The sequence below is a fragment of the Hippocampus bargibanti genome, linkage group LG22, assembly GCF_051943395.1.
Source record: "Hippocampus bargibanti isolate YZ-2025 linkage group LG22, ASM5194339v1, whole genome shotgun sequence".
Lineage (NCBI taxonomy): Eukaryota > Metazoa > Chordata > Actinopteri > Syngnathiformes > Syngnathidae > Hippocampus > Hippocampus bargibanti.
This window is the reverse complement of record NC_142755.1, coordinates 4789788-4850812: the sequence shown is the minus strand read 5'-3', so window position 1 is coordinate 4850812 and position 61025 is coordinate 4789788. Positions and strand designations below refer to the sequence as shown.

Genomic DNA, 61025 nt, shown 5'->3' with positions numbered 1-61025 from the left:
AATGACAGGAAATTGTAAACACTCTGTCAAAAATGATTTCATAGATGTCATGCAGTGAGAATAAGCTGACGCAATTAGAAATGAAAGGGGAAATGGGGCCGGGGGCCATTTTTGTTTCAGTTATGGATAATCGTTGGCATTCAAAGCACACAAAGCAAAGAAAAAAAACTCCTTTCTGCAACGTTCATTTCGTCCAATTACTCTTACGTGTACTGTTCGCCATCGAAACAGTGACATAAATGCGTGTAGATGTCTTCAATGATTGCTCATCATTATAAAATAGAACAAGTGAGTCACGTTCATGCAAAACATCAAGTTTCAGTCGGGCCTTCAGGCCTTTGAGATTCATTCCCTGACATGTATGCATTCATGCATTATTAAAAAAACAGGGCGATGAATATTCACGCCTTTTCGATGGTCCGCCATCAGCCTCTCGCTAAGGTCTCTATTCGCAACCTCGGCGCTGTAATTTGTATTCTTGTGGCAACAAGTTGATCGGGGGGGCTTTAACGTGCTCGGCATGGCGAGCGGCAATCACACTGGGCTTCTCTGTACTGAGGCTTTTTCCCTGGCAGGTGATTATTCACTCACTACTTCTTGACATTCCCGTCCTTCGGAGAAAACTCCAAATAAACAACATGCACTTGTATAGCTGAAATACGACGTTTGAAAAGCTGTCATGGTTACATTGCACGTGCCTGTTTTTTAACTAGTTGAGCGCCGTGAAATTAAATTATGCATCACAGAAAATATATCTGTGGGAATTGCACTTATTTGGCTGTATTTAGTGTTATGGTGGCGAACCCGTTTAAATTTCAAGCAAAATGGCGCCCTCTAGTGTTCCAAAGAAGAATTTGGAGAGGCCTCATCCGGGTTATATGAGGTTGCCAACCTCCGGGACTGGATAATCAAGCAGTTCATTTGAAAATTGTATAATCCCCTTGGAAATATTGCTGTATAACACAAACGTTGTTTTACGGGGTATTTTGTTATTAATACGCAATGTATGTACTTCCGGGTAAATAAAAATAGCACAAATGATTTTTTTTTACTCGTGTTCGAATCAAATCGCTTTTTACTTTTGAATATCAACTGTAAAATATAGATACACTTGTTTTTATTTTACACACAAGTATTTAAAATAAATTTAAAGCGTACTGTCGTCTGACAAACAGCTGTTAGAGGCTACGGAAGCCGAACTAACCCGGAAGTAAGCAAACACGGATTTAAAAAGGCGTTCCCTTCAAAACAATCGAAAACATATTTATCTCACACACTAATCACCTTTTACTCTTGAAACGATTCACAAGCGATCAGAATGTGCACTCGAGGGTGCTGGTTTGCCAATAGCGTATTAAGTCACGATTGCACCAAATGACATCAGACTGTGGAGAATGCACGTGTTTTCGAGTCGATAATTATAAAAGCACAACATTGATCTAAAACTAAAACACGACTTCCGTGCTTTGACTCCAAGTGTATTAGAATAAACATTGCAATGTGTTGTTTCTTTCATGCATTTTTGCATGCATTCACTACACTGCCTCCAACACAATAAAGTTACATTCCGTAGAGTTCAATGCAAACTGTGAAAGCATACAAACACGACTGCAGTTAAAAACGTGACCGAACGCACGATCACGTCACGCGTGTGGACACGCGACTGCGTCCGTGCTTTCCGATTGGTCGGCTTTGCCGGTAAAAAGTAGCGCTGTTGCGTGATCGGCTCAACATTGCTGTGTATGAGGGAAAATGTATCGTCTCGGACAACAGTGTACCTCCCAGATCGCTTTCAATTCCTGTTTTTTGACATTGCCGCGGGGATATTTTCATTTTGAGAGACAACATAATAAAAGCTGGTCGTGTATTGGCTGATTTTGGATCAATCTCTGCAGATTTTTGAGGCAAAAGAAAATGCGAAAGGCCAAGAAGAAGAGTGGCAGGGGTGAGTGAGGAGATTGGGCCTTGTTTGGCCTCGCGCATTGATATGGAATTTGTAGTTCTTTGAGGCGAGACGGCCGTTGAAGAGCATCGAACGTGTCTCGGGCGTGGACTACAAACATGGCGTCGTATTCGTCAAACTGTTTTGTTGCTAGCTTAGCAGCTAACACAAAGCGGCTAAAACGTGCGAATGCACGACGAAATGTATCGATTTTGTTTTTATGATTATAACATGCTTAAATCTCGGGGGCATTTATATACGCACACTGGAAGCCGTTCAACTTTGAGGAATGTTAAATTTCTCGTATTTAGCCTTCGTTACCACCCGTTAGCAAAGCGTTAGTTACCTTGCATTAGCTAACATGATCCCGTTAAAAACATTTTGAATTTGGTTTACTTTACACACTTTGGATTATTTTTGTGGCGTGTGACTGCTACACCCTGTTGCCGATTCGTATCTTAATGCAGACATTGTTCGCTGGTTGTTTTTGGGCGTGTTTAAGGCGGTGTTGGCTCCTTCCCAACATACATCAGCTGTTCAGGCCACGTCAACACATGCGCTCGTTTAGCTTCTGTGAACGTTGAACCCAGCTGACTGTGCTATGCTTGTTGCACCTCTTTAAAAAGCATTTTTGTTACTTGGGTGGTTCAACAAACAAACACTTTTATTATTGACCAACGTCCTTATTACCTTGTGTTTACACATCCTCTAAATGTCAACCCGAAACGACCTGACATGTCGAAATGTGCAAAATACGGGAACAGATTAGATAACGGGGGCACTGCCGGTACCAATATTACATAAGAGTAGTAGCTTATCTCGTGTACATATTGTAGTTAACTTTTCTCTCCCTTTTCTTTAGGGGCACAGCATGGAAACGTGCAGCCTTTCAGCGACGAGGACGCCTCGGTTGAGACGCTCAGTCATTGCAGCAGCTTCAGTGACATCACCAGTGTAGCGGATGAAGGTGGTCGTCCCTCATGGCGCTGTCTTAAGTCCTCAAGTTTTAAGGGTGGTTTATTTTCTTGTTTAGGTGGCGAGGCCAGTGAGGATGCAGCCCAAGAGGATTTCCAGTACAAGCTCAAGGGGTTCATTGATAGCACAGTGGACAAGAGGTCTTTTCTATACGGCGGCGTTGGATTCTTGGAATGAAAAGTTGATGTTTTGTTTTTTTCCGCCAGTGCGAAGACCAGACAGGGGGCGCTGGACGGGCTCAAGACGGCAATGGCCACGCGGATCTTGTATGAGTTCATTTCCGAGCGAAGGATGACCATCACTGATAGCATTGAACGCAGTCTGAAGAAAGGTCAGTTGGTGCAGAAACGTAGTTGTACACACTCTGAGCTGAATTAAATGCGTTGACTTTTTTTAGGTAAAGGCGAAGAGCAACGGGCCGCGGCGTCGTTAGCGTGTCTGCTATGCATCCAGCTGGGTTCCGGTATCGAGAGCGAGGAAGTGTTTAAGACCCTGAAGCCGGTTTTTAAGAACATCCTGGCTGACGGATCGGCTAACGTGCAAGGAAGACAGGCGGTGAGTTGTTCATATTTAGTCGCTTTTGAAAAGATGCTCAGAACTATCTATTAGCTGTCTTGCTAGCTAACTAGCTGGCTAGGTAGCTATTAGCGACTGTATCATATTACTGTAAAGTGATCATGAGAGTTTTGAAAGATGCTTATAAATGAAATGTATTGTTATTGCTGTATCTATTAGCTAGCTCGCTACCTAGCTATCTATTAGCTGTCTATCTGGCTCTCTCGCTAGCTAGCTATCATTTAGCTATCTAGCTGGCTAGGTAGCTATCTATTAGCGACTGTTTCCTGTGACTAAAGTGACCTTGAGAGTTTTGAAAGGTGCTTATAAATGAAATGAATTATTACTGTATCTATTAGCTAGCTATCTACATAACTATCTATTAGCTGGCTCGCTAGCTATCTAGCTAACTATCGTTTAGCTATAGCTATCTTGCTGGCTAGGTAGCTATCTATTAGCGACTGTATCCTGTGACTGTAAAGTGACCTTGAGAGTTTTGAAAGGTGCTTATAAATGAAATGTATTATTATTATTATAAAAAGTTGTCGTTTTAGGTGGCGACGAGTTTGGGCCTCTGTACTTTCGTTGCGGAAGATGATGTTTTGGTGAGTTGATTTTTTTTCCCGAATAGTCGCTTTTGTTTTTCTTTTTGAATGACCTCCACTGCTTGGGTTTCCTGCAGGATGTACGAGCCACCATGGAATGTTTCGAGAACCTCTTCAGCCGTTCCTATTCCAGGGCGGACGGTTCATGCGCTTCCATCAGCGCGGCGACCAGTCAGCTTCACACCAACGCTCTTCTATCTTGGGCCCTTCTGCTAACCATCTGCACCGGAAGTCAAGTCCGAGACATCTTGCACAAGTAACGCCATGAGAACATTCGTCCATTTAAGACGGAACACATTGAGAACTGGTCTCCATTTTCTTCTTCTTTGTTTTTCCAGACATCTACCCAAGCTTCCGAGATTGCTGGAAAGCGATGACGTCAACATGAGAATCGCAGCGGGGGAGACCATCGCGCTGCTTTTTGAGTTGGCCAGAGATCTGGATCCTGTGAGTGATTTGAGGTTTTTCAAAGTTGCGTGGGGGAAATTGATCAAATTAACTCATTCACTGCCTGACAACGTGCAAAAATGTGGGAAATTATGATGGTGCGGCTGCCGAATTTAGCCACACTTTTCCTGTGAAAATCGCTTTAAGAAATTGTTGCTAATACTGCTAATTTTTGAAGCTAATTGCCTGCCATTAACATTTTTCCAATTCGCGCTAGCATAGAGGGCAGAGCAGTGGAGGAGAAAAAGACACTATGGGATGGAAACAAAATTCCCCAAATGTGTTTTTATTAATAATTCAACTTGACTAAGATTAATTGTGATAAATATAATCAGCAATCCCCCCATTTTTTAAAATTCATCAGTCACTGCCAGACATGTGAAAAAAATGTGTCCACTCCAGTGCCAGGGTTTTTGTCATTTTCACCCAAATTGCAGGACCCTCAAAATAATTGAGTTTTAGGACTACATAAACATTACATTGAGCGTAAGAAACCGCAGTTTCTCTTCTTTTATCGAAAAAAAAAAGATATAATTCCTAAGTTATATGGGTCTGGAGTTATCTGCGCTTGAAATGGGGGCGGCTATCCAAAATACAATGTAATACATACATATTGGTTTTTACAGTGCTTTACCAACGGCTGAAGCTGGAACAAAGCACTAAAACGGAAAAATGCTGCCCCCTTGTTAAAAGGAAACAAACATTGCCAGAGGCAATGGCCAGCGCTTTATCAGCACTGAAACAAGAAAAAACAAAAACCTGAAAAAAAATCAGGCGCTCTACATTACATTTTCAATTCCCGAATAAATTCGTGAATGGCAGGGAATGACTCTCTGCTTTCATCAGAAAAAAAAAGAGTTAATTCCTAAGTTATATGGGTCTGGAGTTATCTGAGCTTGAAATGAGGGCAGATGTACAAATTACAATACATAATAGTTTATATAGCGCTTTCATAGCAGTTGAAGCTGGAACAAAGCGCTAACGTGGACAAAAGGGAAATTCTGGCCCCTCATGAAAGGGAAAAAAAAACATTACCAGAGGTCTGACCAGCGCTTTATCGGCACCCAAGCATGTCAAAAAAAAAAAAAAAAAAAAAAATTCTACGTTATATTTTCAGTTCACGAATGGCAGTGAATGAGTTAAAGGTGGATTTGATTCCTCCAGGACTTCGAGTTTGACGGCTGGGACGAGCTTTGCGACAAACTGACGGCGTTGGCCACGGATTGTAACAAGCATCGGGCCAAGACGGACAAAAAGAAGCAGCGCTCCGTTTTCAGAGACGTCCTCAAGGCCGTCGAGGTGAGCGTAACGCCGGATTTTTCTCGCATGAGGCGGCCATCTTGAGTTGAAAGTTGTTGTTTTTTTTTTTTTCAATCGCAGGAAGGTGACTTCCAGCCTGAAAGTATTCGCTTCGGGACAGAACGCATGACCATCGACAGCTGGCTTAGAAAGAGGATGTACGATGCCTTCAGGGAGTTTGTCGGATCGGGGATGAACTACCACTTGCAGGTGTGTTCACTCAACTCCGCCCGGGATGTCAATCATTTCCATCGCTAACCATCAATCCGTCGTCAGGCTAACGAATTAATCCGAGACGTGTTCCAACTGGGTCCGCCGGCGTTGGTCGACCCTGCTACGATAAAGGCCATGAAAATCTCCCGCTTTGAAAGGGTGAGTCATAAGTCGCCCCGTTTTCATCCATCTTAGAACGTTCGAAGATGGCGTCCATTTTTTTTTTCTTCTTTACAGCATCTTCACAACTCGGCCGCCTTCAAAGCTCGGACCAAAGCCAGAAGCAAGTTTAGGGATAAGAGATCAGACGTGGGCGACTTCTAAATTATTATTTTTTTCTGTATAACCTTTTCGCTGCACATTTTCCATGTGACGTCCATTTTAATATTAATATGCTACCTGTGTATCTGTCCGAAACTTGTTGTTGCTTATTCTTGTGACGTCATATTTAGATTAAGAATAGCGTTACCTTGATTGTAATGTTTTTTGCTCCTCCCCTTTTTAATGGTGTCGCATCACACTAATCGAGGTGACATTGATCGAAGTTTCCTTATGTTTATTGTATCACGTGTGAGGCAGGGGGGTTAAAACAAATATGGTGGGATAATAAAGTAAAGATAATCAACAAAGCCATTAATTGGACTTGTGTTTTTTTTATTTTTATTATTTGAACGGTCGAATGACTCATCATGTGACTCGATTGAGCCGCAATTAACTCATTCACTTTTGACGATGTGCAAAAATGTGAACTAATTGACATACATTCTTTATCCTCTGTGTAGAAGGACTAACATTACTGTCGTACTGAAGAGCTAAAAAGAGTTCTTAATGAATACTATATTTGGCCAAATTTCCAATTATACGTCTACAATGTCCACTCATTGACATACATTCTTAATCCCCTGTGTAAAAGGACCAATATTAGTGCCGTACTGAGGAGCCGAGAAGAGTTGCGACATCTTAATGAACACTCCCGTTGGCCAATTTTCCAATCATACGCCTACTTTAACTCATTCACTGCCTGACCATGTGCAAAAATGTGTATTCTTTGACATATATTCTTTATCCTCTGTATAGAAGGATTAATAGTGTCGTACTGAAAAGCCGAGAAGAGTTGCGACATCTTAATGAACACTCCCGTTGGCCAATTTTCCAATCATACGCCTACTTTAACTCATTCACTGCCTGACCATGTGCAAAAATGTGTACTTGAGGACATACATTCTTTATCCTCTGTGTAGAAGGATTGATATTAGTGCCGTACTGAGGAGCCGAGAAGAGTTGCGACATCTTAATGTACACTATTGGCCAATTGTCCAATCATAGACCTATTTTAACTCGATGACGACAGGTCCTATTTTTCCAGATCCGATCTTATTGTGGCCTAAGCTTTTGACATTTTCCATCAATCACTAGAATTAATTAATCGATTACAAGAATTAATAACCCCCTATCTTTTTGTTGATCAGTTCCTTTATTTTTGCGTGGCTTAGCAAATTGAATAAAGCTTCCATTGAGGGAAGGTCATTGTGCAGCCAATGGCGTGCGTGTGAATCTCTTTTTACGACTTAGTATCAGAGTGAGTGATCTGCCCATAAAGGCTACCCAGCAGAACACTGCCCACTCCATCCCGCTAACCTTTTTATCCCCGACAAACTTGTGAATTCCCCCAAGGTTGTCGTGATTGTCAGGATCGCCGCAAATAACAGAGATGGACAAAGTATAAGCGTGTAGCATTTTCTCAACTATTAGCCGTGGCTAACCTGTGACGCTAAAATGACCCTTGTGATAGGAACGCGGTTGGTTATTTTATGCAAATAGTGCGTAAAATAGGAATGCAACTGCAAGATATGTGCTTTCAATGTCAATCATGATGTGATTCAAGAAGACAGGTACAACGAATCAAAAGCAAAATATTGTATTTTCAGGTGTATAAGGCGCACCCCCAATGAATGGTGCATTTTCAAACATTTTTCATATAAGGTGCACCGGAGTATAAGGCCCACTTTCAATGAATGAAAAGTTCATTATAATATATAAAATTTTTCCAAATATACTTTTTGCATATATAAGGCGCACCGCAGTATAAGGCGCACCACCAATGAATGCCGCATTTTCAAATTTTTACACATACAAGGCGCACTGGAGTATAAGGCCCACCTTCAATGAATGAAAAGTTCTTTATAATATATAATATATAAAAGTTTTCCAAATATGCTTTTTGAATATATAAGGCGCACCTCCAATGAATGTTGTATTTTCAAACCTTTTACATATATAAGGCACACCGTACTATAAGGCGCAGTCAATGAAGGAAAAGTTCATTCTAATATATAATTTTCTAAATATACTTTTTGCATATGTAAGGCGCACCGGCGTATGAGGCGCACCTCCAATATATTTTGAAACTTATACTAATAACTTTTTTTCCATATAGAAGGTGCACTGGAGTATAAAGCACACCTTCAATGAATGAAAAAAAAAAACGTTTTCCAAATATAATATATAAATATATACAATTTTCCTAATTTAAGGCGCACCACATTATAAGGAGCTACAATAGAGACTGTTACGCACTACTTCTTCTACATGGGGGTGGGGGGAGGTGGCTGCTGACAGTAGTTGGGAAACCTGTTGTGGCTCAATATTACTTCTCATACATACAAGGCGCACCAGCGTATCAGGCGTAGGGTCATTTTTGGAAGAAAATCAGGGATTTTGGGTGCGCTTTATACACCGGAAAATACGGTAATGAAATACAATCCAAAAAATAAATGAAATAAAACATGTCTCAGCTCCTCAGTACGGCACTAGTACTTCATTTAAGGGCACCAGGAACAATGCTTTTATAAAGTCACCATTTTTTGTGAGCAAACATAGATGTCGCCATGACGACGCAGGCTATTTTGAATGTATTTTTTTTTAACATATCCCCAGAATCTGGATGCTACAGCGCCGTTTGCCCTTCCCTTAATAATGCCCTTAACGTAAAAACACCCCCGCAAAATCTATTCCGAAGGAGTGCGCCTCAGGTTTTATTCCCATGCTAACCAAATGGTGGCGCTTTGCCTCCATCTACCCCACCTTCTGTGTCTCCGCCACCGCTGCTGCAGTCTCACTAGCATCGACGCTAATCATGTCTCCACTTGAAAAGTGAGCATGAGCGATGATACCCAAATGCCCAGTTTGGAGACAATTCTCAAATGGCTATTTCAATGCCTTACAACACCATCACAATGCCAACCAACCCTCAAATTGGCTAAGTTCATCCTGCAAAAAAACAACAACAACAACAACAATGTGCACAATGGAGGAATAATCAGGGCATGCTCACACGAGCATTTCATTCATGTGCGAGTGCAAAGCAACCATATGGAAGCCGCTCGCAGCCTCGAAACAGGAGTGCAGCGATGCACATTTTGTCGTGCCGGGGCGCAGATGCAACGCAGCCCCCACATTGGGTGACTCATTGCTGTTATGCACGCACACACACGTATAAACACATACAGACACATCATACCTCCCACTGCCGCCGCCGCCGCTCCATCAACCCCTCTTCTACCCTCCCTCCCTCCCTCCCGCCTCGCCACGATGTGGGCCACTGATGATGGCAGACCCCCATCAGGGCTGACAACTGTTCTCCGGATGAGGCCACAGTAATGAAGATTGGTTGGGGGGGCAGTGGTGGTGGTGGTGGTGGTGGGGGGCGGGTGTTGTGACATGAAGTCAACACAACGTTGTGGGAAGACATGAAGTCTGAATTCCACGACTGTGCGGGGCAGGGAAAGATTAAGCTATTTTTAAAAAAAGGAGCAATAATTAGTTGTTTCAATATTTTTGATTATTTAAAACTATGAAATGATTATTTAAAAAAGTGTATATATACTGTATACAATAAAAATAAAATAACATTATTATTTAAAAAAAATATGTGTGTGTATGTGTATTTTTAAATATTTATTTTTTAAATGTAAAATATATATTCTTTAATTTGTTAGAGAAATGCAGTCATTAAATTAGAATTTTTAAAATATAAAATTATATATATATATATATATATATTTAAAAAAAGTATTCAATATTCTTTTATTTCATGAAGAAATGTCATTTCTTCATGAAATTATGATTCAATTATTATTTAAAAATAGTATTAAATTATAAAAAAAATTATACATGGATATTTTTAATACTATTTTTTAAATGTAATTTATTTAAAAAAAATCAATTGTTTACATTTCATGATGAAACTTAGTTTCGTCATGAAATTCTGATTAAATTATTATAAAAATATATATAGATGTATATTTATTAATACTATTTTTTAATGTAAATTTTTTCTAATTACAATTATTTTTTTATTTCTTGAAGAAACTTCATTTCTTCATGAAATTATGATTCAACTATTATTATATACTATTTTTTAAATGTAGTTAATTCTTTTTAAATTAAAAATATTTCTTAAAGAATTCTTGAAGACACTTAGTTTAAATTCAATTTTAATTAAATTTAGATTAAATTATGATTTCAAAAATATTCTAAAAATTATTTAAATAATATATTTTTACACTATTTTTTAAATGTAGTTAATTATTTTTAAATTAAAAATATTTTCGAAAGAATTCTTGAAGACACTTAGTTTAAATTCAATTTAAATTAAATTTAGATTAAATTATGATTTCAAAAATATTCTAAAAATTATTTAAATAATATATTTTTAAACTATTTTTTAAATGTAGTTAATTTTCTATTTTATTCTTGAAGAAACTTAGATTAAATTATGATTTAATAATTTTTTAAAACTATTATTAAAAAATATATGGCTGCAGCTACTCACTCACCTCCTCCTCGAGAGTTTTGAAAGAAATTTGTATTATATATATATATGTATATAATTTTTACAAATACAGTAAAGTCTCGTTATATCGATATTCAAGGGAGTCCGAAAAAATATCGATATAACCGGGACTATCGATATATCCGACCCTGTTTGCATGTAATTTTCTCCGTGCGTGCATAGAAATAGTATCGATATAACCGGGACTATCGATATATCCGATATCGATATAACGAGACTTTACTGTAATAACTTTTAAAATAATAATTAAATCTGAATTTCTTGAAGTATAGCTTCTCATATAGATAATACCGAGGCAACATGGCCTCTTTGCTCGCCCCCGTAACACATCCATCATTCATGTATTCATTTCCACCAATTTGCGAAATTTGTATTTTTTCGCTCGCACAGTACTTATAAATAAACAATGTTGTTTTGCTAGCAGTAAATGACATGCAAGGTACACGGTGTCTCTGGGGTTGCCCCGGAAACCGCCGCAAAGTCACCAGCCACCCAAACCAAGACGTGAATGGAAAAAAAAGTCCGAACGCCAAATGATAGAGATACGATTCTGGTCGTTTGGTAATACTCAGTGGAGAAAAGTTCTCGCGGTACTTCAAGATGACAATTTGTGGTGTACAGGATGACTTGTACACCTTTTTTTGGTACATAATAATAGCTATTACACTTCACCAGGTCATTAAGCAATCCGCCACCCCTGTGACAGAAAGTACAGCGTTATGTTCACTGTGCGACCAATCGCACGCCAAAGCGGAATACAAGCTAGCCCAGCCCCCATTTGGTACACACCACGCAAATGCAAAGCGCACCCCCGCGTGCTAAAACCCCCCTCCCCTCGCTCGCTATCTCTCTCTCTTTCTCTCTCCACATCACGCTGCCGTTTCTGCTTTGCCGCGGAGGTTGTTGCCAAGGCTCGGAATGAGCCATTTGATTGGTCGAGCGGGTTCATCGGCGTGAGAAGCGGCCGGCGGGATTGGCTGATCCCATAAAGGGAAGCTCCTCAAAATGCTTTCGCCGCAAACGTGCCACCGATGCGATTTAATTAGCCCGGGTTTCAAATTGGCACAGCTACGTTCCTCCCAGAGTGTCTCGATCACTCTTTTTGGGGGTAAATTAACAACAAAAGTGAGTGCGTGACATGAAAAATTATATTGTGGGTCATCATCATGCACTTCCTAAGCGGTGTGTACACTTGACCAAAACAAACAAGGCAAAAAAAAAAGACATAAAAAAAAAAACATGTCCTCCACGGCTGTCAAGGTGAGCTAGCTCGCTTGTTAGCACGGGCGCAAGCCGGCGGCGGCGTGCGAATACCGAGCGGTGAATTAAACAAGGTCACTCGGCGAAGGCTGTGCACGCACACGCATGCCGGTGGTCACTTTGTAAACAAGGAAAAGAAGCGCACCGGAGTATAAGGCGCACCCCTAATGAATGGTGTATTTTCAAAATGTTCCATATATAAGGTGCAACAGATTATAAGGTGCACCTTCAATGAATGAAAAGTTTTCTAAATATACTATTTCCATATATAAGGTGCACCGGAGGACAAGGCGCACCCCCATTGAATGGTGTATTTTCAAACTTTTTTCCATATTTAAGGCACACTGGACTATAAGGCGTACCATCAATGAATGAAAAGGTTTTCAAATATACTTTTTCCATTTTTAAGGTGCACCCCCATTGAATGGTGTATTTTCAAAATTTTCCATATATAAGGTGCACCAGAGTATAAGGCGCACCACCAATGAATGGTGTATTTTAAACTTTTTCCATATTTAAGGCACACTGGACTAATAAGGTGCACCTTCAATGAATGAAAAGGTTTTCCAAATATACTTTTACCATATATAAGGTGCACCGTAGTATAAGGTGCACCCTCAATAAATGGTGTATTCTCAAACTTTCCATGTAGAAGGCGCACCGGACTATAAGGTGCACCATCAATGATTTAAAGGCTTTCCAAATATACTTTTTCCATATATAAGGTGCACCGGAGTAGAAGGCGCACCCCCATTGAATGGTGCATTTGTGAACTTTTTCCGTATATAAGGTGCATCGGAGTATAAGGCTCACCTTCTTCAATGAATGAAAACCGTTTTCCAAATATACCTTTTCCATATATGAGGCGGTGGCTGCTGACAGTAGTTGCGAGACCTGTTGTGGCTCAATATTACTTAATATATAAGGCACACCTGCATATAAGGCGCACGGTTATTTTTGGTAGAAAATGAAGGCTTTTCGGTGTGCCTTATACACCTAGTTTGTTTTTTTTAAATGGCACTAGAAAAATAAAGAAAATACAACACTACTCATCTCCTCAGTACGGCACTAATATTTGATCTATTTTAGAAAGGGAAAGCAATGCTCACATGTCATTTAAGGGCACCAAGGAAGAGTCATTTCATAATCATTTCATTTTTTTGTGAGCAAACACAAAGAGGAGAGATTCAAAGTCAGACTCACAAATCTGCTTCACTTTTTTTTTTTTAATTTGGCGGGCCATGTCGCCATGACAACGCAAGCTGAGAAGCTCCGCGTGAGATTTATATTAACCAAAGCCCGGATTCGCTTATCTTTTATGACTTCTATCGAGCACTACTCGGCCTTTTAAAAAATGGATCTATTAATTTGAAATGCTTTTTTTTTTATACAGATCTGCACTTTTTCCGAAGGCTTGAAGCGATAATATTAACATGGCGCCCATGAAGGGGCTTTCTGTGAAAATGATATGAAATGAAAATGATTCTAAATATTTCAAACAATAGGACTTCAAGGTTTCCTGTTGATCACGGCAGATTAAACGTAAACGTTTGTTATGAGGTTATGTATGAAAAAAAACCAAAACAAAATGGACGGGAGCTACGGTTGAATATATTAGCTAAACTGAAATATGGAACAAAATGGCTGCTTGGATAAAATTACGCAAGTGGCAAATTTGTATGTTTTTTTTTTTTGTCATCGCAAATAACGCGAAATAGTTTTTCGGAATTGGAATACGGACGTTGAAGCTATGAATCAGCCAACTTCCACTCGCCGCTTTTTCCTCCACAGTGAATTTCATGATGGCTTTGTCTCCTCGTAAGGTTGCCGCGGTTGCCAGTAAGCTCGGTAATAAATTCTCGTCTGTCACAACAATAAACGCCGGTTCTCACCGGAGAGATAAAAAAAAATAATAAAATAAAAGAACACAGCCGATTGTCTCACTCAGGTCGGGGATTGCGCTCGGTTTCAGAATGCTTCGAGTCATCACATCTCCTGTCTGGTTGTGTTGTCAAATGTGACAGGTGAGTAATTCATAGCTAGATGCTAACAAGCAGCTAGCGGGGCTTTGGAATGTGCATAACATTAAACGATATAAGTTTTTTTTATGAGCAGACAGTTATGAGCAGAGAAATACAATTTAAACTTATACAATACAATAAAAGAATACTAATTGAAATATATTCTTTATCCTGTGTAGAAGGACTAATATTAGTGGCGTACTGAAGAGCCGAGAAGAGTTGCGACATCTCAATGGACGCTCTATGGGTCAATTTTCCAATCACACGCCTATTTTTACTCATTCACTGCCATTCACGAATTGATCGTCAATTTGTTTGGGGTTTTTTTTTATGCTTGGGTGCCGATAAAGCGCTGGCCATGGCCTCTGGCAATGTTTCTTCAGTATTTCCCCCTTTTCCATGTTAACGTTTTGACTTCAGCTGTTTTTAAAGCGCTATATAAACCAATATGTATGTATTGCATTGTATTTTGGACATTAGCCCTCATTTCAAGCTCAGATAACTCCAGACACATACAACTTAGGAATTAACTCTATTTTTTCCCTGATGAAAGAAGAGCGTCTAAGGTTTCTTACACTGAATTGAATGTTTATGTCGTTCTAAAACTCAATATTCAGTGGGTCCTGGAATTTGAGTGATAATGACAAAAACCCTGGCATTGGAGTAGACACATTTTTGCATTACTGGCAGTGAATGAGTTAACAACAAAAAAAAAAAAAAATGGCGCTAACCTGAGACCGAATTGGCACAGTTACAATGGTATTGGCAGCCATTTTAGCATAACATACACACTGCTGTATTCGTTGACGGTCGATTCCATGTGACAGATAATCGGGCCCACATGCGAAATGAAACATGTCCAAGCAGCTTGTATCTGCATGGAGAGAAATAAAGCCAGCGGATCGTTTCACAGCTCATTAGGTAGCGATGATACACGCGCAAAACTCACCAGAGCCTTTCAAGACTAACGAACTGCAGTCCGTGTCAACTACAACGAAACGCATTCAAATGTTGCATAATGATGACATTGTGACTTTTTTTTTTTTTTGGTCAAATGACAAGAAAATAGATGAAATTTGTGAGGATAAAGTCTGTAAGAACCTTTGCTGACCCCGGCTTAGATAGCTGTTGTTGCTATGGTAACTGTGCAGCGCTAACCTGGAAGACGCAACAGCTTCGAATGTGCTAAAATGACGATGAATGACATTTTAACGAGGAACAACGGTATGGAGTCGCATAGGAAGTATTCTAATATATAGTACCGTATTTTCCGGTGTATAAGGCACCCCCAATGAATGGTGTATTTCCAAACATTTTACATATATAAAGCGCACTGGACTATAAGGCGCACCTTCAATGAATGAAAATGTTTCTAAATATACTTTTTCCACATATAAGGTGCACCAGAGTATAAGGTGCACCTTCAATTAATGGAAAGTTTTGCAAATATACTTTTTTCCATATATAAGGCGCACCCCCAATGAATGGTGTATTTTCAAACTTTTTCCATATATAAGGCGCACCGGAGTATAAGGCGCACCTTCAATGAATGAAAAAAGGTACTAGTTGTATTGTAGCTAAATATTACCTCACATATAAGGCGCACATGCATATAAGGTGCAGGGTCATTTTTTAAAAAGAAAATCAAGGTTTCTAGGTGTGCCTTATACACTAGAAAATACTGTAATTAAATAGCAGTTTTGGACGTTTTTTTTTAATTATTTGTCGCTAGAAAACAAAAATAAATACAATACTTCTCAGCTCCTCAGTACGGCACTAATATTTATATCTATTTTAGAAAGGGAAAGAGATGCTCAGATGTCATTTAAGGGCATCAGGAAGAATTGTTTCATCTTTTGAAGAAAATCAACACTTTTGGGTGCGCCTTATACACCGGAAAATAAGATATTTAATAATTTAATGATTAAAAAAATACACCTAACCCATTGAAATTGATGGAAATTGACCCAATAAATAAATAAATACATGGACAAAAAGGGTGAAAATTAAGAATATTTGAAATTATTATCGAGATCTATCCAAAAAAGGAAAAATAAAACAAAAAAAAAACTGAGTATTTCAACTAATAGAGAAATCAATGTGTGTTCATCTAATAAATGCACACATCTTGCAAAAAAAAAAAAAAAAATTGAGTTTGGCTGACAGCCTCCAGCAGACCCATATTGGATGCTATTGATCGCCTGCTAAAACACGGAGGGAGGGGTGTACGGGCGATGAGATGTGATCGCAGCCAGCAGAGTTTTTGCTCTGTGCGCGCCACTTAACCTTGAATCGCTCGTCACAAAAACGCCCTTGGGAAGGGAGGCTTGGGGGGGTCGGGGGATTCTTTCACGGATGGGATTTGAGCAGTTTTGGGAAGGGCGTTTGGGGTAAAAAAAAAAATAGGCAAAAGGTCACGAGGCAAAAAAAAAAAATGATGATGAAGTCATCCAGATGAGATTTTGTGTGGCTGAGAGCTGGTGATGCGCCCGCGCCTGCAGCCGAAACCCCCCCTCTCCACTCCCAACACCCCCACAAGCATCAGCACTTAATCACTTGTGCGGATATACACGGAATGTTAATCAATAGTCAGGGCTTGGGAATTTATGGAGCCTCTTAAAACATGTACTTGAGAGGAGAATTAATGAACAAATGCAACGGACTATTGATATGGGCCAAAACAAATACAAAATGGCCGGGCTAGCTACTTTTTGTACTCGAGTACTGTTGTACACTGAAAATAAAAAGATTGGGCGGGGGGGTGGGGGGGGGCAGTCGTTGGCAAAAGTGCTGAGTCGGATGATTCCTCGAGGGCTGCCATCCACTAATGCACTGATGCAACAAATAGGCGATGTACTATCCCCCCCCCCCCAAACGACGACTAATGGACATCTGCAGGGATGCATTATTTTTTAACGCAAAATGTCAGGTGAGCCGGCGGGACTCATCAGAATGTCAATTTTGGTGAGAATACCAAAAATTAAAATATCACCGGGCTCATATGAGACTGACAACAACCTCTTATGCAACAATAATAGTTTTTCAGATATACTGCATTGTACATTCAGCTCATCTTTTGTCTCTTCAGTACAGTAGTAATATTGGCCAATCTTGGCAGAGGATAAAGAATACATCAAAGTGGGTATTCTTCTATTCACTCCATCACCATTGTTATTTTTCTGATAACCTTTTTCGCAGTAATAGCAGTTTTCCAGATATATTGCATTGTAGATTCAGCTCATCTTTTGTCTCTTCAGTACAGTAGTAATATTGGGAAATCTTGGCGAGGATAAAGAATATGATCAAGTGAGCATTGTTATATTCACTCCATCACCGTTATTTTTTACTGACAAACAACCTCTGACGCAGTAATATTCGTTTTCCAGATATACAGCAATGTAGTTTCAGCTCATATTTTGTCTCTTCGGTACAGTAGCCATCTTGGCAGAGGTTAAAGAATGCATCAAAGTGAGTATTGTCATATTCACTCTATCACCGTTGTTATTCTTACTGACAAATAACCTCTGATGCAGCGATAATAGTTTTTCAGATATACTGCATTGTATATTCATCTCATCTTTTGTCTCGTCAGCGCAGTAGTCATATTGGCAAATCTTGGCGAGGATAAAGAATATGATCAAGTGAGCATTGTTATACTCACTACATCACCGTTATTTTTAAGCCTTGTGTACAGTAGATAGCGTTTCCGATTGCACGTTAGCATGAAGCTACAGAGAAGCTAACTCATTATTTTCATTTCATTTGCACGTATGATTGGTTTTGAAATTTCCGAAAGCTGCATGCCAGACGACCGTATGTTTGCAAAGAAGGATGGAGAGTGAGGTGACGGCGAATCGAGAAAGACTGTTAGCGATCGGCGAAGGGGAACGCTAAACACTTCGCCTGCAGCTGTATCGAAAGGGAAATGCGATCATTTGGGCGCAGTGGGAGGTTATTAAGTAGTTTTTTAAGAACGGAATGGGCTGTTTTGACACGAGGGGGGCTTATGGGGGGGGTGTACGTGCCCAAAACAGGCAAATTAATTACAGTCCAGCAATAGTGGGGGGGCCTGTGTCTGCGACTGCAGGGGGTTTTAATTAACTTAATCGGGATTTGATTCATCCTCTGTCGATTGGAAAATAAATTGTAATAAAAAAGACGATATACAATCAAAACGTGGGTTTTCAGAATCAGATTCAGAATCATCTTTATTGGCCAAGTCCGTAGAACACACAAGAAAGAACGCAGCACTAGTATCATCATAGAAAAAAGACAAATAAATATGGAGGACAATAATAAAGGCTAATCGAATTGGTGCCTCTCAGGAACAACTGTGAGAAAATGTCCAAAGTATCAAACAGGATGCTGTTCCGCAGGGTGTGTGCAATATTGCAAAGAGGCACTAGACAGTAAGATTTAGGTTATTTAGAGACGTAATGGCGACAGGGGGAATAAATAAGCTGTCTGCTGGATTTGGTGCGCATGGATCGGAGTCGCTGGAAAAGGTGGTGAGCAGGATGCAGAGGGTCCAGTAGGATTTTTCCTTGTGTTGATTCTTGCAGTGTGTAAGTCCTTGAGAGTGGCGATGCCAGTGATTTTTTTTTCCCGCCGTCCTAAAATGTCCGTTGAAGTCCGTATTTTGTCCATTTTTGTGGCGGCCCCGAACCGAATCGTGATGGAAGAACAAGGGATTGATTCGATGGCTGTCGTGTAAAAATGTGAACCGTATTCCATTCCAAAAAACTGTTCAAATTTGCTCAAAAACCCAAACATTCCCCATTATAATCAATGTCATCAATATCTACTTTTATTTTGTATTATTTTTAGTGTGACTGAACAATACGAATGGTGCATTCAGGTACATTCAGTTAGTTCGAGAACTGATTTTCGGTTGTTAACCAAAAGCGACATTTTTGGTCGAACACCGAATCGGTCACGAACTGAGACGTTTGAAAACCGATGTTTGACTGTCGCGCCGCAAACAAAAACTACCGCAATATGAGAAATATCAACTCTCTGTTAGTTTACGTCTTTTCAACATAAATCAACGACGTTGCATAAGGCGAGATACACAAAGGCGTCGTGAGATGAAATAATATTCGTCGTAAATCGGCGAAGAAACTGCGATACTTTAAATAATCACAACGGATTTATTTTAAATTCCACCAAATGACCTCAAAGCAGCGGCAAAGCCGACCGCCATATTTGGCTTCCTGCGCCAGATGCAAATACACAACAGGAATCGCTAATTAGCAACTGTCGCTAATTAGCAAGCGCTCGCATGCCGCAGAGCGCAACGTCTTGTTAGTTTTTCCCCATTTACACTTTTAACGCCCGCTCTCGCCTCATCCAAAGTGTATTTACAAGATCTTTGATTAGCGACGACTCGTCTATTTACAGCGACCACCTGCGAAAGCGCCATTTTCTTTCGCATCCTCTCCCCTTTGTGATTTAAGGTAATAGCTTCGACATTTCATTGTCGAGCCCCCCGGGATCAACGTCGACTTCAAAACGCAGGGACAAGATAGTAATCGCTTCCTTCTGGCGAGAGAAGCCACAGAAATAAAAAAGTGAATTCAGCGTTTATTTTTATGTCCATTATGAGGACATTTGGCTTGGTGTGAGAACGTGATGGCCGACAAAAAAAAAAAAAAGCTATCACGCTAAGCTCACTACAGGTTCATTCACAGGCATCAAAAAGCAATTATCAGCACGCAAGCGGGTCTCTTCCTTTTGGCGGCTTCGTACGCCGTATGCGATTTTAATGAATGGACTGGCGGTAATGGCGGCAAATTACTGGAGCAAAACTCACAAGGGAAAATGGCGTTAAAAGGGATAAAATTGCTATGCACCCCCCCGCCTAGGCTTCAGACAAATGTTAGATGTCAGATTTTCGTAAAAAAATTAATTTATAATATATTATACAGTGATACGTCAGTTTACGAACTTAATTGGTTGCCAGAAAGTATGTGTAAGTTGAAAAGTTTGTCTGCCAAACATTTATTTGCCATAAGAAACCATTAAAAATGAGAATAATCCGTTCCCAGGTCCCCATGAAACATAATTTTCTACTATAAAAGCCTTAAAATTACACAAAATATACCCTATTTTATGATTAATAAATGTGCTATTGTATTGTAATTAAAGAAATAAACTGTACTATATAATAAAGTCGTTTTATTTACCTTTGTGATGGTCATTGATGCTGTTGCCTATTGATGATATCCGAGTGAAGTTGGCCTGCTTTCTCGGCGATAATACCCTCACTCACAATGTCCCCTGCTAGCTACTTTTCATTAATCAAATGAATAGAAATTTTTCAACCTCTTCTATTGCCTTAGACCGTTGCTCAGTCAACACAGAAACACCCATAGCCACAAGTAGCAATGGTCGATTTAGCATACTGGTACTGGGACGCTAAGTCACACAAACGCTCACGTCGTTCGTGTTTTTTCGTGTCTCTTTCTCTTGCTTGACTGTAATTTTCTTTTGTGTCCTCTTTAATACTAGCCTGTGGTGGGGTCTTTTTCAGTCCCATAACAGCAAAAGTACTCCACTTGATAACAAACCACCTCTGCACTCACAGAAAGCCCACATGGAGTACCAAATTTCGGGACTGCTAAGTGATGACATCACATTTTGCGCATTATAGGCCACGCCCATTGCCGGAAATTCCCAATGAGACGTATAACGCTGGGTTATCATCGAACCAAACTGTATTTCTATCCCAATAGTAGCCCAAAAGAGGCAAACGTATGGCACTGTCAGTAAAATAATGAGGAAAAGAATATTAATCAGGAATATTTGAATTATGTTAATCATGTTACATGAATACAAACAAAAAAAAACACAGAAATCCCATTTTTTGTTCAACATTTTGTCGGACAATCACCCGAAACACATTTGGCTTAAAAAGAATCCACATTGGGGCCCAGCCCAACGTTTTGGGTTATTCATTTGACCCAAAAGTGCTGAAGATATAAAGTTATGATTTTTTTCAGAATTATTCAAGGCCACACAACAAAAAAAAACACAAAACAAGTCACCCCCTTTTTTTGGGAGCCCAATTTGGGTTATTTTTGACCCAACATTTTTTTTTTTGAGGGTGTTGTGACTGCATAATGCCCGCAACGCAAGAAACGTACTCAAACAGTTCAAGCATCCTACGAACGCACCAATTTAAGGCCCTGCCCTGTGTCCAAAATGGCGGGCGGGAACCACGCCATTTTGCACCTCCTGAAGCATCGCAGGCACACGCCGCAAAACCAAAAAAGATTAAGCCCACAGCACCAGTTGGACAGGTGCACCATGGGATACGTCGCCTTTGGAAAATGGGTCTTCCAATGCTTGGCTACGTCGCTGCCCGTGGGAAGGTGCAACGTGTAATCGCTCCAGCGTTTAGAAACGCCGTAGACGGCCGCCGCGCCGCGCCCCTTCTCGCACCATTGCGTGTCGCCGTTGGGGTTGCAGTTGAACTCCACCCATTCGGAAGTGAAATCCCCAAGGACGGGTGCCTCGCCCGCTTCCGGGTCGGGCCCGGCGGTGGACGCTTCGGACGTTTGCACCGCTACGTAGACCCCGTCTACTTTACGTACCTCTTTGATCCATGGGAGGGAGTTTTCGGTGTCCAGCACCAGGATGAGACGTGAGCAGTGGTCTGCGTTTTTATCCTTCCACAACTCCAAAAGTTGGGCGAGATGAAAAGTTTCTCCGCCTGTGACGACAAAAAGTGCGATGTGAATCACGTCAGGTGCGATATAATAGTCAAAAATGAAGTCATGAGCTCAATCCAAAGAAAACTATTCATCTTCTTTACTTACTTCCCAACGTTGTTCTATCTATTTGCTATCAATTTGCTATCTATGTGCTATCTATTAGCTATCTGGCTTGATAGCTAGCTATTTAGCTGGCTATTCAGTAGTTACATGGCTATCTAGCTAGTTAGCTAACTGTTGTTCTAGCTGGCTATCCATTGACTATCTGTTAGCTAGCTAGCGTTCTATCTATTTGAGTTACTTCCGGGTTGAGTGAACGCTGGCGCATGTGGCTGCCGCTGCTCACCCGCAGAAAATCCGATCCTGTGACTGTAAAGTGACCTTGAGAGTTTTGAAAGGCGCTTAGAAATTAAATGTATTATTATTATTATTATTATCATGCTACTTTGTCTTGAACGTGACTCTCCAGAGAGGATAAAGAATATACAAAGAATATCCTCATGAATATTACTTCCAGGGTTTAAGTACCGTGACGGTGAATTTACATTAGCATGTCAATGACGTTTTCCTATACAGATTAGCAGTAGGCTACTTTGGGTGCATTGACATAAAAATGTAATTTTTCCATTTACAAAATATTTCTTTAACTCATTCAATGCCAGACAAAAAAATGTTTCCACTAAAGGGCCAGGTTGCATTCACATTAGCATGTCAATGACGTTTTCCTATTAGGTTAGCATTAAGCTAGTTCGGGTGCATTTCCGATTAAAAAAATTAATTTTTCTTTTTACAAAATACTTTTTTAACTCATTCACTGCCAGATGAAAAATGTGTACACTCCAGTGCCAGACGTAAGACAATTTCCTATATAGGTTAGCATTACGCTAATTTGGGTGCATTGACATAAAAATTTAATTATTCTATTGACAAATTTTAACTTTAACTCCTTCACTTGCAGACGATGTGCAAAAATGTGTCCACTGCAGTGCCAGGGTTTTTGTCATTTTCACTCAAAATCCAGGATCCATTATTGAGTTTTATGACTACATAAACATTCAATGCAGCATCAGAAACGTTAAAAAAAAGAGTTAAGTCCTAAATTATGTGTCTGGAGTTATATGAGCTTGAAATGGGGGCAAATGTACAAAATACAATACATTGGTTTATATAGCGCTTTAACAACAGCTGAAACAGGAACAAAGCGCTAACATAGAAAAAAGAAATGTCCCCTTGTGGAAGGAAAAAAAAACATTGCCAGAGAGTCCAGCGCTTTATTGGCACCCAAGCATGAAAAAACGAAAAGTTAAATCCTAAATTATATGTGTCTGGAGTTATCTGAGCTTGAAATGAGGGCGGCTGTACAAAACACAATACAAATCCAAATTGAAAATACGACTTACCAGCTAGCGCCCAAGCTCCGCTATCTTTGCGCGTGTGCCCACTGTAGAAAATCAAATAGGTGTCATGGCGCGGCCCATCCGCCGTCCGCAACTCCAGGAAGTTGCGCAATTTGGCGTGCAACGTCTCCAGGCTGACGTTGCTGGCCGAATAGTCGCATCCGAACGTTTGGATCATGTGATGCGAGAAGAGCCGTTGCACGTTGTTCAGCATGCCGGTGGAGCGCAGGTTGAGCTGCTGGGCCTGCTCGGGGGGCAGAAGGGCGGGTTGGCCATCGGCGCTGAACCGCCGGATGGGGAAAAGGGGGGAGTTGATAACTTAAAAAAACTTTTTTTGTTTCTCCTCCAGTCGATGCGTATGTGGAACTGCAGCGGCTTGGAATTGAAGCGGATTTACGTGCAACGGGAGATGCGAGTCTAAGACTTATATAGGTATGTTTAAGGCTTGTATGGAAACCGGTTTTGGTTTGGACTGAAAAATAAATATTTAATAAAATATATTCTCGATACAACTGGAGAAAATACTACATATGTGACTACAAATATGGTCGTATGTACCGGTGTTTGTAACTTGAATGTCCGTAAGTAGGGGAGTGTCTGTACACCGAGCCAAACTATCCCTTCAGTACATCCCATTATAAACAGGCCCCAAAATAATTATCACATGATGTCAAAGGGGGTGAGCAATCTGTGCTAAGAAAATGTCAAGGGGTCCAGTAATGTTCTCTGCGGGACGCCAAAATAGACATAGGATGGCGGCTGTCATCAACGTAGCGAACAAGATGACTACAAACTACACATGATGTTCCCTCAAAGGAGAGTTTGCGCAGTACGTAATAATACATGACATACATGCAGCGGTAAGGTCGAGTGCGTATGTGGAACTGCCGCGGCTTGGAATTGAAGCGGATTTACCGTGTGTGGGACAGGAGATGTGAGACAATCTCTTTTCGTCAATGGATGCTACAGCTTTGCGTTTGCTTTCAACATTTAGTTTGGAGCAAATGTGCACATTTCACCATGACGTCCCAGATCCACTGGTGAAAACGACACTTACATCCTTTCCTCTTTCCTCTAGAACTGCTTCATACAAATAAGAGGTTGCAGACTGCGTCTTTGATTTGTCATATTATTGTGTTATTTTGACGTTAAAATGGCGCCGCGAGAGTGGCTGCCTTTACAGCAGCTCCTGTATTTTGTTTTTCTACTTCTTCCTTTCCTTTCATAACTTTGCTGCTGTCAAATGTAAATTTCTCCACTGCGAGACTAAGGCTAATCCAATCTCCTCGCTCTCATTCATCCTCCTGACCCCTTTTTGTACCATTTGTGGATGCTTAGAAATTAAATGTTTATTATTATTATTATTATAAAAGTCAAAGATTGGGTACGTTTGGGGTAGGAGAACCCCATAAAGCTAGGATACAACTAGCTAGCTAGCGTTTAGAGATGACGGAAACAGGATGCCCATTTCAAGGTAAGATCAGAGCATTGTCATCAAATGGTGAGTAGTTTTACTTTATTTGAATGTTACTGTGCCGATGACCATTTTGTATTTGAGTTAGTGGTGTTACACTTCCAGCTCACCCGCTCATTATTATTATGATTATTATTATTATTATGATTTTTTATTATTATTATTGTAAACCCATCCCTTCTATCACTTGTCCCTCACTCGCTTCCCAGCCTCTCCCGCCGCACCCTCCCGTGTTTATTTTTTGTTTTTCCGCCTCCCCCCCGTTGTTGTAATCTCCCCGTGGGGCTCTTGTCATTGTGGCAACACGATCCGCAGCCATCAAACTGCCTATTACACACCACTGCATTCTCATCATGCCGCGGTCGTCCCCCACCGCGGGCAGCGTGCAGCCTTGAATACAGAAGACGCAGGCGGCGGCAGGACCCGAGTGCAACGCGGAAAGGTAGACGCGGCACATTAGTGAGCAACAACTGGCTTCTTTGGTCACGTTGGGCGCGATGCCACGCTCGAGGCCAAAAAGGGGATCGTCAAAATGAAATGGGCTATTAAAAAAAAAAGATGGCAGGCCATCGGAGAGCAAACTCAGGGAGGCGGTGGCTAATGGCTAACCGCTACATCAGAATGATACCGCTGGGGGGCCGAACATTAGCGGTTTTGCTTTTGCGTTAAGTGAAAAAGGAGTTGAGATGATAGTTGACTTTATCAAAATGCTTCAGTGCGCGCAAACACAAAAATGACTACCTGAAGTACGTCGTGGGGACGACCAAAGCGTAGCCAACGCAGGTTCCCCCGAGACAGCCGCCCAGTTCGTGGAACAGCCCATGGGCCAATGACTCCGAAGGGAGCACGATCAGTAGCGCGCCAAGGAACAGACCGTTAGCAGGCTGCAAGAGAAAAAAGGGAAATTATTATTGGTGCTAAAAGTTGCTAATTTGCTCCCAAGTCTCCTACCTGCCAGGAAACCGCTCCCAGTGTGACCGTGGACAACAAGCTGAAGAACACCAGCCGTTCAGAAATGAGGCAAAAATGTCGAATGCCCCTGGAGGCCATGACTTGCTCCAAGCTGCGGCTGTCGGAGCGCTGAGCCCGCCAAGCTCTCTGGCATTCGCTCAACTTGCTGTGGAAGCCCCAAACCGTGATGAGAAGGATCACGTGGCAGATGGACCAGAAGAGGCCGAAGAAGCAGAAACCTGGGATCACCAAGTACCACATTTCCAAGTGGCTGAGCTGTGTGAGAAACAAACTATTATTCAACGGCCTAAAGCCTATTTTTCTCGAAATAGGCATTCCTGCACCGTGTAGTTGTACCTTAAAACCAGCCAGGACGATGAAGGTCAGTTCCAGCAGGCTCAACGGCAGAAGAGAAAGTCGCCTCCACATGTTCCCCAAAGTCAACACGGGCATCCAGCGCTCAGTGGCGCCCAGGCTGCTAAAATACACGTCCAAGACGGGCTCGCATAGCAATCGACCCAAATAGCACCCTAAGGCGAACGGGTTGGCGGCGATATCCAATGATTGGAAAAACACCAGCGAGGTGATCAGGACGAAGGTGACCAGATTGGGCAAAGCTAACAGCGATTTCATTCTCAAGTCTACGATGAGAGCGCCCAGAGCCACCACCAGGCCCCCGATGGCAAGTGACTTGTTGAGAAGCATTGTGGTGCTGGCGATGGCAAAACCGAGCAGCTCCAGGAACTCGGTGGACTTCAACAAGACTGGTTCGTAGCGGGTAGAGCGGCATATTCGCTCAGTGGCGGCCCATACAACCTTTATGGCTACGCTAGCCAAGAGGAGATAGTTAGCAACCACTTCCTTGACGTTAGAATCCAAAGAGGGACTGTTGAGGAAGCACAGGAGACCCAGCAGGAAGCCAAACCACAGATGGAACAGGCTTAGGCTAGCTTGCTCCATGCCAAAGTAGTAGTGGAGTATGCTTGCGATGCCCAGGACGAAAAGACCAAGGATGAAGATGACCAGGATCATGGGCTCGTTTGTCACCTCCCAGCGCAAGTACATACCCACGCACACAGCCACCAGGAGGTTGAGGCTTGACAGGTAACCGAGGCAATGCACCGATGTGATCATGTTCATCTCCTTGGGACCCTCGGGGTCAGTGCCTCTTCTTCTTCATCTCTCGCCATAGCTGACTAAAGCGCTATTCAAACGCAACTGATGGTTTGAAGCTCCAACCAATCTTCTGTGCCATATAATTAGCTAAGATGTCAACCCCTGAGAACATATTGAAACCACCAGTTACATAAATATACATACACACGCATTATTTAGATAGATAGCTATATAGAAAGATAGCTAAATATTATTTTTGGAACCTTATGCACATTTTAACTGAACTTAATATTTACCACACAACCATATAGCAGCGTTACCCATTGTGAAAGAACATAAGTATGGAAAGAGGAGGATATTTAGCTCGCCAGAGTGCTACTGGCGTTTTTTATGACGATGTTGCATTCCTGTGTAGTAGCCGAATGCTAACATTAGCATAAGCGGTGATTTGCTCACAATGCTTAGCCACTCAATGCCTTTTTATAGATACGGAGGGGAGTAGACGTGTCATAAAACACGTCTTTTTAAGTTATAAAACACGTTATAAAGCAGCTTCAAGTAATAGAAGTATTTTTGGTCACAAATATTTATCATGAAGACGAAACTTACATGTTGCCCGAAAATTTGTGAAAACTGCTCTACTTCCGCATTCGAAAGTACATTATTCCGCGAGGGTCAAAAATGAAAAAACTTCGCTTTCCGTTGTTAGCAAAGGCTAACGATGGATAGCCATAAGTTAATGAATATTAAAACAGTGACACACTTTGTTTTCATCCAACACATTATTGCCTTTTAATATAAACGGGGGCAGAAGATGTGTCATAAAACATGCCTTGACACGTTATAAAACCGCTTTAAGAGAAGTTTGTTTTTAATCGAATACTCTACCTGTATTTATCGTGAAGACGAAACTTACATGTTGCTATGGAACTCATGAAAGCTGCTCTACTTCCGTATTCGAAAGTAAAGCATTCCGCGAGGGTCAAACTTCACAAGATTCTCTTTTCGTGGGATCACGATTAATAACCACGAATAACTATTATTATAAAAATATTAATAGATATAGTTAATTTACATGCGCCTTTCAAAGCACCTAAGGACACTTTACAATCAAAAAGAATATATTATACAAATTGTTTGCCTGCAACACATTAATCTCTCGCCAACAGATCATGTGTTACATAAATATCTGTATCCATAATAAAAATATTTTAATTTGCACCGTTTCTTTAAACCCATTGATAATTTGGGCTGATTTAATTACAAATTATAATACCAGTGACGGCGCCGTCATTGGTGTTAAATATGCAAAATGCTATCCAACCCATGGCAATAAACGCTTGAGCTCAGGTCATCATAACATAAACCTTAGCATCTTCATTTACGCAACACAAAATGGCAAACAACACAGAGAAAGCACTTCTGCTCCCCCCCAAAAAAAGAAAGTAAGAAAAAAAATCTAATTAGGGCCTCCTGTTCCCCGTAATTCATCATCCGTTCATATCTGGTTGAGTAACAAGATTGCTAACACAATGAAAGAGTCATCACATTTATCCAATTAGACCCTTAATGTGACATCCCTGAATAATTAACCCGTGTGGTGATGAAATCATTTTGTAGTGTGTGTGGAGAGGACAGGCGTACCCCTTTCCAAAGGGACAGGAGTCATCTCAGCACTTTATCAGAGCTTGTAAAAATGTTGCTTTTCCCGCTGAAGGTGAAATTGCTGAAGCATCTCAGTGGGAGAGATTGGAGAGATTTGAGAAGAGGATACACGAGGAGCGAAAACGGAGACGGATCCACCTGAATTATGCAAAAGGTACCTTTATGTCAGATGTACTTCCACCGTACCATGTTAGGATGCACCAGATTCCAAATAGCCCCCATTTTGAGGATGCTTTCAAGCGTCATTGTACAAAATCAGGATTTACTGTATTGCGAACAATGCCTGGTCATTTAGCAAATCGACAAAATGGCTGACGTGATTCAGCTCAACTCAACACACCAGCAAGACGTCAAGCCATTAAGCGTTTGTCACGGCCACGTCGAGTTTGGTACGGGGAAAACGAGATCGAACTAATTAGACATGAAACAGTCATTTGTAGGGAAAGAGAGAAAAAAAACAGACAACATGGCCGCCCTCAGCCTAGCTTGGAGAGGCCTGTCCAATCATCGCAGTCATCTTTTTAGCTATTTATTAGCTATCCATTCACTGGCTAGCTGGCTGTTAGCTGTCTAGCTGGCTGGCTGTTGGCTATCTATTAGCTATTCATTAGCTATCCATTAGCTAGCTGGCTAGCTATTAGCTGGCTGGCTGTAATCTGGCTATACTGTTGACTATCTGGCTATCTATTACCTATTTATTAGCGATCCATTATCTAGCTAGCTTTTTATCTATTTGAGTTACTTCGGGGTTGAGTGAACGCTGGCGCGTGTGGCTGCCGCTGCTCACCCACAGAAAAACTTTATCCTGTGACTGGAAATGACCGTAAGAGTTTTCAAAGGCGCTCATAAATGAAATGTATTATTTATTATTATTATTATTATTATTATTATTATTATTATTATTATTATTATTATTATATTCAGAGGCGGCATTCTGGGAGGTTATGACAAGGTGAAAAGATTGCTGTTGATTTGAATGAGGCCCAAAAAAATACAAAATAAACCACAATATTGATTGATTGCGCAATCGGTGTTGTTGTTTTTTTATCATTAGATGAGCTTCGCGTGACCTTGAATTTATGAACCAGACTGACTCCAACTTTAGTTGTGCTGACAGGAGGAAAAATCCCCTCTAAACAATAATTTTTTTGCCCCCCCCCTCCCTGTCCCCGCCCATGAAACGGCGTACAGCCCTTGAAAGGCAACGACGCACCGCCACCTAATGAACCTTTCATCTTGTGATCAAGTGCGCCCATGATGACGCCATTGTTCATTAAACCCCACGTTTCACAAATGAGCGATTTGATTTCCGACGGAAATTCCGCCCGTTGGTTTCGTAATTGGCCCGGATTAGTCAGCGTTTTGTCAAAGTGTGAGCTCCGCCTGTTTGCGCTTAGCTTCCCATTGCCAGATGGATGAGAGATAAAGATTTGGCTACTTGATTTTTCCCCCTCCGCGCCGTTCTGCTACGCTATCCACGTGCGAGCCCGTGGAGGGAAAATATGGATCTTCGCTGTGCTTCCTCAGGTTTGCGAGCCAGAGACCGCTCCAAGTCTAACATCGATAATAGAGAGAAGTCACGTGGAAGTGTCGAGACGCTCTTTAATTGGGAGCTCTCAGGTGCGGTATTAAAATGGGCGCCAAAGGAAATGAATCTGACAGTGATTCGGGAATGAAAAACTAGCTTTGGGTTTCGGAAATAGCCGCTCTCATTAAGTTTTGGTCTTTATCACGAGCCTGTAACAAAGAATTTTTGTGCAGTCTTGGAGCTGAGCTCTGGAGGTCAGCCATCTTTGTTGAGAGTGTTATTTGTTGCTGGAGGAAGACTATTTATTCATGTATTTATTTATTTATTTATTTATTTATTTATTTATTTATTTATTTATGACTTGCATATTTATTGGTTTATTTTTACTTTTATTTATTTATTTATTTATTTATTTATCACTTGCTTATTTATTTATTTATTTATCTATGTGTTTATTTATTTATTTAGTTATTTATTTATTTATGGCTTGCATAATTATTGGTTTATTTTTACTTTTATTAATTAATTAATTAATTAATTAATTTATTTATTTATTCATTGTATTTAATTGTGTGTTTATCTATTTTTATTTATATTTAATTATTTAATTATTTAGTTACGGATTTCTTCATTTATATATTCATGCATCTATTATATATGAGACTAATAAAGGCATATCCAATCTATTATATATTATTTCTTTACTTGTGTGTTCATCTATGTCATTATTTTTAATTATTCATGAAATTATTTATTCATGTTTTTATTTATTTATGTTTTAATTTATGTATTTATTATTTATTTACTTGTGTGTTTATTTATTTATTTATGTATTTTTCTTTGATTATTTGTGGATTGATTTATCTAGTATGTATTTATTGATTTATCTAGTATGCATTTATGTATTTATTTATTTACTTGTATGTTTATTTATTTATTTATTTATTGGTATGTTTGTTTATTTATTTATTATTAATTAATTATTTATGTATACATTTTAATTTAATTATTAAATTATTATTTTGTTATTTATTGATGAATTTTTGATGGAGTATTTATTTAGTTATTTCTCAAATATTTATTTATTTCTCAAATATTTATTTATTCATTCATTCATTCATTCAATTATTCATTCATTCATTCATTTATTTGAAGCTACATTTATTCGTGGTTTTATTTATTTATTTGTTAGTCAGTTAGTTAGTTTTTTTTAATTTTTTAATTTATTTATTTGTGGTGCAAGGGGAAAAAATGCTTCATCTGATGGTCCAAAGTGTGAGCAACACCAAGGCAGTGACTCATGATCAGGAGTCTCGGGCTAACGAATTGCAGCCTCGCACGCCGGATTCACGTTGGTGTGAAGAAGGTGGCGTCCAAGATTGGAACGTCGTACATTGGATGAACAAATGAGCAATAAAATGATCCAAACGATAAAAACGTAGGCCGCCTCCCAGAATGTGACGACGATATAGCCGTCCGCGGCTGTGCCTGCCGCCATTCGGTTAGATTTAATACGCGCGTCGGTGGATGATTCACCGTTCGAGTCCTTCAGCCCCCGCCGCCTTTCGCCATGACCGTCACGGTCTTGCGATGTGCTCCTCTTTTTCGTTGTCACTTCATCATCCGCTTGCACCGCCGTACCTCCTTCTTCTTAGCTCTTCTTCATCCTTAGCGTGCCGCATGCAGCGTACTCACGCAAAGTCAAGCTAGGGGAGTTCAGTCAGCACTTTCATGCATCATTAGAGCGCGGATCAAAGTGAGGACATTAATGGAAAAAATGCTTGATGGAGCGGCATGTCTTTTGCAATATGTCGGCTTCGATATCATTTCACTGGGTGAATATAATACGGTGTTGAGGATGCTCCAATATCTGACTTGAGAAGTTAGGTTGTCCATAAAAAAATTAAAAATTAATAAAAAGACGGTGCTTATTTAATTTTGAGGTCGATGGCAGCTTGGGTTCCACACTTGTATTTTTGAAGGTCTTCCATTCCGACCATTTTCGCATTTATTTCATTTAACATTCGATTTTAACATGGGGAGTCCCTCAGGGCTCTGTTGTTAGCCCACTGCTCATCTGTAATAATAATAATAATACAGTAAAGTCTCGTTATATCGATATTCAAGGGAGTCCGAAAAAATATCGATATAACCGGGACTATCAATATATCCGACCCTGTTTGCATGTAATTTTCTCCGTGCGTGCATAGAAATAGTATCGATATAACCGGGACTATCGATATATCCGATATCGATATAACGAGACTTTACTGTAATAATAATAATAATAATAATAATAATAATAATAATAATAATAATAATAATAATAATAATACATTTCATTTACAAGTGCCTTTTAAAGCACCCAAAGACACTAACAACGGAGTCCCTCAGGGCTCCATTGTTAGCCCACTGTTCTTCTCTAAGAAGAATAAGAATAAGAATAAGAATAAGAATAAGAATAAGAATAAGAATAAAAATAACGTTAAGACTCATAAGACTCATAAGACTCGTTATAAGACTCATACTCATACTCATACTCATACTCATACTCATACTCATACTCATTCTCATACTCATACTCTTACTCGTAATCGTAATCGTAATCGTAATCGTAATCGTAATCGTAATCATAATCATAATAATCATAAATTTAATTTACATGCGCCTTTCAAAGCACCCAAGGACACTCTAACAACGGAGTCCCTCAGGGCTCCATTGTTAGCCCACTGTCCCTCTCGAACAAAGGAGTCCCACAGAGCTCTGTCATTAGCCCACTGTTCCTCTCACCCATGAGAACGTTGGATACATTTGTTGTAATCAACGTTGCACTGAAGCTCGAGTGAAAAATCTGATGAGCGATGACCAAGAAGGAACGATTTGACACGGTGCCGGCGAGAAGATAAATCAACCTGTCATCATCTGTTTTTAATTGCTTTTTCCTGGTTGTTTTGTTTGGGACGTTAGTGCGAGCGTGATTGATTTGGACAAACAAAAATTACAAGTAAATTTGTCGATTGGAAATGCACTTTTTCACCTCCTCCACGTCCCCACTCCGACACGAGAAACGTCGCTTAAATTCCTGCTAGTGAACGCCTCACGTTGGGAGCAGCGTGGGCCGCAATGCCTCGGTTGATGCGCCCAAGGGCAATCCTCTTGAACGTAGCGAGTATATCTTGTGGCAAACAGACGACAAAACCATATAGCGTGTATCCGCCGTTTTGTTCCGGGAACGTAGAAAGCGAAAGGCGCCTAACATACGCTTGGAGACAAAAGCGACGTGTCTCACATACACACACACAGCCCGTTAACTCCGATAAGCACGTTTTAGTCAAAGAGGCTTTGAAAGCAGCACAGAACACAATGGATGCTATTGAGCTATGTCAAGTGTTGTTATCGACACAAACGACAGGGAGGACAAAAAAAAATAAAAGACGCTGTAAATGCTATATAGCCGCTAGTAGGATATTTTTTCTTTAGGCTTCAGTCAATAAAATTCAAAAGTGTTTCCTATGGATTCGCGTATTCCCCACCGTGTGCGCTTTGGTAAGCAGTGAGCAATCAGTCTGTTGTTGTCTGTGTCATTAGGGAACACTTTAGCTCCGATGCTAATGACGACAACGATGGAGAAACGTGCGAAGGGAGGTGAGTCATCTACGTCGGGCGGTAATAAGAATTCACCACGTTGAAAAATTGATCAACTATCAAAAATATGAAATACTAGGAGCGCTCGGACACTGTGAACAAAGGCTTGAACAAAAGAAGAATGTTTTTACTGCCGGCAGGGGGCGCAGTTTTCGTGAAACTACTTCGTGTGCGCTTTTATGACCGACGCCCAACCTCTGCATGCATCTGCCAATCTATTGATCGAGAGTACATGCAAATTTTAGTGATATATTAATAAAATACAGCCTTCTTGGTACATGCACCAACATCCATATACCTAAAGAACATAGACATTTTTTAGGTTGTCCTTTCTTTGAACTGATACATTTGTAACCTGGCTAATGACCTCTTCCTGTGAAGGAGTTTATCAAGTCCTAAATTAGTCCAAGGCCAGATCTACTACATGATGATGACCGTTTAATAGGCCTCTTCTGATAACTTCTATTGTCTGTATGGACACTTCCATATTGGAACTCCATCTCATTTGGACCTTCTCATAGTCCTCGAATTGGGTGCAATAACGACATCGATGATTTACATGCCAAAAAAAAGCTGGTGGCGTGACACGGAACCCGTGAGAATTATGCGTTGACGCACAAAAGGATCATTTTGTGACGCTTTAACCATGAATCAAACTGCACCTGTCACAGTCGCGGTAACAGCGCAACCTCATACCAGCGCTCTGGGGAGGGAGCGTGATAGCAGATGGGTAGGCCGATTGCGTTCTATATGCAGGCGGAGAATATGGGTCAGGAACACATTTGCTCTCTTTTAGAACGTGGTGCATTTGTGCCGAATGAGCGAGTACCGCTCGTTTGTCACGATCGCTTTGTTGGCCCCTGGTAGTGCCACAGGGATCTGTCTTAGGTCCACTACCATATAAATGACATGAAATGATAAATTGTATGCAGATGATACTGTCAATTATGTCATGGTCGGTCCACTAAAATCACCTGTTAGCCACTTGTTATAATATTATTATTATTATTATTAATAATAATAATTAGAGATTGTTAGCTACCACAGAATCTTATCCCAACGTATTTCTTGTTCCCACCCGACAAAAATACAGAGCTTTGAAAATGAACCGCCGCTTTTTACCGCCGCCGCCGGTCATCAATAATTCATGGGGTAGCCGGTGCGCGACGCGAGAGTGGAAATTAAACATCGGTTTTAGCTTGTGCGTGCTAGCCGCCGCAGTCCGCCATGCGTGTCCGAACCTCAGTCTATTTTTTTCTTCATTACTACACCAAAGCATGTTCTCCCTGCAGTTATTTGTTAGCAAGAAGCTGATTTCCGAGTGACAGATTAGCTTCAATGAGGTTTTGTGGTCCACTGAAGAATATTTTTTAAGCCTGGAAAGCAAATCCCTCACTGGGCATCGCCAGACAATGGCCAAATACACCCAAAGGGAGGGTAGCTTTGCTTCAATCCGCCCTGACTGACGTGATGAATATTCAGGAAGTCTCGTTTTCGAGTTGATGACTGATGTGACGTCACGTCAGGAACGCCCCTGACCGAGAAAGCGACACACAATGCATTTTGGGTACTTTGTTTGGTTTGAAAATTTTGTGTTGATCCGTGTTGATGGCGAAATTAGAAGCAAAAAAACATAAATAACACGATGGTGAATCATTGTATGTTGTACCAAGACTACTATTTGATACTAGTTCACACAAATTCCCAGCAGACAAATGAGCCCATTTCCAACGGAGCTTGTGCGCCATCTTGTGCATTTTCTGGGACGCTACATTGGAGTCCTGACGGCTCGAATTGATACGGGAGGACTTCTTTAATCGATTGCAAACATTTATGCTTTCCACTTCAGAACTATCTGAATCGTATTCATAACTGGATGAGTAACAAGAAAGCATCTTCTCCGAATCATTTTTATTGGTGTTTTGCATTCGACTAACAATATCAGCTTGTGTGTTTTGGGTATTTTAGATGCTATAAAACGTTTTTCTGATGTCAGTTAGGAAACAAAAAAATGGTGTCGGTTGTCCTTTAAGACAGGCCGCCGCACTTCCACCAGGCATGACAAGTTATGCAAATTGACATTTAGGCCGCATATTATAGACTTAATGATGAAATGCTCGTGGCATTTTGGCGCCCGTGTCTCTCCGTTGCCAATGCGGTGACCTTCAGGTGTGAATGATGATATTTACAGGGACGAGTTTCTCCTTGTCACTACCTCTGGCTGGAGCAAATTTTACAAGACTGAAAGGGGGCGGCGGTGGGAGGCCGGGGGGGTGGTAAAACTCACTAGCGAGGCCTTGTCAAAACGGAGACTTGGAGATAAAACCTCTCGTGTAATCCACTTTTCTCACAGGGAAGCTGTCACATGGTGATTGTTCATATGTATCATCATTCATCAGACATTCTGCTGAATATACCACAAGAGGGATGTAAGAAGACACGGTGATGGTAGGGTATTCTGTAAGAAAAGGGGTCGGCAAACTGAGGTGCGCAAGGGTGGATGTAACGTTTCCCTTTGCGACCAACGGGTGGCGCTGTAGGGCCCCGCTAGCAGCTGCACAGCTGTTGGTTGTTTTAATCAGTGACAATTAAAAACACTGCCGGCATGACCATTCCGTGTCGAGTCATTGTTTGTTTCACACTGTTTGTTTCGTCTTGGCATGGTTTTGTTTGTTACTTTGGACCTTTTTTTTTGACTCATGGCTTCGTTGTTAAAGATTTTGGTTCCTGCTGACTTTATTTAATACAATTTGTCATAATAATAATAATAATAATAATAATAATAGTAATAATAATAATAATAATAATAATAATAATAATAATAATACATTTCATTTATTGGATTGGATTGGATTGGATTGGATTGGATTGGATTGGATTTGCCTTGATTAGTCTCGCAGTGGAGAAATTTACATTTAAATTTTATTTGCATTTATAAATGCCTTTGAAAACTCTCAAGGTCACATGATAAAGTTTTTCTGTGGGTGAGCAGCGGCAGACACATGCGCCAGCGTTCACTCAAACCCGAAGTAACTCAAATAGATAGAAAGCTAGCTAGCTAGCTAATAAATAGCTCATAAATAGCTAATAGATAGCTAATAGATAGGCAGATAGCTTACAGCTAGACAGCTAACAGCTATTCGGCAAGCTAATGGATAGCTAATAAATAGCTAATGAATAGCTAATGATTAGCTAATATATAGCCTATCAGATAGCCAACAGCTAGCCAGCTAACAGCCAGCCTGCAAGACAGCTAATAGCTAGCTAGCTAATGGATAGCAAATAAATAGCCAAATAGCCAACAGCTAGCTAGCTAGCTAATGGATAGCTAATACCATATCGTTTTTAACAGACCGAAAACGTTTTTTTGCCATCGGGTTGTCACAGATAATTCTGAGTCTATTAAGTCCTTTTTAAGTCATTTGGCAATGGAGTGGAATTTTGTGTCATCATGTACATAATACGTGATTTATTATAATGATGCATTAAAATTAAAAGAGAAATAAAGTTGTAATGATGCCATGTGTACTGAGAGGTCAAGACCAGGTCAAATGTCACTAGTCAAAGCGAAAGAATGAAAAAACTGATTCAAAGTCCTTCTCCCAACAAGTGCGGTGAGAGAGGGAGGGCGGTCCTGTTGTGGGAGTGGTCGCAGCTGACTTCAACTAAAATCAATCAAAGGTGGTTCTTTTCACTGGTACGCTAGTTGCATTGGAAAAAATGACGATTTTCTCATTGACAGCATGGAATTGTGGGTGAGTTTTGTGAAATTAGACATTTTTTGGGGATTATGTTGATGTCGCAATGGTGAAAATGATTTTTTTTTTGTAAGTGGAAAATGGTCTCGGTTCGTGAGTGGAGGGTATGCATGACTCATGACGTATTAAAAAGGACTCTGATTTAATGTTTCCTAAAACATACAGTGAAGCCTCTATAAACACTGAATATTTCATGGGGCTTAAATGGCGATTTTAATTGACTTTTTGTGTCCACCAAGCACAAAAAGTCGATTAGGATTTCACTCTGCGTTCAAAAGCGACCCCATTAAAATTAACGGGGGGGACTCATAACCTTCATGCTTTCTCGTGTGGAATATCGACTTGTTTATTCCGTAGCTCTTTAGCCTTAGCGCAATGGTATGGTCATTGCGACGGTGTCTAAAATAGTAAAAATAGTAAATGTTACCAAGTTTCACACATTGTGACAGCAAATTACAGCTGGATAGCTATTATTTGTCTAGCTGACTGGCTGTAAACTGTCTAGCTGGCTAGCTGTTGGCTATCTAGCTATCTATTAGCTATTTATTAGCTATCCATTAGCTAGCTATTGGCTGTCTGGCTGACTGGCTGTAAGCTGTCTAGGTGGCTAGCATTTGGCTATCTGCCTATTTATTTGCTATCGGAATCAGAATCAGAATCAGAATCATCTTTATTGCCAAGTATGTAGAACACACAAGGAATTTGTTTCCGGTAGAACACGCTGCACTAGTATCGTCGTCAAAAAAAAACTGCTAAGTGGCACTATACAGTTCCATTTTGGCTACTGTTGAAAGAGTTCAAAGAGTTAATGGCTTGGGGGAAGAAGCTGTTTAAATGTCTGCTAGCTATTAGCTATCTATTAGCTATTCATTATCTATTTATTAGCAATCCATTAGCTATGCTGGATAGCTATTAGCTGTCTAGCTGTAAACTATCTGGCTATCTATTAGCTATTAGCTGTCCATTCGCTAGCTACCTAGCTATTAGCTGTCTAGCTGACTGGCTGTAAGCTGTCTAGCTGGCTAGCTGTTGGCTATCTATTAGCTATTTATTTGCTTTCCAATAGCTAGCTAGCTTTCTAGCGCCGGTAAATAAAATAGTACATTGTGACAGCAAATTACTTCCCTAACCAACCTGAAGCTAGCTATCTATTAGCTATCTCGTTAGCTAGATAGCTATTAGATAGCTGTTACCTAGCTAGGTTTCTATCTATCTATCTATCTATCTATCTATCTATCTATCTATCTATCTATCTATCTATCTATCTATCTATCTATCTATCTATCTATCTATCTATCTATCTATCTATCTATCTATCTATCTATCTATCTATCTATCTAGGTTGAGTGAATGCTAGCGCATGTGGCTGCCGCTGTTCCCCCACAGAAAAACTGATCCTGTGACTGTAAAGTGACCTTGAGAGTTTTGAAAGGTGCTTATAAATGAAATGGATTGTTATTATTATTGACCCTCTCTTGGTCATCCGCTCGAGCTAGCTGGATCGTCGGACATTAGCATCCACTTCTTTCAGCGCAACCCACCACTGCGCCCCCTTTCTAAGCGTTCCGATTCACTTCCCCTCGACTGCCTCCATCGAATAAGATTATCACCCGTCGACATTTTTGTCGCGGGAAGAAGACACTTCTAAAAAAAAACAAAGGACGTGTCCTGCTTTGCGTGTTGACGATGCCGTCGCGTTTGTCGTTTTCGCTTGAGCGACGGAATGGCAAACTCGCGGGACTCATTAGCCGCGGACGTTTCCTCTTACATCATTTAAAAGCTCTCAGAGTAGGGGGAAAAAAATAAAAATACATGCTGCGCCTTTGTAAAAATAACAACGAAAGAGCTGGGGGGTGGATTGGGTTGAGTTGGGAGCTGGGGGGAGGATTTTCTGTGAATACTTCCACATACTGTAACATTGTGCTTGGCTATTGCTATGCTAATTCAGCTAGCTATTAGCTGTCTAGCTGGCTAGCTGTTGGCTATCTGGCTATCTATTATCTATTTATTCGCTATGTATTAGCTATCCATTAGCTAGCTGGATATCTATTGTTATCTAGCTGGCTGGCTGTAGGCTGTCTAGCTGGCTAGCCGTTGGCTATCTGGCTATTTATCTGCTATCCATTAGCTAGCTAGCTATTAGCTGTCTAGATAGATAGCTGTTAGCTGGCTAGCTGTTGGCTATCTGGATATCTATTAGCTATTTATTAGCTATTCATTAGCTATTTATTAGCTATCCATTAGCTAGCTGGATAGCTGTTAGCTGTCTGTCTGTAAACTATCTAGCTATCTAGTAGCTATTAGCTATCCATTAGCTAGCTAACTAGCTATTAGCTGTCTAGCTGACGGGCTGTAAGCTGTATAGCTAGCTAGCTGTTGGCTCTCTGGCTATCTGTTCGCTATTTATTTACTATCCATTAGCTAGCTAGCTAGCTTTCTATCTATTTGAGTTACTTCGGGGTTGAGTGAACGCTGGCGTATGTGGCTGCCGCTGCTCACCCACAGAAAAACGCAATCCTGCGAAATAAGTGACCTTGAGAGTTTTGAAAGGCGCTTATAAATGAAATTTATTATTATTATTATATTTATTATTATTATTATTATTATTATTATTATTATTATTATTATTAGCCCGTTCTCGTCTAATGGACACACTAAGATGTGCTAAACTATGACAAGCCGTTGTAATTTGATGAGCAACTCCCCCCTTATGATCCCCCCAGCCCCATTTTGCCTCCAGGCAGCAGCATGTACCAGTCATCGATTAGCCGGGAACAGCTAATTAGCTCAGATGTTATCGCCGCGCCGTGCTTATCAGCCACCAAATAACACAACGGGATTTTGGCGCCCGTATGTTAAATCTCCAACCAGTTGCTAATTTGGGTTAGCATCAATCACTCTCGGTCTCCGATGCCAACCGCGATGTGACGTCTCGTTCGGTGGCTCTGAGCTATGAAGTTACCGGAGCGGATGCTAGCTTGTACAATTTAATTAGCGCCGGGCGTCGTCTAATGGAGAACGAACGCAGCAGGCGAGGACTAACGTCCAGACGCCGTCTCCGCCACTTCTCTACATTCTCACGGGGGGGGAATATACATGTGCATTTTCTCTCTCCCATTTCCAGCTCTGAGCTGCTAGCGTCTTATCTAGCGCCGCTTTGCTGTCAGCTAGTGCTCTATTTTTGGGCTTTATCTCCAATGCTTTGCGGGTCTCCAAGCCAAGATAAGACGGACAAGAGGCGGTGTAACCTACGTGTTTGCGGTCAGGGTGGGGGGGTGGGTTGGGGGGGGGGGTCGAGTGCGGGGGTCCGCTTGGCTATCAAACAATCTTGCGTTCGATGGATGGGTTGTGTTTAGGGTTTAGAAAATGTCAATAAGGCCACGAGTTGTTTGTTTCCTGGTATCGACTTGAGGTCTGTGATACGCGTGAAGCAAAGGGTTCAATGCTAGCACTAGATAAGGGGCTAGTCGGGTCCGGGGGGGTAAATAAATCGGGGACCACCTGGATGGAAATAAATTAACTTTCCATTTTGAAATCGGCCCAGGAAGTCGAGTAGTTAGCACGCCGGCTTCACTGTGCCGAGGTCATGAATTCAAGACCCGGTCCGGCTTCCCTGTGTGAAGTTTGCATGTTTGCACCCGGAAAAAAACCCACTCAGGTTTTCTCCGGGTGCTACGGTTTCCTCCCACATTCCAAAAACATACATGGCAGTCTGATTGAACACTCAAAAATTGTCCCTAGGTGTGACAGTGAGAGCGAATGATTGTTTGTCTCTGTGTGTCCTGCTATTAGCTGGCAACCGGTTCAGGGTGTCCCTCACCTAGTGTCCGAAGACGACTGGGATAGGCTCCAGCACCCCCCTGCTACCCTTATGACAATAAAACGGTCTGGAAAATGGTTGGCTGGAGTGTCACATGATGATAATCGTTTTCATTTGCAATCATAGCGGTATTACGGCGCAACTGGATATTTTTTCGTTTTTTTTGCTTTATTTTGTAATTCAGGCTCGTCTACTGTAGCACCAGATTGGCTGAGACAAATTACTTTAGTAATTTTTACACACATAAAGCAAATGAAACCGATTTGATTCCAATGAAAAGCTGAAATCCGTCATTTAGTCGACATTTGGGGAAATATGCCATTTCAATTTAGCTCTTTGAAAACAGTCGAGGAATCTGCCGCGCTTTTGTCTTCCACGTATAAAAGATACCGTCGTGTATCTCCCTATGGAGTTTTGCGCCGGCTTTGAAGATAAAAATATTGCACAAAAAAAAATGGCAGGTTTCAATAAACTGCCTCTCTGGTAGTTGCTAGGCAACTATACACGCTTTTTTTTTCGATGCTTAACATTCAAACGCTAACTAGCAGAAAATGTCAATTGATAACATGAGGACTTTCAAAATAAAACAATCTAAGTGACAAATTACTACTAAAACAACCCATCAATTTATTCCCTGGCATCGATTGCAAACGTCAACAGTGACAAACTACGAATTATTCCCAGAAAGTGGGCGGAGTCTATTCTTCAAGATAAAAAAAATGGCAGCAAGGAGATGTTGCCTGACTCACAAGATGTTTCCAAAAATAAAACGAAGGATGAGACTTGTGGTGTGGGGGGGGAGTTATGAGATTGCCGAATAGGCTGGAAGAAGAAACAAGAGGATTAACCACCCCCCTAACCCCCCCCCCTGTCCAAAAGCCCCCGGATTCGTCAAAACAAGCCGAATTAGTGCGAACAAATCACCCGCATCATCATCTTCCACCACCTGTCACGGTGCCAATGTCGGATAAAACGACGATATTGTATGTGAGTCGCCCAAATACTCCATTTTGTAAATAAACGCCGTCATGTATACATTTTAGCTTCAGCATCCATGACAGATTAGCCCTTTGCAAATGCGTGCTAGCTTCCTTACTGCAGTATCATGCTTTCAACCCCCCCCCATCATATCCCATCTAGCTCCGCCCACTCTTAAAAGCACAGATAGCATCCGTTCAATATTTTAGCACGTCGGGAAAATGTTTGCTATTGCCACTTGGAGTTCGTAGCGACCGAGAGTAGCGACTAAATTCGATTTGAGGACACATTGAACTCATTCACTGCCATTCACGAATTTATTCGGGAATTGGAAATAGGATATAGAGCGCCATTCCCGAATTTGTTCGGGTTTTCTGCTTTTATGCTTGGGTGCTGATAAAGCGCTGGCCATGGCCTCTGGCAATGTTTTCTCCCTTTCACAAGGGGGCAGCATTTCCCTTTTGTCCATGTTATGATAATAATACATTTCATTTCTAAGCTCCTTTCAAAACTCTCAAGGTTGCTTTACAATCATACAATAAGCATTTCTGTGGGTGAGCAGCGGCAGCTACACACGCCAGCGTTCACTCAACATGGAAGTAATTAAAATTGATAGAAAGCTAGCTAGCTAATAGATAGCTAATAGATAGCTAGCCAGCCAGCAAGACCGCCAATAGATAGCTAATAATAATAATACATTTCATTTCTAAGCGCCTTTCAAGGTCACTTATTTATTCGAGAATTGAACATACGACGTGGAGCGTCATTCCCGAATTAGTTCAGGTGTTGGTTTTTCTTGCGGAGGGCTGCCGATAAAGCGCTGGTCAGACCTGTGGCAATGTTTTTTCCCTTCCGCGAGGAGGCAGCATTTGCCTTATGGACAATGATGTTAGCGCTTTGTTCCAGCTTCAACTGTTGTTAAAGCGCTATAGAAATCCATATGTATTGTATTTTGTACATCCGCCCCCATTTCAAGCTCATATAACTCCAGACTCATACAATTTAGGAATTAACCCTTTTTTTCGGATGAAAGAAGAGAATTTCTTACGCCGCAATGAATGTTTATGTAGTCCTCAAATTCAATATTTTGTGGGTCCTGGAATTTCAGTGACAATGACAAAAACCCTGGCACTAAAGTGGACACATTTTTGCACGTCAGGCAGTGAATGAGTTTAAATCTTTTCCCAGGATGCAATGCGCAAATCAATGTCGATTTTTTTTTTTTTTTTTTTTTTTTTTTTTTTTCATTGGATGTTTTTGCATTCATTTTTGGATGATATTTTGTTTGCATCATCTCAACTCTGCCCGGATTGCCGCTGCCTAAATCCCAGATTAGAGATGACCAAAGATTTTGACACGCAACGGAATACAAAAAAAACACAATCATCCGCAGCATTGATTGTGCATCGGGACCCTTGGGTATCATGGGATGCTTTAATCTAGCAAGGGTAATCCTTGTAAGGGGTGGGGGTGGGGGTGGGATTACACTTTAGCCGTTGCGGCTCCTGAAATATTCCGATTTTGGCATAGTTGTGCTTGTTCTCTCCATCGCATGAGCCTTTGCAAACATGGGATTTCATCCCTAGCTTGCGGCGTTTTGCAAACAGCTATTCACAATTTTGTACCGTTAAAACATTTATTTATTTATTGATTGATTTATTAATTTATCCAACCAATTTAGCATCTAAAAGTCAAATCCATATGTCCATTTCGCGAAAGACAAATTTACCACAGGCTTCTTCCCACAGTCAATAACCGAGTCCGATGGCGGTAGACCATTTTGTTTCATCACCACGGCAACAGCGGCGTCGAAACACCTCAAATTGTTTACGTTCCATTTTGCGGAAGCGACGGCGCAACGTGTTACATTCATTCGCTTTATGTCGACAAAGCTAATGCTACTGTTCCTTGAGGAAATAGCCATTTGTCTCCTTTCAAACAACACCCAGTTCACTCATTTAGATCACGGCTATTCTTTTCGATTAGCGGATCGACTAGCATTCATTGGTATTCCGAAGACAATCCTGTCTGTAATAGCTTGTCTGACGATCAATGATGCAGTGTTTTCTACCCCCTTCCTCTTTTAATTTATTCCCATAGTTGCAGTCAAATCCCCTAAATGATCATCATAACCATCATGGTGTATCTTTGCCTACTATATTATTCTTTATTACCGTTTTTGCATATTAGCAACCGGTTAGCATGTAGCTGCTATCCAAGAGCACGCTCGCCCGCGGCAAAACGCTCAATATACGGAAAGCATGTCACCAAATATGAAAAGCCGTGCCCCGAGGATATTGAAAAGCACTTCAATGGTGCCCTTATGCAATCCAAACAAACACGCCAAGCAGCGTGATGCGCGTACAATAAATAAATAAATAAATAAAAGCAACTCTTTCTGTCGCCGGGCAGGTTTCGCAGCACAAAGCCCTCTTTACTCATTCACCTCCATTCACAAATTTATTCGGAAATTGAAAATATGACGTAGAGCGAAATTCCCGAATTTGTTCGGGTTTTGTTTTTTCATTCTTTAGTGCCGATAAAGCGCTGGCTATGGCCTCTGGAAATGTTTTGTCTTTTACACAAGGGGCAACATTCATGTTAGCATGTTAGCTTCAGCTGTTGTTAAAGCGCTATATAAACCAATATGTATGTATTGCATTGTATTTTGTACATCTGCCCCCATTTCAAGCTCGTATAACTCCAGAACCATATAACGTAGGAATTAACTCTTTTTTTTTCAGATGAAAGATGAGCATCTAAGGTTTCTAATGCTTTATTTAATGTTAATCTAGTCCTAAAACTCAATATTGTGTGGGTCCTAGAATTCAAGTGACAATGACAAAAACCCTGGAACTGGAGTGGACCCATTTTTTGCAAGTGTCTGGAAGTGAATGAGTTAATTACGCCATTCCATGTTGCCCAATCAACAGATTAACTCAAATTATATAAGTGATGAATGAGGAAAAATGACAGATACGACGTAACAAGTGATAGGTCGGTAAAACGGCACATTCCCTTGTTCTGTGCTTCAAACACTGGATCTCAAACACCCCCGCCCGCTAATCGGTTTGCTTCGAAACAATCCTCAATCGCGTTCTGATCCAACTTTAAAGACAATTTGCCCGTGCCAAAATAGAGGATATTCAAAAGCAATCCAGCACATTTTAGCGCTCACCAAAACAGCTAGCGTATCGTCTGCACGGGCATCATTTATTGATTGATCGGCGTACGAAACATATCATATGCTAATCATAAGAATGGATTCCTAATAGGCATTGTGGAAGCGCTAAAAGGTAGCGTTTCTGTTCTTCGGGGAATAGCCAGACCCAAAGCTATTAAAAGCCCCTTTCATCATTAGTAAAAAAAAAAATATGACAATTTTTAAACGATTGTTTGACACATCGCTATCAAATGAACCATGTTGCGAAATGGTAATTTTCTTTTTTATTATTCGTATTATTTTTGGGAATAAAAACAAAGCAACAGTTTACACAGTTAATTTTCAGCGTAATGCAATCCTTACTGAAACCGTACTCACGTTCGGGACTCCAGAAAGTAAATAAATAAATTTAAAAAAAAGACTCACATACTTACACGCCATCTATAATTTACAAAAAGTAATTGCGGGTGGGGGCGAGCGGGTAGGAAAAAATGGCCACGAGAGAAGAGAGAGAAAAAAAAATCGGAAGAGAGCAAATATTGGGAAAGTAGAAACAAGACAGTGTACCTTAACTCATTCACTGCCATTCACCAATTTATTCGGGAATTGAAAATATGACGTTGAGCGCCATTCCCGAATTTATTTGGCTTTTTTTTCATGCTTGTGTGCCGATAAAGCGCTGGTCAGACCTCTAGCAATGGGAACATCATTTCCCATTTTTTCCATGTTAGCGCTTTGTTCCAGCTTCAGCTGTTGTTCAAGCGCTATATAGTAAATCAATATGGATTGTATTTTGTACACCTGGCCTCATTTCAAGCTCAGATAACTCCAGATCCATATAATTTAGGAATTAACTGTTTTTTTCTGATGAAACGAGCGCCTAAGGTTTCTAATGCTGTATTGAATGTTTATATAGTCCTAAAATTCAATACTTTGTGGGTCCTGGAATTTGAGTGACAATGACAAAAACACTGCAGTGGACACATTTTTGCACCTGTATGGCAGTGAATGAGTTAAATGTCCCCCATTTTGTCTTTTTTTTTTTAACTTTTTTTGTTTACTTTTTTTTTTTGCTCTTTTTTTTTACAAATTGTGCAAGATATCATACTAAGGCTCTGGTCTTGAAGTGTTTGATGCACTCACACACGCTCATTGGCTGTGCTTTGAGCACAGGGTGGTCTGAGAATCCTGTAATTTAAAAAAAAAAAAAGAAAAAAAAATAGGACATGCACTTCATATGATTTAAAATAATAATAATCATCATCATAATTTGCCATTGCATCCAAGGATTGACTTCATAGGAGTGCATTGAAATAAACATAAATGACGATAGCATTGTAACCATTAAGGCAAAAACACCCGGACTGGCATGGGTAACAATATGACATATGTTTTTAGCACACGTGGATATGATGATGACACACTTCAAATGTTTGTAAGCACGAGTTTGTTCCCCAAAGCACGTTGTCCAAAAAAAAAATCTGCATTAAGCCCCCCCCCCCCCCCCCCCCCCCCCCAAAAAAAAAAACCCCCTCCGCCCCCTGTTGTAAAAGGTGATAGGGGAAAAAAATGGCCGACGCTATTATGGACATATGGCGAAAACTACAAAAGATCCATTCTTGTTGAAATTTCAAAAAAATTGAACCCCCCCACCCCCACGTAAATGACAAAAAATTACCACTTACATTAAAACCACTTTTGTCCTCTGGTGATGGTGCAATTCCAACACGTTTTCCCCAGTACTTACAGCGATTTTTCAGTGTGTAGTCTGTTGCAAATTAAAGCATTCATTGTTTAGTTTGGAGATGAAAAAAAATTAAGGGTAGGGAGCAGGGGTCAAGTGGGGGTCGCGTTGTCTTTGCAACCAAACATCTTCTCAGTTGTGTAGTGCAATTCTGAAAAATGTAAAAACATTTCCAGCGGTTCCTTGAGAGGTATCATATCTTTCTTGAATTCATTCCCCCCCCCTGTCATTTTTGTTGTTCACAGAATAATGCATCTTGGGAAAAAAAAAGGATTCCAAAAGCGTTTTCATTGTCTGCATTTTTGCATGGCCTTCCGCGAAACGACAAGGGGCTTAACATTGAGCCCTGTTGTACTCCTTTTTTAAACGGGTATAGGGGGTGATCACCTCAAGTGGTTGACTGACGGGCTAAGGAGAAGAAAAGCTAGCAGAAAGAGAGATAAAGAGAGAGCTGTACAAGAGGAAAAAGCCCAGATCGATTAAGGGCGATAGGGGGCGGGGCTAGGAGGGTAAAAACCTTCATATAACGCAGTAGGGTTCCCTCGGTAACCTGGATTTTCGGCAGTAGAGGAGCGTAGTGCTGAAGCATCGCCGAAGCTCCCTGTTGGAGAAGATACAGATGAAGGGGTTGACCCCTGCCTGGGCGAAGCTCATCCAGACGGCGGCAGTCAGGTATCCCGCCGGCACCACGGGCCCCCTAGCGAACACCCGCCAGTAGCAGGCCACCAGATAAGGCCCCCAGAGCGCCAGGAAGAAAAAGGTCATGATGTAGAACATCCTACTAATCCTCTTCTCCGTTTTGAACTCGTCCAAAACCAGGAGACGCCGCCGGCCCGCCGTGTTGCCGTTTTGACGGATCCCTAGCAAGGTAGGCGGGGTTGGACCTCGCCCGAAACCGGCTAGCCAGTTAGCGGCCGCCTGACCGCTAGCGCCCGGCCCGTGGAAGGTCCAATTCTGGCTGACGGCGGGTACGAACTGGACTGGCTTCATTTTTCGCCGGTCGTGGACGAAGAATATAAGCTTGAGGTAGACCAGCTGCGTGGCTAGCAGGATGAGCGCTAGCAAGAGCATGAAACCCAGCGAGTCGTTAGCCCGGAAGGAACGGTGCTGGAAGGTGCACTGGTCCTCCTCTTGGATAAAGGAATACGTCCCCACGTCGAGGACCGGCGGGAAGGCCATGGCTACCGATAACGTCCAAACCATGCAGATAACGGCCAGGCACGTCCAGAAGGTCAACCTCTTGGTGTAGAAACGATGGTGGGCGATGGCCAGGTAGCGGGTTACGCTCACGCAAAAAAGCATGAAGGCCGTATGGAAACAAGACAGCACGCCCAGGAAGGCGATCACCTTGCACGTTAGCGTCCCGTAACTCCACGCAGAACCATTTTTGACCGAGGTGAACACAAAGGGGAAGCAGATAGCCGAGCGCAGGATATCCGAGGCGCATAGATCCAACAGGAAGTAGTACGGAGCCCGGTGAAGGCTCTTGTCTTTCACTAGCAGGATGGAGATCAGTAGATTCCCGACCACGCCGACGCCGATGATGAATCCCAACGAGGTCAATTTAAGGAACGTGGCGAGAGGAGAGACATTTTGCAAGATGGTGTGGTCCCCTGCATGGCTATAGTTCGCCATAGATGGAGGAGGGATCATAAAGAATGAGCAGGGGGGTGGGGGTGGGTGGGTGGGTGAGGGGGGGGGTGTTAGCTTCAGCCTAGGATCATGATTTATGGGCGACGGTCGAGTCGGGGAGGCGATAGATCCATTCGGAGGAGATTTCCGGACTTGTAGGCAACCTCTCCTTTAAGGCATCCTTTGTTCCTTTGTCTCATCACACCTAAAGGAAGCGAAACGAGAGAGGGAGATAAATAAAATCATACATAAATACATAAATACACAAATACATCAATACATGAATAAATAAATACGTGCATAAATACATAAATACATACATAAATACACGAATAAATAAATACATACATAAATACACAAATAAATACATAAACAAATACATAAATAAATACATAAATAAATACAGGAATAAATAAATAAATACATAAATAAATACACAAATAAATAAATAAATAAAATGAATAAATAAATACACACATAAATACACACATAAATACACGAATAAATAAATAAATAAAATGAATAAATAAATACACACATAAATACACACATAAATACACGAGTAAATAAATAAATACATACATACATAAATAAATACACGAATAAATAAATAAATACACACATAAATACACACATAAATAAATACATAAACAAATACATAAATAAATATATACATAAATACATAAATAAATACACAAATAAATAAATAAATAAATACATACATAAATACATAAATAAATATACGAATAAATAAATTAAAGAATTAATTAATAAAATAAAATAAAATAAATGTAAGTAAATTTAAATAAAGTAAAATACATTTGAATAAACTAAATTTATTTAAATTAAATAAATAAATAAATAAATACAATTAATACATAAAAAATAAATAATATCATCTGCCTATCATTGACTCCAATGTCTCCGTCACATTCGACTCAAGTGCTTTTCATTTAAATAATCACAAAAAAAAGATAAATTGCAGCGGATGGATGGATGGACTAAAATATATTACAGTATTGTCACATGATAGAAACAATTTAGGGCTGGAACAAAATCATGACTGCAAAAACACAACTTTCTATTTTATTAGACAAATTATCCATATATATCTTGAAAACTGCAACCACAGTATAGTAATCAGTAGTCCTAAAATTTGAATGATTTGCACGTCTCCCCAGTAGCACATAATGCCACTTTAAAAAGCTAGCCTAAATGAAATGGAATAATATATATTGGTTTGTTTCCTTTAACCCCATTCATGGAAATTGTGTGTACCCCATTCTCACGTGAACGTAGAAAAAGTAGTTCATAGTTGAGTGCAAAATAGTGGGAATAGTCTGTCGCCACACCGGGACATAAACCAGTGTCCTCTAGTGCCGGTCCAAAGCCCGGATAAATACAGAGGGTTGTGTCAGGAAGGGCATCCGACGTAAAAGCCAAAACAAACATGCGAATTAAACCTCTGAAGATGGACGACACTGATTCGCTATGGCGACCCATTGAAGGAGAAAGCCGAAAGGAAAAGAAAATTCACACAAAAGATGAACAAAGACACGGTGAATGACGTTTTTTTTTTCTTTTTCCTTTTTTTTCTTCTTAAGACAGCGAGATCATTGACCCCCCCCCCCCCCCAAAAAAAAGAGTAAAAAATAAAAAAATCATCATAACACACCCTATTGTCTTCATCAGGGTGCTCAATCTGGAAGCGTTAGTGATTTGCTTTCATTTCACACACACACACACACACACACACACACACACACACACACACACACACACACACACACACACACACACACACACACACACACACACACACACACACACACACACACCGAACCCCCCCTCGCCTGTCCGTCCTTAACTGCGTTTGTGTTGATGATTTAATAGACAAATTGCCTAAAATCGCGAGGAGCGAGGTGGGTAGGGGTGGGGGGGGGTTAGCAAAAAACAAGCGTCAATTGCGTCAAATGAAAAACAAGGGAGACGATCCATTATCTTACAATTGCGTATTTTGACATAAAACAACAATCGTGATGGTTGAACGGCGTACTTACGGTTTACAGCGTCTAAAAAAAATAAACAAAGACGACAAAAAAATGGAACAAGCCTTCCTTCGATTCGCTCATGAAACAAAGCAGCGACGAGGAAAAAAAAATACCCACTCGGGTGTTTTCGTCGCCCCCTTTAGATAAAACACAACGGCGTCGACGAGAGCCGAACCATGTCCAAATCTTCCAGGAAACACAAGAGGAAGAAGAAGAAGGAGGGGGTGTAAAAAGGCAAAAAAAATGCGATATAAAAAATAAAAAAGGCGATCTTGAGTCTCTCGATCCACACTGTTGCTAAAACTCCCTTTTGTCACATCACCCGGAGATTATTACGTCGTCTTTTGTCGCCGCTTAAAAAAAAAAAAAGAAAATCTCGATGGTTACTTGCCCCTAACCCTTTTTTCCCCAGCACGGCGAATATCATACAGTAAACGGGGAAGCAGTAATGCGCATGCGCACTGCATCCCTATTTGTGATCCAAGTCGCGTTCTGTCTCTTGTTGCAGCAATAGCAGCAGCAGATCTCATCCACTCAATTGGGCCTCTGCTGACCCTGCACACACACACACACAAAACGAATCCTGGCATAAAAATACATTAATAAATCCATAAAATAAATTTTAAAACTGACATTTTTCATCCTTATTGTCTAATTTTGAGTTAGACGAATCACGGCATGAAAAAAAAATAAAAAAAACATGTAAAACTGTCATTTTCGATCATTATTGTCTAATTTTGAGTTACGTGAATCATGGGATAAAAAAAATAAAAAAATAAAACTGAAAATAAAACTTTTTCTTCCTTATAGTCTGAGTTAAAAAAAATCCCGGCATAAAAAATATATTAAAAATTTTGAAAACAGACATTTTTCATCCTTATAGTCTAATTTTGAGTTATGTGAATTCTGGCATTAAAAATAAGATCAATTTTACAAAATTAAAAACTGGCATTTTTCATTTTTATGGTCTAATTTTGAGTTAGACGAATCACGACATGAAAAAAGTAAATTAATAAAAAACATGTAAAACTGTCATTTTTCATCCTTATTAAATCCTGGAATAAAAAAAAATAATAAAAAAAATGTGAAAACAGACATTTTTCATCCTTATAGTCTAATTTTGCGTTCAATGAATCCTAGAATAAAAACAAATACATTAAACAAAAACATTAAAAACTTACATTCTCTATTCTTATAGTCTAATTTTGAGTTAGACAAATTCTGGCATGAATTACATTTTAAAAAATAGACCTGACATTCTCTATTCTTGTAGTCTAATTTTGAGTTAGACAAATTCTAGCATGAATTAAAAAAAATGACATTTTATATACATGTCTAATTTTGAATCCTGGAATAAAAATAAATAATAAAAAAGATGTGAAAACTGACATTTTTCATCCCTATAGTCTAATTTTACGTTCGATGAATCCTAGCACAAAAAATGTACTTAATTTAAAACAAATTTAAATGGACATTTTTCATCCTTATTGTCTAATTTAGTTAGGCAAATCCTGTAATAAAAGTTACAAATTCAACACTGATATTATTCATTGTTATCGTGTCATTTTGAGTTAGGCCAATCCTGTAATAAAAAAATACAAATTGAAAATTGACATTTTACATCCTTATTGTCTCATTTTGAGTTAGCCAAATCCTGGCATTAAATTGTTTTATTATTTGAAAAAAAAAGTGTAAAAACAGACATTTTACATTCATATAGTCTAATTTTGAGTTAGATGAATCCTGGCATAAAAAAATTACAATAAATAAAAAAGCTGACATTATGTCATCCTTATTGTCTATTTTTGAATTAGGCTTGAGACTGAAGTCACAATGTTTACATTATATACGCTATTTCCATCGCAAACACACAACACAATAATTAAACATTTCATATTTTCTCTTCAAAGCGCCTTTCAAAACTCTCAAGGTCACTCTCCAGTCACATGATCAGTTTTTCTGTGGGTGAGCAGCGGCAACCACATGCGTCAGCGTTCACTCAAGTTAGCGACCTAGCTAATATATAATTGATAGCTAGCTAGCTAGCTATCAAGCCAGTTTATAGATAGCAAATATATCGCTAGCTAGATAGCCAGCCAGCTAGCTAATAGATAGCTAGCTAGGTAGCCAGCCATTATTTTTCTCCTGGTCCTCCCGTTTCCTCCCACATGCCATTAAAATGTCCGGTAGTTTGTGGCGTGTATATCGTTAGTAGCTATATAGCATCTAACGTAGATTGGAGTCAGGCTGACAGGTTCACTTGAGGTAAAAGGCATCCCATGTACGGGGGGGGGGGGATGCATAATTGACAAGCACTTTGCTCACTGTTGTCCTCTTGTTCGGGTTAGCATGACAAATTCATAGAATTGGTTTTTTCAAGCGTGCAGCAAGTCATGTCGCGACGCGTGTGAGACATTGTATATGTATAGCTTTGCTATAAAATGCCAGACTGTCTGAAGACAGAGTGGTGGTATTTTTAAAGGACTATTTTCATTCGCATTCTATGACTCAGGGTGGTCAGACTATTATATGGTTTTATTTTGAAAGATTAACAGTGTCCCAATAAAATTATATGGTCGCCTTAGACAGTAAAATGTGTAGGTGCTCATTCGCTATGACATTTTTAATAATATCAATACATTTCATTTATAAGCAACTTTAAAAACGCTCAAGGTCACTTTAGTCACAGGATATGTTTTTGTGTGTGTGGGTAAGCAGCAGCAGCTACACGCGGCAGCATTCACTCAAACCGGAAGTAACTAAAATAGAATGAAATCTAGCTAGCTAACTAATAGATAGCCACCTAAATACATATTTTTCACTCTTGTGTCTTCAATGGTGCATAATTCCATTTTTACATTACTTTATTCAAATATGTGGCTTAATTTAAATTGCATTTCAAATGAATAAAATGCAACAATAATAAGCACAGGCTTTCCAATTTGAAATGCTTTTATTTTGACAGGTTCGCCCATCCACGGCTCGCCTTTCACATTAGTCAAAGAAAATGCAAAAATAAATTCATAAATGCTTTTTGAGCAGAATACGAGTATTAATACAGGCAACGATAGTGTCGAGTCTTTTTTTGGCAGCAGTGCAACTTGCTCTTTGGTTCTTTTTCCAGACTTCCGCTTTTCTTCACATATGGACAGACGCTCCTGTTCTTGAGTTTATGGGTCACTTCCATCCAAGATTTGCACCATGACAACCGCAAGGAAGGGAAAAGAGTAAGATTTGGATCAGGTATGCACAGCAATAAGTTGTCGAGTCACGAGATGGGAGAATCGTCGAACTGGCGACTTGTTCCTCCTCACTCCAGTAGCCTGTTCCGCTTTCGTGCGTACCAGCCCAAGCAGGCGCAGAAACCCACAATGGCGATGATCGTGCCCAGCAACAAAGCCAGCGCGTCCCCGGCATCGTACGCCGCCACGGGGGGGATCGTCTGGAGGAAAACCAAACCGGTAAAAACCACCGTCACGCGTGAAAGCTGCTGTTTGGGCGTCATGTTTTCAGCTATTCCGCTGTAGCGTTGTCCACTTCCGGGATAGCATTTGTTCGTGCTGACGTAAAAATCCTGCGACAGAAATATGTGACTTCCTGGGTTTTTCAGCCAATGGACGCGTAGCTTTTCCGTAGTAGGCGTTAATGAAGATTATACACAGAATTAACGCATATATTTCAAATATATAGCGTGGATGAAGATTATACAATTAAATAATGCACATATTTCAAATGTATAACTTAATAATGCTCACTATACACAAAGTCAATCATCTCAAAGCAATATTGATATTCTTTCCTTTTGTGAGCTGCAAAAACACGTCACAATTACTCGTCGCGCCCCTCTCCCTGAAAATTAATTATGTTTAGAAATTGATTTGTTCCAAATCACTTAATAATAAGAGCCGCTCAAGTGACTTTGCACTCGTTCTGGTCTATACTAGTTTTACCTTTTCGTAATGGGTGGTTTTTAAAGGAAACTCATTATCATTGGGCTAATGATAAATAGTGCACAAGCAGCGGAATATGCGATTTTTTTTTTTTTTCTTCGTGCGGCCTCTGAGGCCAAATAGTGCTCCGAGATGCCAGTTCCATTTACTTATGAAGTTGTACCGCTGAGTTTTCTACAATTGAGCCATCCAGTCAGGGAGGGAAATTAACGAGGCCGCTGATTGCACTGTTGGTAATTACAGATTGCGGCAGGAGGTGCTCTGTCAAGCCTCTGCGATTTTTTTTCCAGTTTGCGCCTGTCCCCCCCCCCCCCCCCTTTTCGGCCAGGTGGAGGAATTCTCAGCAGAGGACATTTAGCGGTGATGTTTAAAGAGTCACCTCTTGCAAAAATATTCCTCCATCGTCTCGGGATTTGTGTAAAACCATCACGCCGCAAGCCAAATGGCTTCTTGCGTCCAACCAGATGAGTGAATCGTACATACAAATGAGCATGAGGCATCTTGGGGCGGCTTCCAAACCAATCAATCCACTTTAGAGGAAAAGGGTCGCAGGGGAAAAGTGCCAAGTCGGCTTTTCTGCTCACATGCAGAAAAATGCAACTGATCATCCAGGTGCGAAAAGTTGAATTCTATGCTTGCATTTTTTTTGTTTGTTTTAATTGCAATGGGTAATTTATCCATCTATACTCTACTGTAAAATCGTAATTCTGAGCTAAAAATCGTAATTTTGAGATTACAGTCGGAATTCTGAGATGAAAATCGGAATTCTGAGATGAAAATCGGAATTCTGAGATGAAAATCGGAATTCTGAGATGAAAATCGGAATTCTAAATTAAGTCAGAATTCTGAGTTAAAAGTCGGAATTCTGAGATTCAAATCGGAACTATGAGATTAAAATCAGTTTCGAGAATAGTCAGAATTCGAAATAAAAAGTCAGAATTCATTCTGAGTTAATACTCAGGATTCGAAATTAAAAGTCAGAAATCTGAGTTAAAAATCGGAATTCTGCGTTAAAAGTCATAATTCTGAGATTAAAAATCAGAATTCTGAGATTACAGTCGGAATTCTGAGATAAAAGTCAGTTTTGAGATGAGTCGGAATTCTAAATTAAAGATCAGAATTCTAAATTAAAAGTCAGAAATCTGTGTTAAAAATCGGAATTATGCGTTAAAAGTCATAATTCTGAGAATGAAGTCGGAATTCTAAATAGAAAATCGGAATTCCGCGTTCAAAGTCAGAAATCTGAATTAATTGTCAGAATTCTGAGTTAAAAGTCGGAAATCTGAGTTAAAAATCGGAATTCTGAGTTAAAAGTCGGAATTCTGAGATGAAAGTTAACCCTCAGAAAAACATTTTCGTTCGTATCCTGATTTTTGAAAGGCGCCTGTAAATTGAATGTATTATTATTATTATTATTATTATTATTATTTTTCTTATGTATTTTTCAGGGGCGGGGAGGGGGACTGCGTCAGAAATGATTGCTATTACTCGGAGGAAAATTGCTTTTCGCTCAATTGATACCGGAGCACTTTCGAGATTTGTAATTGGAAAAGCTACGTTGAAAATTGAATAGAAAATGGAAGAGAAGTTATTACAAACGCATCCGAGCTTCGGTGAGCCACTATAGAGGATGTTGTTGGGGGGTTGTGACGGGCAGCCGTTGTTCATTGTGTGAATACGTTTGTGCGAAATAACCAGATTTCATTTCGGCGCCCCCTCCCACAATAATATTTCCGTCTATCATCTTGCATGCCAAAGCTATGCACAAAATGATTTTTACCAACAGCTGTTACCCCCCAACCCCCATCCTGTCTGACCTAGGAGACTTGTGATGGCCGATGGCGCTTAGCCAGTGACCCCAGCTTCCTCACTCGCACCCCACACAAGCATGTTATGGTTTTCTATTCCCAGCGTGAGGGCAGATATCAACCCGCCTGAGTGTTAACTGAGACCCAAAACACTACAGTACATTCATAGTCTCTCTATCTCTCTCTCACGCATCACCACGGCCAATGGAGAAAGACTCAACCATCCTGAAACCCCCCTAGGGGGGGGTTCCCAAAATGGCGTGTTCGTTCACTCCATGCTTTCTCTGTGCAAGAAGTGTCACGAGATGTGACAAGAAGTACAAAAAAATAGCAACGTTTGCGTACATATTTATCACCCCAAAGAACTAAAAGGGTCTAAGACTTGACCCCTGAGGAACTCCACCTGTCATGTAGAATACAGTGATACCTCAGTTTACGAACCCCTTGGCTTATGAACATTTTGGTTTATGAACGTTAAATTTATGAAAGGTAATTTACCTTGGCATACGAACTATTTTTCAGAATACACACGGATACACACATAAAAAAAATACGCTTTATGGGGACCTGGGAACGGATTATTCACATTTCAATGGTTTCCTACGGGAAATTAATTTTTGGGATACACACTTTTCGCCTTACACACTGTTTGGGAAGCAATTAAGTTCGTAAGCCAAGATATCACTGTACGCTACTACCAGGCGCTTTTTGCATTTGCTTGCTTTTTGCAAGAATATACGTCCGTGACAATTTTTATATTGTCCTTTTATGTTTTTCCTGTCCGTAATAATAATCCCGACCGTTCCCTGACTGAGCGATATTCTCGCTGAGAAGGCGAAACCAGCAGCAAATGAATTAACGAGGCGTTACGGTGGTACTTGTCGCGATTCACTTGTCGCGAGGCGTTAGGGTTGACGGAAGCTGTGAAGGCGCCATATTAATGTTATGAACCAAAGCTTGTAGTAGAAATTGGACACCACAATAGAAATGCGAGGCGCTCCCAATTTCTATTTTACCGACTCGGTTCTGTCCTTGGCTCAACCTGCCCCAAAACGAGCATACATTAGCATACATTAGCGCTCTCCCGCGGCTCTCCCGTTACCCGCTGCGCTGTCGAGACTGATTAACGATGGCAACGCAACGCTCGCCGTGGCCACCTGCCTAGGCTAACATCAAGGTAATAATAATAATAACTATAACAATAATAATACATTTCATTTATAAGCGACATTCAAAACTCTCAAGGTCACTTTACAGTCACAGGATAAGTTTTTCTGTGGGTGAGCAGCGGCAGCCACATGCGGCAGCGTTCACTCAACCCGGAATAACTCAAATAGATAGAAAGTTAGCTAGTTGGCTAATAGATAACTAATAGCTAGCCAGCTAGCTAGCTAATAGATAGCATATATATAGAGCTAGATAGCCAGCTAGATAACTATTTAGCAGCAAATAGATATCAAATAGATAGCTAGTATAGTAACGAGCCAGATAGCAGCTAGATAGCGAGCTGGCTAGCTAATAGATAGCAAATAGATAACCAGCTAGGTAGCTAGCTAGATAGCCAGCTCGATAGCGAGATAGCTCAAGTGAGCAACGTCATGTCAACAAACTGGGAAGGACCTAAGGTAAAAAAAAATCTGAATTTGAAATTTGAAAAAAAACCAAAATGGATTCTCGAACTGTATTTTTGTGGCCAAAGCTTGTATTGGCGACAATACAGCGCAGAGGTCCGGTCAGACATAAACGCGACATAACTCGCTTGAATGACATTTAAAGGACCTTTTTCGGGGTAATCTGGAATCCACGCCGCTCCCCATTCATACCCCGATGTTTTCATTATTATTCAACGATCGCGCTTTGAGAAATTGGTTCTTTTCTTTTCCTCGCTAGGTCGCAAATGCAAACAAATTGAACCACATTGGCGCTCATTAACTGTTTGACATTTGTGGCGGAAGATTGACGAAAGAAGGAAGGGGCTGGTTGTTCGGGGTAGCCGAGCAAACCCCTGGAATGCGTCATTTACACGCCCCGTTCTTGCTTGGTGTTTCATCATGTGCTGCGCGGAAGACACCTCGGATGTTTTTCCCTCTCCGAAGGAATCCCCATCCCCCCTTTTCTGTCTATCTCACCCCCTACTTCCTCGCTTTTCTGAAATGAGGCCATACAGCCAAATAAGAGGGAGAGAACAGATTTGGGATTTTAATATATTTAATTTTGTCTGTGGTGAAAGTAAATGGAAGCGTGAGCTTATTTCCTTCCTGTGTTTATATGTGCAGGCGGGTGAGCACTCCCCCCCTCCTTATCCACTGCCTGAACTGATTTGAACCCAGTCGAAGAAGTGAAAAAGCTTAAAAATATATAATAACAGCATTTTTTTGCTAGCTAGCTAGTTAGATAGCGAATAGATAGCAAATGGATAGCTAGTAAGGTAGCCAGCTTCCAAGTTAGATAGCGAATGGATAGCTAGCTAGGTAGCCAACTAGCTAATTAGATAGTGAATAGATACCAAATAGATAGCGAGCTAGTTAGATAGCGAATAGATAGCAAATAAGCGAATAGATAGCAAATAGATAGATAGCTAGGTAGCCAGCTAGCTAGTTAGGTAGTGAATAGATAGCAAATAAATAGCTTGCTAGGTAGCCAGCTACATAGCTATCTAGGTAGCCAGCCTTACCAAACTCTCAAGGTCACTTTACAGTCACAGGATTAGTTTTTCTGTGGGTGAGCAGTGGCAGCCACACGTGCCAGCGTTCACTCAACCATGTCCGTTGAAGGTACTAGAATACCAACACAAGTAAGTATAAATATATAAAATATAAAATAAGTCCAAGATGGCCCCCGAGTAGGCAGCCGTCGTTTGTCTTGTTATTTTTGTCTGTCGCAAACCACCAATGCATATGTGGACCTGTCGCGGCTTGGAATTGAAGCGGATTTACGTGGGACAGGAGATCTATTTTCGTCAATGGATGCTACAGCTTCGTATTGGCTTTCAACATTTAGCTTGTAGCAGATGTGCGCATTTCACCATGACGTCCCTGTTCCATCGTGAAAAGGAAACTTTGATCCTCTCCTCTTTCACCTAGAACTGCTTCATGTGACAAAGAAGGTGCAGAAAGTGCTTACGATTAAATAACTGTGTCTATGTGTTGTCATATTATTTAGTTTTTATTGTTGTTGGTTTGACTTCAAGATGACGCCGCGAGATTGGCTGCCTTTACAGCAGCTCCTGTATTTTGTTTTTCTACCTCTTCCTTTCCTTTTGTCTTCCTTTCATCACTTTGCTGCTATGAAATGTCAATTTCTCCACTGAGAGACTAACAAAGGTTAATCCAATCCAATCCAAAGCCTATCACCCGAGAACCAAAAGGGTCCAAGACTTGACCCCTGAGGAACTCCACCTGACATGTAGCAATACAGTGCTATTGGACGTTTTTTGCAGAGTATAAAAATATAGCGCAGTGACTACTTTTATATTTTCTGCGTAGTTTGTTTTCAGTCTGTTTCATTAAAAGTTACAGAAACGCATTAGCGATGCTAATTAGCATTCATACAAAACTAGCTAATAGAAAGTCAAAGTTAGGTAGGAGTTTGACTTGTTTATTTTTTATACGAACGCAAAATAATAAATGACCTCAAACTGAATGTTACGCAGCGTTGCCATAGCGATAAGCATTCAGGTAGGAGAGCTGGGAATGATCCGTTACCATGGCGAAGGCTTTTACTTGGCCAAGTTCTGTTGATGGTGATGGGAAAATGTCTCTCCGGGTACCGTTCACATACCCCAAACATTCCCGAGTGATGAAGGGATGATAGTCCTCATTGGATCTTTTCTTTCTACCTCCCGCGGCACGTTTGATTATAGGCTAACTGGACCCGACCGACATATCTTGAGACGTTTTTTATTATCGACTGGCGGAAAGTGTAAACGAGATTGAAACGGAGGCCTTTGATGATTGCCATGCGAGGCGTTGAATAATCATCACCATCTTTTCCGCCGTGCCTTCATCAGCATTCCGCTTGTATCGCCCTTTTTTTGTGTGTGCAGATGCGATGGCAAAAGTGTCAAAGCGGGGAAAGAAAAACATCAAGTAGAAAATGCGGAGGTGGGGAGGGATGAGGACATAAAAACATCTCTTGTCTATGGTTGTGATGCAAAGACAGTCGCCATGGCGACACAGCAGTCTCACTGTTGGTGCCTCTCTCCCTTTCCTCCTTCTTCTGCTTGCCAACAAGGTATACAAACAACCACCATCGACACCCACTTATTTGCCATTTGTTGTCTGTGAAAGTGGCGTTTGGCAAATTGTAAGAATTGATTCGGATGTGCTAGCAATATGGTAATATTTGCAAAAACAAACAAAAAAAATGGGATTCCTTTTTGGGAACGTAGGGCAAAATTCTTTAAAACTCGATTCATAGCTCGTTTTTATTGAATTGTATTGGATTGTCCTTTATTAG

At 40.6% G+C, this 61025-nt stretch overlaps 4 protein-coding genes across 5 annotated transcripts; 1 reads left to right on the top strand and 3 right to left on the bottom strand.

The window, feature by feature from the left end:
- Positions 1–1729: 1729 nt before the first annotated feature.
- ifrd1 (interferon-related developmental regulator 1) lies at positions 1730–6673 on the top strand. Its single transcript, XM_088989207.1, has 12 exons — positions 1730–1945; positions 2805–2909; positions 2976–3057; positions 3124–3248; positions 3315–3472; positions 4027–4077; positions 4155–4333; positions 4416–4524; positions 5689–5823; positions 5905–6033; positions 6100–6195; positions 6274–6673. The coding sequence occupies exons 1-12, from the start codon at positions 1915–1917 to the stop codon at positions 6358–6360; spliced, it is 1287 nt and encodes a 428-aa protein (XP_088845333.1). The 5' UTR covers positions 1730–1914; the 3' UTR covers positions 6361–6673.
- An 11689-nt stretch (positions 6674–18362) lies between these two features.
- Positions 18363–26987, bottom strand: tmem168a (transmembrane protein 168a). The gene is given in 6 exon segments (XM_088989005.1): positions 18363–21886; positions 23288–23565; positions 25500–25642; positions 25710–25985; positions 26067–26866; positions 26869–26987. Coding segments are annotated over 6 exon segments (2079 nt in total). The 5' UTR covers positions 26900–26987; the 3' UTR covers positions 18363–21335.
- Positions 26988–46920: 19933 nt separating this feature from the next.
- On the bottom strand, positions 46921–51247 carry gpr85 (G protein-coupled receptor 85). Of its 2 annotated transcripts, none has more exons than XM_088989006.1 (2): positions 50819–51247; positions 46921–48963 (listed from the first exon to the last, which is right to left on the bottom strand). In XM_088989006.1, exon 2 carries the CDS (start codon positions 48777–48779, stop codon positions 47646–47648), a length of 1134 nt encoding a protein of 377 aa, XP_088845132.1. In that variant the 5' UTR covers positions 48780–48963; positions 50819–51247; the 3' UTR covers positions 46921–47645. The 2 variants fall into 2 exon arrangements, with proteins under 2 accessions (XP_088845132.1, XP_088845133.1); XM_088989007.1 differs by having other exon boundaries at positions 50927–51247.
- Positions 51248–53743: 2496 nt separating this feature from the next.
- Positions 53744–54363, bottom strand: LOC148881734 (small integral membrane protein 30). Its single transcript, XM_088989025.1, has one exon. It carries the CDS (start codon positions 54312–54314, stop codon positions 54120–54122), a length of 195 nt encoding a protein of 64 aa, XP_088845151.1. The 5' UTR covers positions 54315–54363; the 3' UTR covers positions 53744–54119.
- Positions 54364–61025: the final 6662 nt, after the last annotated feature.

Bases quoted from the DNA above. Each gene is read 5' to 3' on its own strand.
- ifrd1 (XM_088989207.1), top strand. From the start codon at position 1,915: ATGCGAAAGGCCAAGAAGAAGAGTGGCAGGG. The intron at 3,058-3,123 runs GTCTTTTCTATA...TTTTTCCGCCAG, and splicing joins GATAGCACAGTGGACAAGAG to TGCGAAGACCAGACAGGGGG. The intron at 3,249-3,314 runs GTCAGTTGGTGC...GACTTTTTTTAG, and splicing joins TGAACGCAGTCTGAAGAAAG to GTAAAGGCGAAGAGCAACGG.
- gpr85 (XM_088989006.1), bottom strand. From the start codon at position 48,779: ATGATCCCTCCTCCATCTATGGCGAACTATAGCCATGCAGGGGACCAC.
- LOC148881734 (XM_088989025.1), bottom strand. From the start codon at position 54,314: ATGACGCCCAAACAGCAGCTTTCACGCGTGACGGTGGTTTTTACCGGT.